Genomic DNA, 72,089 nt, shown 5'->3' on the forward strand with positions numbered 1-72,089 from the left:
ACGTATATAAAATCTTCAGACAATCAGGTAGCGGACGCGGAGTCGAGACGGATTCATCCGGATATTGAGTGGAGCCTAACAACAATGGCTTTCAATAAAATCGTATCAAAATTTGGACATCCTAAAATAGACTTATTTGCCGACAGACTAGATAAAACATGTACCAAGTATGTAGCTTGGCAGCCAGATCCAGAGGCTTTTGAAATAAATGCGTTTACGATGAACTGGTCAAAGTTTTACTTTTACGCGTTTCCCCCTCTTTCAATAATATTAAAAGTCCTTAGAAAGATCATACTAGACAAAGCCAGAGGCATAGTTATAGTTCCAGTTTGGCCAAACCAACCATAGTTTCCGATCTTTAAGAGCCTTCTCGAATCAGATACAATAACTTTAATACCTTATGAAGACATTATTATTTCTAATTTCAGCAGCCGGAAAATACACTCGACTCTTACCCTGGTTGCCGGAATATTATCCGGGAGGGATTATTGAAACGCCAAGTACCAGAGACATCAACTGAAATAATGCTGGCGTCACTGGCCGATAGTTCAAGAAAACAGTATGACGATTGCCTGAAAAAATGGTTTGTCTTTTGTCAAGAAAACTCAGTTGATATGTTCAAAGCATCAGTGTCATCAGTGATAGAATTTGTTACAAATATATTTAATGCGGGAAACCAGTACGGGTCCTTAAACAGCCACAGAGCAGCATTATCATTAATAAACCCAGATGTTTCAAAGGATGACAGAATTCAAAGATTCTTGAAGGGCGCATATAGGCTTCGACCCCCTTTGCCTAAGTATAATCTAACCTGGGATACATCTAACGTTCTGGATTTCCTCGCCACATGGTATCCAAATGAAAGTATCTCTTTAGAACAGCTTTCCAAGAAATGCCTTACTCTACTAGCTCTCGTTACGGCACACAGAGTCCAAACACTCTCCAAAATTAATATTAAAAACATTGAATCTCAAGAGACACAAATCATTATTAAAATTCCGGACCCGATAAAAACTTCACGACGAAACTCTAAGCAACCAATCCTCGTGCTACCTTACTATCTAGAAAAACCAAAGATTTGCCCAGCAAAAACACTAAAGGATAACATGGAAATTAATTAATGTAACGGGATCTAAGTCCACCTCCTCCACGGAAGCCGATTTCTCGCCCTTTTGGGCATACTCGCGTTGCGTGTAGTCCCTATTTTTATAATCAACACCACCATATATTATTAAAGCGAAATATGAACATAAGCCCACATTGGCTTACCCATTAGGCATGCATTGCATGTGGGTGCCTCACCAACAACCACCACGAGACCGACCTCATTTGGACCCATACACTCCTCCCATCTCAGGAAATAGAGAGACTCTGGTCGAAGTGGGGCTTGGAATGGATCCCCCATGGTACCAGACTTCAGCTCTGGTAAACTGCTTGCTTAGGATTAGTGGTGGGGGGCGCAAGTTCTTCCCCAACCCATAAGGGCTACCTCCACTTAGGAATATAATCATCAAGATTTCAGACACGCCATTATAATCACCTGCCCTCATACATCACCTAGTGATCTCTAATCTGAGAGTTTTTTGTGGCCGCCATGATGTTTTAAGGCACGAAATGGCGGAGGTAGGTCCACTCGCCGGGATTACATGGAAAAGACCTTGACCTCACGAAAGTGTGATAACTTAATGATAAGTTTCAAAAAGCCATATACGGTTGTTTCTACGCAGACACTAAGCCGCTGGATAAAATCCAGCCTGAAAGACAGCGGAATAGACGTTACAACATTCACTGCACACAGTACCCGGCATGCGGCTACTTCCAAAGCCTATAAACAGGGTGTAAATTTGGACTTAATCCGTAAAACTGCGGGTTGGAGCGGTACTTCAGATACGTCTGGTAAATTCTATAACAGGACAATAGTTAACTCAGATATATCTTCATTAGCAAAATCAGTACTTGGCACATGATAAATATAAGAGATGTTAAACTTTATAAATTGAAAAGGAATAAAAGATAATTTATGTTATAAATCTAACGATTGGTGTCTTCCTATTGGATTAGGATATTTCCTGAACGCTCTAAAAATCTACATGTTGTAAAATTATTTCAGGTTACTAATCTTGAGGATGAAGCACGAGTATAATTAACGATTAAACGAACTTACAAAGTGAAGTTCTATCATAATTATACGATGTGCTTCGTCCGAAAAGATTAGTAACCTGAAATAATTTTACAACATGTAGATTGATAAAAATTCACTTGGTAAGTTCGTTTAATCGTTAATTATAATAGAAGAATACGTTGAAACATTCGCTATTATTTTTATCGTAAAAGTTAATTGCTGGCTACTTTTGCATATCAGCTTTTAAAAACCAGCAGATTAAACAAATAAGCAAAATAAATAAATATTTATAATAAAATAATCACAAATTGTTTTGCGATTCCTGTCGAAAATTTACTATCGGTATGTTTTTATATTAATACAGGTAATAAAACGTTTATTGCAGAATTCGTTAAACAATATGAAAATAAATGATATTGTAGACAAGAGCTTATACAAATCCTTCAGGAACAGAATAAAAAAAAATCATTGCAATAAAAATTTTTTTAATAGTAATTTTAATTTAATCAGAAATAATTTTTAAAAAATTTGCTATAATTAAAATTGAGTTTTAATTTTAGATTAGTTTAATTAATAAATAAGTATAAAAACCACATTTAATTTGACTTAATTTTTTAGTTAAAATTAAGTCAAATATAGAACTAGATTTCGAATCGATAACCAGTTTTTTTTTATGACAAAATAAGTCAAATTTAAGGCAATGAAATAATTTAGGCCAAAAAAAGTTAAATTAAAGGAAATTAAACAATTTAAGTTAAAAAAAGTCTAATCTAACCCTGGTCAAAAATAAAACTTGGTTTAGACTTGGTCGTCTTACTTAGTCACGATTTAAGACGACCAAGTCTAAACCAAGTTTTATTTTTGACCCGGGAAGGCAAAAAAGTTATAAAAAGTCAAGATTAAGTCAATATTAAGTCAAAAAAAGTTTAAAAAGTTAAAATGTGGAATACAGTTGTCGGCATATCGACGACTTCAAAAGATTAAGTTAAATCAAGTCAAATTCAAGATTTTTTTTTGACCCGGGATAGCCAGTACTACGTAGATAGGACCCACTGCTATTTCAATTTTTTTTTCTGCAGATTGCACTGACTACTATCTGATATGGTAGCCAGTTCTATTTATTTTTTTTCCTGTAGGCTAAGAAAAAAAAAATATGTCTATCGGTTGACCCTGCGGGCCAGCCCCAAAACTTCCCGCTGTTTTTGAGCTCTTCGAGCTCGAAAATACTATTGTATCCCATTCTTTTCGAAAAAAACCGTTTTTAGCATTTCTTTCTCCCACGATATCTCACGAACGAGTCGACCGATTTCAATGGTTGAGGCGGCAATCGATGCGTTTTATTGAGTTCTAGAGCTGATTAGATTTTGAAGTCGATCGTTCGAGTCGTTTCTGAGAAATCAATAAAAAACTAAAAAAAAAAAATTTTTTTTTCCGTAATTCGCCAATATTTTCGAATCTACTTGATCAAATGATCTGAAATATTCAGAAAAGTTGATGGCCAACAAGCTCTTTCGATAGCCGCCTTAACCATCCAAATCGGTTCATTAGTTAAAAAGTTATAAGCCGGTCACACACACACACACACACACACACACACACACACACACACACACACACACACACACACACACACACACACACACACACACACACACACACACACACACACACACATACATACATACATACAGACACTCGGACATCATTCTAAAAATAGTCAGAATAGCTTCCTAGGACCTCAAAACGTCGACATCTGATGAAATTTCGATTTTCGCAAATCGGGGTGAAAACAATAACTTCCCAATTTTTCGAAAATCGTCGATTTTCCTAGCGGGAAGTTAAAAATGGCCGAATAAAAAAAAACACCCACATGTATATTTTACTGTAAATATATTATTTAAGTTGCTTATTCATCCAATTACCTTTCCTTTAAAAGATGATAAGTTAAATTTTTCAACGATTATTATTATAATTGCTGCACTATCAGTTTTCCAAGGTTGCTCATAACGTCATAACATGTATCTACATTACCGAAATAACAAGCAGCCGTTGTATAAGGCATACTTAATGGGACTCCCCCAGTAACCATTTCGAGAGTATAAGAAGACCGTGTTTTAACCGATCGGTACCCAGCAGTTTCTACAAGTTCAACGGAACACTATTGGTAGGAGATTACTACTTTTACATTTTAAATTATTGAAATAGAGTGTAATTCAAATAATAGATATTCGGTAACGGTATTTCTCAGATTTCCTCAAAGAAAAATTGTTATAGAACATTGACGAATTTTGCTAGTAATAGCTATATCTATGCTAAATTTGTAACTAATCAAAACATAATTTTTAGTTTAAGATAAAAATTTTACGGAAAAAAATATTTAGATTATTTTGCTAATACATACGAATGGAAATTAGAAGAATATAGGACAACTACGGACATCGACGAATAGCTAATTCTGAAAAAATTTAATGGAAAATTACTTAATTTATTTATTATTCAGAGACAAAAGTTTTTTATTCATCGCGATCAATTGTATTAGATTTGATAAAATCTTTCAATTCACTTGATTTTATTATTCTATTTCATTTCTTTATTCGTAAAAAGGTGGGGTAGTCATGGGCAGTATACATTTTGGCAATTATTAATTGAATGATTATCAATAAATAATAAGTTTAAATTAATCTCTATTCAGATCACAGAAATCCTAAATCAAAAAAGTTCAAATTGAAAGTAAAATTGTAAAATAAGCTCAAAGACATCGAGACATATAAATAGCTAACAGAATTTTTGCTCAAAGACAATACAAAAATTACGCGTTTACGTAAAGAACTTTTCTTGTATATGCTACGTAAAAGAAAGTTGTATCTTTTACACAGAAAAAAAGGATATCTTGGCGCAAGAAATTTTTTCTTGCCGCAAGAATATTTTTTGCAATTTTGAATGAAAACGAAAATTTTCTTGGTTCAAGAACAAAATTTTCTTAAATTTAGTCATCTTGGCATAAGATTTTTTTTTATTCACCCAATATAATATATGTTTCTTGAAGTAAGAAATATTTTCTTAAAGTGAGAAAAATAAATATTTTGCCCCAATATATAATCAATTGTCCGAAAAGTAAAATATTCTTTGTTTAAGAATAATTTATTTTGAATCGAGATAATTTGTGACTCGAGTCAAGAATTAAAAGTACTCGACTCAATGGTAAGAAATATCTTGGTTCAAGTATTTTGTTGTGTTGCGGCGAGTGAGCGTAGACGTTTGAACCAACAGCAACTGCGTTCACGGCCCAACGCAAAAATTCTCTTGGGAAAGCTAACTGTACTATACTAAAGTGACGGTAGTGTAGACTCTACATTGTACAGTGTGCTTACTGGATATAGGTGAAGTAAACGAACGTTCAGGGAATGATCGGATAGCATAACTGGTAAAGCTCTCGCGTGATGCCGAATCGGTCTGGGTTCGATTCCTACCATGAGCAAACCATTTATTTTTTCTTAAGTTGTTCATAAACCATTAATCGAGGATGTTTATTTCTTATCCCCTCTACTGCCGCATCGTGACATTCTGTATATACACATATAATTTCCTGCTTCACAACATTTAATATTTATACTAGGTTAAATTCACTCAAAAATATAGGACGATATATTTTTTCAAGTAGAGTCATTTATTTTCTTGAATCGAGACTACATTTTTTTTAAGTCAAGAAAAAAAATCATCAATGGGAGAATTTTATGTCTTCCGTGAAGTAAATATTTGCATGATTCAAGAAAAATTATTTTATTAAGTTAAGATTATAATTTATTTAAATCAAAATTAAAATTTTCTCATTCCAATAGACCGTTGTCTTGAGTCGATAATGTAGTTTTCTCAAACTGAGAGGAAATGTTCTTCTGCCACGCAAAAAAAGTTCTTGGTTTGAGATGTTGATATATATTGTGACAATTTACTATACTCACCAACCAAGACAGAAAAGTATCTTGTTTTGATAGTTTTTTTTACTTGGTTGGAAACAAAATAAATTTGATTTAAAATAATTATTCTTGAATCAAGATTATTTAACTTGAATTAAAATTTAATTATTCTTGACACAATATTTTTATAATATTAGTCGAAGAAAATATTCTCGGATTAAAAAAACCCAATTACTCAGCCCAAGAATAAAAAAATGAAGGCAAAAATTATCTTGGGCCAAGTCAACCTTTTTTTCTGTGTACAGAAAACAATTCAATAACTATTAGAAACAACTCGATAATTTAGCAGAAACATTTTATTCGAATAATTATTCGATTTTTCCAGAAAAAAAGAAAAAATAAGCAAAATGTCACGAGTTATTTTACTGTTATCAATAATTTTATTCATTGGCTGCTTCTATGCTGTTGCAGGACAATGTGACGGCCATTGGGTAAGTAATAATAATTATTATACGGTAAAACAATAAAATCAAATAAAGACAATGAGCTTTTGATTGTGACTCATTATTTTAATTTCAATAAAATCGGCAGGAATTTCTAGGTAGATTTTTTTGTAATCTAGCTATTGCATTTGTCCTCATAGTTGATTTTTCAAGGAATTTTGTGACAACCTATCATAATTCGTTCCGTAGGGTTCAAAAACACCATTTATAAAAAAATTCATGTATGTATGTTCATACCCCGTTCAATTTTCGGTCGATTTTTATTTATTTTTTATATATGTATTTTATTTTATATATATGTCGTAGTCTTCTTGCGGCGCTTGATGTATAACTTCATTATACACAATCTGACTAACTTATCCATCTGACGTTTCACGAAATGCCTCAGTGCAGTCAGTGCAGTGATGATATAACACTACTCATATATATATATATACATATATATATTAGGGTGCTTTTATTTTTGCGACTATTTTTTTTTTTTTCGCTCCCATTCCGAAATTTTGTTGGAAATACCCCCCAAAAAAATCCCTGAGAGTTTGAGCCCTTAATATTAATATTAAGTCCTCGACCACAGCGTGTGAAGATTTCCCATTTAAAATACACGTAAACTTGGGTTTTTATTTTTTAAACTTCTATAACTCCGCGGCATTTTATGATATCATCTCGCCCAAAGTCGCGATTTTCTCAGAATTAAATGCTCTACAAAAGTGCCCATTGTCGCGAAGTCGTTACTCATATAGGTGGGGTACTACGGACCGCTAAATTGAATTTTTTCATAGAATTCTTGTTTTTTCTCTCATTATCTCATAAACAACAAGACCTACAGAAAAAATGCAAACGACAACATTATAGGAAATTTAATTTCCTACAAAAAAGGTCCTTAGCACCGAATCACTTAGATTGATATTTTTTGAGATATTAATTATTGAAGTTTACGCAGCATTGAATTCCCATAAAAAGTCGAATCAAATCTTAGAAAATATTGATTTTTTATTTGACTAATATCTCAGAAAATATCAATCTGAGTGATTTGGTGCTAAGGACCTTTTTTGTAGAGAATTGAAATTCCTATAAAATTATCATTCACATTTTTTCTGTAGGTTTTGTTGTTGAGAGAAAAAACAAGAATCCTATGAAAAAATTAAGTTTAGCGGTCCGTACTACCCCACCTGTACGAGTTACGACTTCGCGACCACGAGCACTTTTGTAGAACATTTAATTCTGAGAAAATCGCGACTTTGGGCGAGATGATATCATAAAATGCCGCGGAGTTATAGAAGTTTAAAAAATAAAAACCCAAGTTTACGTGTATTTTAAATGGGAAATCTTCACACGCTGTGGTCGAGTACTTAATATTAATATTAAGGGCTCAAACTCTCAGGGATTTTTTTTGGGGGTATTTCCAACAAAATTTCGGGATGGGAGCGAAAAAAAAAAATAGTTGCGAAAATAAAAGCACCCTAATGTATATATATATATATATATATATATATATATATATATATATATATATATATATATATATATATATTAGACCGGTTCAAAAAAATCGACTATTTTTTTTTTTTCAAAACCCGCAGTGAAATATCTTGCTAGTCATAAAAAAAGAAGCCTGTGAAAACGGGAGCTCTTAATATCAATTTCGAAAGGTCGCTCATCGTAAATTTCTATTTTACGTTTAAATAACATGGAAAAAAAAACTTTTTTAGTTTGGAATTTTTCACCTCAGCAATGGCTCATTGTACGAATAAGCCCAGCATATATTTTTGTAGGGAATTTAACGCTCTACAGAAAAAGTCTCCTATCATTTTTCGACAAATCCATCTGTTCAAAAGTTATTGGAGCTCAAAGTCAAGTAAGAGTAAATTTTGAGATCTTTTTACTTTTCCGGCAAAACTATCAAACTTATTATAAAATGTCATAAAATCATTTTTGTAAACAATTTTATTTTCTACAAATTATCATTGATAAATTTTTTTCAAATTCTGCATTGTTTTCTAGTTATTTCCATTTTAATGCCAAGCTCCTAAAAAAAAATAGTGTTCTGATCGATTTTAAGAGCTTGACATTAAAATAAAAATAACTAGAAAAAAATGCGGAATTCAAAAAAACTTCATTCAAAATAACTTCTAGGGAATAAAATTGTCCACAAAAAGGGTTGAATGATATTTTGTAATAGGTCTGATAGTTTCACCGGAAAAGTAAGAAAATCTCAAAATTTAATATGAATTCGACTTCAACCTCAAATAACTTTTGAACAAATAGATTCCTCAAAAAATGATAAGAATCTTTTTTTGTAGAACATTCATTTCCCTACAAAAATATGCCTGCCAATTATTCCTATGACACATTGTTAGCTACTTATAAAAATCAGAAGATGTAAAAAAAATTTTTTCCATCCCGGGTCAAAAAATTAGATCTGTTTTAAAATAGGGGAGGGTGGGGCAGAGTGGCTCCCCTGAAATTTTGATCAAAAAAAAATTTTTTTTTTTTTTGACTAATTACTATAAATCCGATATGTTTGCGCATTTTTACCCCTACGCATGACATTTGGGGCAAAATGGACAAGCCCGAAATTTTGAAAAAGTGATTTTTTCATATTTTTATCGTCAAATTAAAAAAAAAATTATTATAATTACACATTTCTAGCCCTACGCATGCCACCTGGGGCAAAATGGACCAGCCGAAACTTCCGAAAAAATTATTTTTTCATATTTTTCGGCCGTTTCTCTATGTAAGAGGCAAATTTGGTCACTAAAAATTTATAAAAATTAAATTTTTTTTTTTTAGTTGATAAATTTTTGAAATAAAGTAAAATTACAGAATTGATGTTTTTTTTTATTAAATAAAAATTAGTAATTAAGGTAATCGAGAGTGAACGATTTTTTACGCTTTAAAAAATTTTTATCGAGTAATATAAGACCAAAAATAGTTGTCAAGAGAAAAAAATACATTCTTAATGATGAAAACAATTTAAAAAAAAAAAAAACGAAAAAAAAAATTTTTTTTATCACTTTTTGGAGGGGGGCCATTCTGCCCCAGAAAAAAAAAATAGTATATTACACTACAAGGGCAGAAAGTTAGAGATTCCTGCACTGCGCGTCATGATGCCCGAGGCGAAGCCGAGGGCATCAGACGCGCAGTTCAGGGCTCTCCAATTTTCTGCCCGTGAAGTGTATACCATTTTTCTTTATGCCCGGACGAAAGTACGTTGACAAATCAAAGATGCATAAATTACGTAATGAAGTTTTAGCAGGTATTGATGCCTGCCCCGACATTTGCGGCACGAGCGAAGCGAGTGCTGCTGGTCGGGGGGCAGGCATGAAATACATCGATAAAAAAATCATCATTACACATTTTTAAAAGAAATAATTATCCTGAAGTTAACAGTCAATTAACAATTTTCGGATTTTTTTTTTTTTAAAACCGATTACAAAAAAATAAAAACTAAAAATATACACTTGAAGAAAATTAAAAAAACTGTGGGCGCAACTTTTAAATAATTTTTGATTTTTATAATTTCTAATTTTTTTTAAATTATTAAATTTATTACAAATAATTTTATAGTCTTTATTAATCTTTAGTAAATTTTACTTTTTCAAAAAAACAGACATATAAAATTTCGAATTAATTGTAAACAAGTTTTGAGGTTGTGAATACGAGCAGGAGTGTCCGAAAATCTTGTCAAAGTGACGGTAATATACGTATCACCGGGTAGCAGTGTGCACGAAAAACTCTTTCGTCCCGCTACTGCTTTCTTTCGGCCTGCTGTTATAGATGGCGCGTGAGTAATCCCAGCACGGCACGAACGCTAGATTTTCTGCCGTGAACCCGAGGCCGAACGTACGTACTTTCGGCCGAGGTATAAAGAAAAAATTTTTTTTCAGAATTTTGGAAAAATGTCCATATATTTGTTCGAAATAGGACAAAAGTAAAGTGATCTTATGGTTGAAAGCCACAAAAACTAATAATTGGCTTAGGGGGGCCGCTCTGCCCCACCCTCCCCTAAATGATGAATTCAAATATTTTTTCTTTAATTCAAGTTTATAAATCGTATTTATTTTAGATAAGAATTTAATCTGTTTTTGCCCGTACTATTCCTTATCCAGGCTAATATCAGACTTATTTTCGTATGATATTTAGTCTGTTTTAAATCGCGTTTAGACTAAAAACAGACTTTTTTATTATAATTATTGGTCTGTGTTCAATTGTTTTTAAGGACAAAAACAGACTTTATTTTCTATAATATTTAGTCTGTGTTCAATTGTTTTTAAGGACAAATACAGGACTTTTTATAAATATAAATAATAATAATAATAATAATAATAATAATCTAGATTTATTAATTTATTTTAATTTTCTTGGTATTTAAAACATGCTAATGCGCTTCCATATTAAGATGTCACAGAGAGAAAATGTTGGCTCGAAACCTACCAATTTTTACAATGCTGTCGACTAAACTTGAAACAGGGAGTAAAGCATCCAAAAAATTATCGTGCTCTTACAAAAAATGATTATACTGTATCACATTACTTATTACTCGCGAGAAACTTATCGATGAGCTTCAATATCAATTACTTCCATACATTATAATAATTTTGATGCAGCATAATAATTTTTTATAAGAGCATGGTAATTTTTTGGATACTTTACTTTCTGTTTCAAGTTTGGTCGACAGCATAATAAAAATTGGTAGATTTCGAGCCAACATTTTTCTCCGTAGCACAAAAATTTTGATGTTTTCTTATGCCAAAATATTTTCAATTTTATCCAGTAAATAAGAGAAAATTCTTGACATTTTAAGAGTTGTTTTATCACTTTCATTCAATGATATAAATATTCAATGAAGACAACTAAAAAATTAAGCTGTCAAATTTTCATTAACTGCCGACATTTTTAAACAAAAGATAGTAAATAAATAGTAAATAAAACATAATCAATTCTGCAACTTAATATTTTTTCATAAATATTGCCTATAGATAAAAATTTTATAAGTCCATGATTTAATCTAGTTTTGTCCTTGTAAATTTGCAGAACTAAAATTTTTTAAAGTTCACGAATTAATCTAATTTAGTCTGCTCGTAACGCGTTTGTTTTTTAAAGTAGCAGGTCGAAAACAGCTTAAAATTTTCATAAAAGATCAAAATCAGATCAAATAGTCCAATCAGACTAAAATCAGGTCAAATTTTTCAGTCCGGGTAGATCAAAAACAGATTAAAATTTTTATCGAAGTTCAATAACAGACCAAGTAGTCCAAATACAGTCCAGTTAGACTAAAATCAGATCAAATTTTTCAACCCGGGATGTTATTCGTACGGAAAATAGAAAAGTGCGATGAGGAACCTCCTAATATTAATATTACGAGCTCTAATTTTCACAGGCGTCTTTCTTTATCTAAATGAAACTTTTGAACCTGTTTGGAAAAAAAACAAAAATTTGTTTGTTTTTTAAATCATCCTAATATATTGTAACGTAATATTTCTGAAGACTCAATTAAACCCAATAATTACTCAAAACTTTTTACTCAACAAATTTACTCCAAAACTCAAATTACTCAAAATCGGGCTACGTTACACTTCGACCACCAATCACCCCTCTCATCTCTTCCAGATCCTGACGGGCGCCAGCCGACTTTTATTTCCCCGGTATCGGCAACCGGACTAAACGTACACGTAAATTAAAACCTATAAACTATACCCTTTGGAGATGAGAGACATGACCGGTGGTAGTGGCATGTCCTGGTGCGCTCAGTATGCTAGGTTGTGGAGAGAAGGTCGCGGTTCTTTCAATGCGAAAGAAGCCGATTATTTACATAACAGAAAAGACATAAAATAACAAAACAAAACTAAATAAAATTACCATAAAGATGACGCGAGAGTGACGCGGAGAGCCCAAAAGACCCGCGGTCCAATACTCTCGGTCCATCACGCAAATAAATACCTGGGCAAGACATCGGGAACCTCTCGACGACGACGAATCACAAACTTTATACACTACTAGATAAGATATAAAATAAAATATAAATAAATAATGCGGTAATTTGCGACAACTATCACGACAAATGGCTCCAAGAGCACCCAGAGCCACAAGCTCCAAAACGACAGCAGTCCACGGTCGCGGTCGAGGTCCACCATGGCGACTCTCCGACTCACCACCGCTTACCCTAAAACTCCAAACTCGACTACTGGGTCGACTCGTTCACGAGCAACGCCAAGTCTCCACTTTTCTCCTCAACGGTAGTCACACAACTGTTTCACGATAATCTCCCACTCTAACTCGCCCACTCCATTCCTTCTCTTTCAATCCCACATTCTCGCTTCTCCATCCATTCTTTCCTTCACAAGCATACAAGCCGTGGACTCACGGGCCTTCTCGTAATGTCCCTCCCCGTGATATCCGAAGTTAGCGAATTGTTGGCTTCCTCGAGCATCGCGAACGAGGCCTGCCATCCCCCCAATAACCGTATCCGTACCCCAGCTAACTCCGGGTACCACCACGAAGGGGCGGCGACATCTCAGTCGCACCTCCGCGATCACCACGTCAACCCCGAGGGCTAAGCCTAGACCTAGTCGTCATCACTGGTCGGGAGGCACGTTATCTTGGCCACTATCCGCGACACAGCTAGAAATCCCCCGTTAAATCTACGCTCCATCACACAGACACTCCATATACTCAGCTCACTATCAACCACCCTCAACTCGACACACACAGTCACTTTTTCTCTCACTATCACACAGGCTCACACTTACTCCAACCCTCAACTCCATCCCCTCGGCAATGTAACGTCACAATATATATATTAGGGTGTGTCATTTGAAGGCTACATTTTTAACTTCCCGCTAAGAAAATTGTAAATTTTCAAAAATTCGGGAAGTTATTGGTTACGATCCGATTTACGAAAATCGAATTTTCATCATATGTCGACGTCTTGAGGTCCTAGGAAGCTATTCCGACTACCCGTGTAAAAAAATTATTGTTCATAATGAATTCAAATATAAATTTCGTCTCGAAACTCAGATCGTGACACAAATATGACTTTCATCATGAATTAATATTATCAACTTTAATCACGTCAAAATTATGACTCAGTAAAATTTAAATCCAAGTGATCCGAAGTTCATTCACTAAATTAATTTTACAATCGAAACTGATTTACGTAAATTAAGTACTTGATAGAAGAAGTTCATTGGTAATTTCTGAGTCGATAAATATGACAAAAGGTTTAATGCAGTAAAAAATCAGTCAAGTTTCTATCGAAGTCATCCCAAGTCCAATCCAAAGACGTAATAAATTAATTTTATAATTGGTACTGATTTACTAGACGAAAAGTTGGAGTAAATTCATGATGAAAGTCATATTTGTGTCACGTTCTGAGTTTCGTCATGAAATTCAAACTTAAATTCATTATGAACGAAAATTTTTTTTACACGGGTAATTTCATGGTGATGTCCGAGTGTATGAATGTATGTATGAACGTACGTACGTATGTAAATACCTGTATCTTTTGAACGGATAAACCGATTTTGAACTTTAAGGTGTCATTCGACGCGGCTTGTCAATATTTTGAAGCTGTAAGAAATTGAGCTTGATCGGTAGGGCTCGTTCAGAGATATTCAAAAAATAAATTTTTTTCAAAAATGTTTTTTTTGGATAACTTTTAATGTGCTCGATGGATTGATCCCAAAATCGACTGGGCTCTAGCGCTATATAAGCCACGTCGAATGCCACCATAACCATCAAAATCGGTTCATTCATTCAAGAGAAACCGTTGTCGAAAGAATTAAAAAAAAAAAAATTTTTTTTGAAATATCTCAAAAACGACGCAATAAATTAAATTCGAAACTTGATCAGCTTTAGAACTTGATAAAACGCGTCGATTGCTACCTTAACCGTCTCAATCGATCGATTCGTTTGAGAGATATCGTGGAAGAAAAAATGGTGAAAAACGTTTTTTTTTCGAAAACAACAGCATACAAACGAATTTTCGAGCTCGAAGAGCTTTTTTTTATATCCATTTTTTATATTTTTTTTATATTTATATCCTTTTAAATATAGTGGAAACCTAAACATGCAAACCCTTCAAGAAGACAATTTATAGATAAATTGAGAAAAATATAGATAGCCCGAACTGGGAATCGAACCCAGGCCAATTCGGTATCGCGCCGAGTGCTCTACCAGTTAAGCTATCCGGCCCTCTACTATATTCCATTCAATTTGATCTATAACTTATTGAGCCACACCGTCCATCGTACGGTAATACACCATTAAAATATAGTGGAAACCTAAACATGCAAACCTCTCAATAAGACAATTTATAGATAAATTGAGAAAAATATAGATAGTTTTTTGAAAATTTTTTAGAAATGGCTTGATCAATCGATTCCGAAATCTTATCAGCTTTAGAATTCTATAAAACGCGTCGATTGCCGCCTCAACCATCTCAATCGGTTTATTCGTTCGAGAGATATCGATCGAAAAAGAAATAGTGGAAAACGGTTTTCTTCGATTATCTTCGAAGTGACTCATCCGATCAATTCCAAAATTTGATTAGCTTTCGAACTTGATAAAACGCGTCGATTGCCACGTTTACCGTCTCAATCGGTCAATTCATTTGAGAGATATCGTTGGAGAAAAAATCGTAAAAAACGATTTTTTTTTAAACAACGGCATACAAAAGTATTTTCGAGCTCCAAGAGCTCAATTTCATCGCAAATTTTATAATAAATTAATATCATAATTTTCTATTTTCAGTGTAGTTGGCTCTCTCAGTGTGGCTGTAGAGGTTACGCTTGTAAGAGCGGTACTTGCGCAAAGGTGCCTCTTCGGGAATTCGCCGAGAATCTCTAAAAGTGAAGTTTTACAAATTTTCTGTCAGGAGTATACGACAATTTCAAAATTGTAGATTTTTGTTACAAAAAATGGCACCTTATGAATATTGTAATATTGGTCTTATTCAATACTAATAAATATGATAATAATAATAAAAATTTATTGAAGTTATTATTCATGAACCTTGGAAGAAAAAAATACTTTTTGTAGCTCTTTAAAAATGGAGTCGTGTTTTATTACTGAGTCGCAATGCTGTTATTGCCGGCGATTTATGTTAAATAAAGTAGAGTGAGATCTATTTCATAGCAATAAAAGATGGTTGATCCGATGGAGGGCCGGACTAACGATGTGGAATATCACGGAAAAAAAATAAATATCTTTTTGTTTAATTATTTTATGGGTTCGTTTAAAAAAGTTATTCCAAAAGCCTTCAATGAGACCTGTACTTTGTATCAAGGATTAGTTCGAATGAGATGGTACACTTAGAAAATTAAATAATTGGGTTTATTGTGCTAAATTTTAATTTTCAATTATCTAGAATGATTGAAACGTTTTTAAATGCAAAAATAGTTACACAGAGAAGAAAATATAGTAAATTTCACAAAAAAATATGAGAATAATTCCTACATTTGGATAGTAATCTTGAAACGCTTATGATTTATATGAAAAATTCATCAACAGATAGGCTTATTTTACAAGTCGTTTAGTAATTTCTCATATACTGGTTATGGAAAATCTCTTATATTGCATAATAATTTGTAGTTATATTTAGTAAATTGAACTATCCCAGTTAGTATGTTTTATTATATTAGAATGGAAAAAAATTAAATTATATCCCGACAGGAAATTACTGAGGGAATGCCCACTGTATGTATCTGGCCCTAATTGGGTCCCAATGGGGAATTCCCAAGAGGGAAATCCCCATGAGGGCCCAATCAGAACCCAATTGGGAAATCCCAAACAAAAATAAAATAATTTATGGTCGATATTTCCCAATTGGGGCCTGAGCGGGGTCTAAGTGGGAAAACCCAACGTGAAAATAAAAAAATATTGTAATTTTTCCCAATTGGGTTCTTTGTGGGGCCTAAGTGATAAATCCCAACGTAAAATTAAAAAAAATATTGTAATTTTTCCCTATTGGGTTCTGTGTGGGGCCTAAGTGGGATATCCCAACATAAAATTAAAAAAAATATTGTAATTTTTCCCAATTGGGTTCTGTGTGGGACCCAAGTGGAAAATCCCAACGTGGAAATAAAAAAAATTAATGTAATTTTTCCCTATTGGGTTCTGTGTGGGACCTAAGTGGGATATCCCAACGTCAAATTAAAAAAAATATTGTAATTTTTCCCAATTGGGTTCTGTTTGGGACCCAAGTGGGATATCCCAACGTAAAATTTAAAAAAATATTGTAATTTTTCCTAATTGGGTTCTGTGTGGGACCCAAGTGGGAAATCCCAACATGAAAAAAAAAAAAATTAATGTAATTTTTCCCTATTGGGTTCTGTGTGGGGCCTAAGTGGGATATCCCAACGATAAAATAAAAAATTTTTTTTCACCTTTTTTAGGGGGTATCCTATTTTGGCCGTTTAAAATAAAAATATTTTTTTTAACGGCAGCTGAAAACACTTCTATACACTCCGAATACCATTTTTTGGTTTTTTCGTCTGTTATTCTTTGGTATCATAATAAATATACTATTTACACTCACGCGATCACATACGTGGGTCAGCGCAGTGGATAACATCAGAGACTTTGAATCGGAAGGATGCAGGTTCGAGCCCAACAGTCACCGGGATTTTTTCATTAATTTAAATCATGTACACTTCTTCTAAATAATGCTCCTAGTACATTAAATTACAATTCGTATTTAATTACAATTATTTTTCTTTTTTTGCATTTTAATATTTTTTCTAACAGGGATGCCCTAGTGGGATCTCTTGGGGATTTCCCCATTGGGGCACAAGTAGGATTTCTTCATTGGGGTACAAGTGGGATTTCCCTATTGGGGCACAAGTGGGATTTCCCCATTGGGGCCCAATAGGTCTCTGCGTGACATCCCTATGTACGGCCCCAATTGGGAATCCCAACGGGGGCCCAAGTGGTCGCACCTAAAAATTTCTAGTCGGGTATTTTTATTAGCGTTTAACTTTTTATTATTATTGCTAGCATTTTTATTAATATTGTTGTTTATGTCGTTTGTATTGGTGTTGACGTTGATTTTTTTTTTTCAAAAAATCACGTGTTTTAACCGAGATTCGAACCCTGACCTCCCGCGCCCGAGTCCTTTCCTATGTCTGACAGATCGATGTCTCCTTCTCGACTAGAATTTTTCATAAGGGCCTGACGAAGTCCTTATCGGGTTAACCTTATTTCGGTAACTGTTTAGAATCGCGGCTCCACCTGTTTATATCAAGCAAAAATCCAAAATTATTCAAATTGCCAAGAGACTTGTTTCATTCTCTGGCATTTGTCGGCGGATTAAAGATATACTTGCTTATTTAGGTGTTATTTAAGCATTAATTAATAGTACGTGTATACCAAAGGTATAAAATTAGCTTGATTTACAGATTTAGTTTGAAATTTTTTTGTTCCGTGCTACACTGCACCATTTGACATATTTTTCTTTTAATTGTATGTATTGACTCTTAAGTCAACCACCAAAACTTAAGATATATGCCTATTTGCCATAATTTCTGTAGTTTCGTCCTAAGTACGTTAACGGACTCGTCAGTAAGGCTATGTTAACGCACTCTTGCCTTAGACTACATCTCTTACTAGTACGAGCCGGCGTGAAACTGTGTTGCGGGCTTCAGCCAGACACTATACTAGCAAAGGAAGACGGATAACGTCCAAACTACTTGTAACTAAGTGCTAGGTGAGCTGTTGTACACCGTTAGTGTATTGAAATAACAGAAATATGCCAATTTTCACTATACAAGAGCTCAAAAAATATTTTTAACTCTTAGTTAGACCTTTCTATCGCCACCGTCCATCTTACGGTATTAATAAAATTAATTATTTGTATTTATTAGAAATTTATTAAATTTATTTTGGAAAATTAGCATAATTTGTGTCATTTTTTATCAATATTGCGCACTTTAGTTACAAGGTTCGGATAGATATCTTGTGTTTGAGACATAAATGCATACAGAAAATTCTTTCCGCCGTGTAGCAAAACACGTGGAAAAAGTTTAATTATAGATCTTTGATGTGTGAGCACTTGGAACTTTGGAAAATGCGTGGAATCGCTATTGTCAACATTTACCCTTATTTCAAATAATGTCCCGATCAGAGTATCCTGAAGAGGATCCTGATATGGATGTAACGATTAAGACCCATGAGGTCCTTATTAGGATTGCTTTATTACTAATAAGTTATTAGTAATTATTTTTAAAAAAATATTAAATTGCAAAAAAAAATAAGAGAATTTTAATTCGATCGAGAATGTTATCTATTGTATTGAGAGCATTAATTAGAGGAAGTAAACATATTTTTTTATTGATGAAAAAATCCCGATAACTGCTGGGCTTAAACCTGCGTCCTTCCGATTCAAAGTCCTCGATGCTATCCACTGAGCTGACATACACATGTGATCTTGAAAGTGTAAATATAATAATCATTATGATGTCAAAAAATAACTGATGAAGAAGTAAAAAATCTGTGCTAAAATGATTGACGTGATTTTTATATAATATTCTTTTGTACTTTTTTCAATTTTTAGCCTGTAAATGAAATATTTAAAGGGATGGGATAACTTTTTTTTTAATAAGGATATCCAGATAAGGTCCTGATCAGGAATTCGTCAGGTTGACCAGATGACAAATAAATTTTTTTTTGATAAGGATATCCAGATAAGGTCCTGATCAGGAACTCATCAGGTTGACCCGATGGCAAATAACTTTTTTTTTAATAAGGATATCCAGATAAGGTCCTGATCAGGAACTCATCAGGTTGACCCGATAGCAAATAACTTTTTTCAACTTCCCGCTAAGAAAATTGACGATTTTCGAAAAATTGAGAAGTTATTGTTTTCACCCCGATTTTCGAAAGTCGAGTTTTCATCAGATGTCGACGTTTTGAGGTCGTAGGAAGCAATTCTAACTATTTTCAGAATGATGTCCGAGTGTCTGTATGTATGTGTGTGTGTATGTTTATATGTAAACTCTTTATAACTTTTTAACTAATAAACCGATTTGGATAGATAAGGTGGCAATTGAAAGAGTTTGTTGACCATCAACTTTTCTGAATATTTCAGATCATTTGATCAAGTAGACTCGAAAATATTGGCGAATTACGAAAAAAAAAAATTTGTTTTTTTTAGTTTTTTATTGATTTCTCAGAAACGACTTATACGATCGATTTCAAAATCTAATCAGCTCTAGAACTTAATAAAACGCGTCGATTGCCGCCTTAGCCATCTCAATCGGATAATTCGTTCGAGAGTTATCGCGGGAGAAAGAAATGGTAAAAAACGGTTTTTTGCGAATATCTTCGAAACAACTGAACCAAACAATTTCAAAATTTTATCAGCTGTAGAACTTAATAAAATTCGCCGATTGCCGCCTCAACCATCAATATCGGTCAATTCGTTCCTGAGATATCATGGGAGAAAGAAATGCTAAAATCGGTTTTTTTCGAAAACAATGGCACACAAAAGTATTTTCGAGCTCGAAAATGTATCCACAGCAACGTTTTCGAGCTCAAGGAGCGGGAAGTTTCGGGGCTGGCCCGCAGGGTCAACCGATAGACAGATTTTTTTTTATGTGGGGACATAATAAAATTTATATATTATTATGTCCCGACATAAAATTAAATCAAAATGCATAGTAGGAGATACAAAATATTCTAAGTTATCATTATGTTCAGAGATAAATTTAATTATTTATTATTATGTCGGGACATAATAATATATAAATTTTATTATGTCCCCACATAAAAAAAACATTGTATTATAATTATGTGTAGACTCAATATCTATTCGGTTCACCAAACTTTTCGACAATAGAAATATTTAAAATTATGCTAGTACATAATAATAACTCGAACATTAAAATTTCTTTCCCTACATAAACGAAATGGTTTAATTTTATTATGCGTTGATATAAAAAAAAATTAATGAAAAAACTTTATGTCACAGCTCATAATTTTAATTGAGAATAATACTATTAGTCCGGGAGCCAGCGACAGATTTACATGACCAATTTCCTCTCAAGCGATAATTAGAGGAATGCATCAGAGTGTTGTGTTATAAAGCTACGTGAACGTCAGCTTGGGTTCCGTGGGTGGGTTGAGCGGTGATAGCCTCCCACGCACGAAAAAAAAAAAAAATGTTTAGTCATTTCCTCCCACCTGAAAACACGTTAAATTGTTCGCTAATCCAACATCTTGAAGAAAGATAACAATCAGCTGACTGCAGCACGGTGGATTATACGTCAGCTGATCGCTCGAACGCGAAAAAAAATTTTTTACTTTCAGTCATTTCCTCTCATCTAAAAATTTACCTGATGGTAGCTTATACACAACTATGAAGAAATATATACGTCAGCTGGCTGTATCCCGGTGGAAAAACCGTCAGCTGATACTTTGAAAGTTATAACGCAAGCGGTAGGTGGGAGCATCTAACGCCTAATTAAATGCATCAGCTGACGAGGTTTCCCCCGACTTACCGCCAGCTGATTTTTTTTATTAATTACAGCAGAGTACTAAAAATCAGCTCATAAATTTTTATCTGGGAGGAAATGACGTATCTCGAATTATTGAGTGTTACACTCTAATTTTATGGGAATTCAATGCTACGTAAACTTCAATAATGAATATCTCAAAAAATATCAATCTGAGTGATTCGGTGCTAAGGACCTTTTTTGTAGGAAATTAAATTTCCTATAAAGTTGTCCTTTGCATTTTTTTTGTAGGTCTTGTTGTTTATGAGATAATGAGAGAAAAAACAAGAATTCTATGAAAAAACTCAGTTTAGCGGTCCGTACTACCCCACCTATATGAGTTACGACTTCGCGACAATGGGCATTTTTGTAGAGCATTTAATTCTGAGAAAATCCCGGCTTTGGACGAGATTATATCATAAAATTCCGTGGAGTTATAGAAGTTTAAAAAATAAAAACCCAAGTTAACGTGTATTCCCTGTGGAAAAGGTCTTATAAAATCTCATAAAAAAAATTGGCTATGAGAAAACGATCAGTATTTGTCCGCGAAAAATCTCAAAAATTCTTATACAATTATTTTCTCATAGATGGTGCATCAAAAAAAATTTTTTCTTAAAATTCTCATATAAATCATCAGAATCTATAAGAAACAGAAGCTGTAATATTGTGATTATAAGTATTTATAAGTTTTCGAAAAATGTAAAGTTTACAATTGAGTAGATTTTGGAAATGAATAAGATTGTATGAGACGATTTCTGAAGTAATCATACAAGATTTGATACTGATAGCATTCTAACTAAAACTTACAAAAATATTTTTGTAAGTTTTAGTTAGAAAGCTATTACTTATAAAATATTATGGAGTACTTATGAGATTTTATAAATAATTTCCGTTTACATAAAATATTAATTTTATCAGATTCATTCAAAAATAATTGCTTAACTTCATTTTTTTAACTTCCCGCTAAGAAAATTGAAAATTTTCAAAAATTCGGGAAGTTATTGGTTTCGGTCCGATTTGCAAAAACCGAATTTCTATCAAATTTGGACGTTTTGAGGTTCTAGGAAGCTATCCTGACTAATTTCACGATGATGTCCGAGTGTATGTATGTGTGTACGCACGTACGTACGTACGTACGTTCGTACGTACGTACGTATGTATGTATGTAAATATTCATAACTCTTGAACGGATGAACCGATTTTGATCGATGAGGTGTCATTCGACGCGGCTTGTTAATGTCTTGAGGCCGTAAAAATTTGAACTTAATCGGTAGGGTGCGTTCAGAGATATTTCAAAAATAAAATTTTTTCAAAAATGTTTTATTTGGATAACTTCCAATTTGCTCGATGGATTGATTCCAAAATCTAATCAGCTTTAAAACTCTATAAGCCGCGTCGAATGCCACCTCAACCATCAAAATCGGTTCATTCGTTCAAGAGAAACCGTTGACGAAAGAATTAAAAAAAAATTTTTTCCTTGGTTTTTTTGAAATTTCTCAAAAACGGCTGAATAAATCAATTTCAAAATTCGACCAGCTTTAGAACTTGATAAAACGCGTCGATTGCCGCCTCAACCATCAAAATCGGTTAATTCGTTCGCGAGATATCGTGGAAGAATGAAATGCTAAAAAATGGTTTTTTACAAAACAATGACATACAAAAGTATTTGCGAGCTCGAAGAGCTCGAAAATATATTCACAATAATGTTTTCGAGCTCAGCGAGCTCGAAAACAGCGGGAAGTTTTGGGGCTGGCCCGCAGGGTCAACTGACAGACCGATTTTTTAATAAGAATTTACACCAAAAATACTAATATTATGACTTTTTCTTGTCCTTTGAATATTTTAACTGTTCGGAGATGAGTGAAAATATAAGTTTTTATGTGATTTTTTACAAACCCAGTAATGTATCTTGCCCCATTTTTTTTTTTTTTCGTGCAAGATACATTATTTTTTTGTAGCAATATTGCATTTTTTTGGTTAAACAGAATAAAATTTCTCGGAACAAGTACTATTCTTTTCACGCAAATTTTTTTGTATTCTCCGACCAAAATAACAAAAGTTGCTTAAGCCAAGAGAAAAAAATTTCTCGGGAGAAAAGATCGATATGGAGAAGGGGAAAGTCACCGGTGCTAAGCAGCAGCAGCGGGAGTAGTTCGGTGCTCGCCACGAGATCGCGCCTACGATTTGTAGTGTCCCTGGTAAGACATTTATTTCAGAAGTGTTATATTTCAAATTTCAATACGATTTTATTCGAGTACTCCTTTGTCATTTGACAGACCAATAAGTACCTGTTTGGGTTGTACTATGGTATATCCCATAATACATCATGACTTTAATATTTAATATTAATGTATACTTGAGTAATTTTTGATGAATAAATGAACTGACTCAATTTCATAGATTTTTCGTGAATAGATTGCTAAGGATTTTCCGCGTAAATACTCATACAAATATTCTTGAGTATACATAATAAAAACTTTTTGAATTCATGCTAAAAAATTCAATAATTTAGAATATAAACCTTAATCAATACTAAAGAAACTATAACTTAATCAATCTCATAAATTTTTTCGTTACTATATGGAAAATTACAGTTCTCACATTGATTAATCAGTATCAAATCTTGTATGATTACTTCAGAAATCGTCTCATACAATCTTAAAATTACCGTAAATTTACGGTAAATCAGGTCTGCTAGGGTTGTTTACTATTTATTTAGTGTCTTTTGTTTAAAAATGTCGACAGTTAATGAAAGTTTTGACAGCTTTGACCCGGGTTTTAATGTGAAAGACTCAAGAGAAAAATTTGCTGGAAGAAGATATATGTGAAGGAGGAGAAAGTCACCGGTGCCAAGCAGCAGTGGAAGTAGTTCAGTGCTCGCCACTAGATCGCGCCCAACCTATTATTGTCCTGTCCCTGGTTAGATAGGTATTTCAGAGTTCTTATATTCTATACTTACAAACAATTCTGGCACGGGTACTTCTCTGTTATTTGACAGAGTGACAAGTGCCTGTTTCGATGGTCATATAGTAGATGCTATATTACATTGTGACAATAATGTCAAATATTTTAGTTTTCTTGAAAAAATTGTTTTACAATCCAGAAACATAAAATACGTTTCAGGTAATGAAAACAATTGATTTTTGTATTCAATAATTGCTCTTGAATATTCTTAAAATAATATATTTCGGTAAATTTTTTTTTTTTTTTAGTATTCATTTACACTGAAGACCCTCTGGTTTGAGTATGGATTCACTCTGACCCCACTCTGGAAACATTCTGGGAACACTTTGGATTTACTCCGTATCCGCTCTGGAAATACTCTGAGTTCACTCTCAGAAAAGGGCACCTAACCATTCTGGAAATACTCTGGAGTCCGTATGGTTGCATCGTGTTACCAGAATATTTCCAGAGTGTATCCAGAATGTTTTTAATACCGCAAGGGTATTCAATAAATTTATTTACTTCAAACTTCAAAGAAACATTTTTCCTTTTTCCCAGGTAAAGACTTATGTAGAAAGATATTGTCTTTAAGCTCTCTGATTTCGGTACAATTTGAGTATAAATCGTGCTTGGAATAGATATTTTTTCAGTATCATTTAAGTATGAAAAATTCAAAAACATACTCAAAACATGAGACGATTTGAGTATAATCTGGGTATAAATAAACTTTTATCAACTATTGGTATGTGAGATTTGTATCTAGTATTAATGAGTGTGGTGGCGTTGTACCCTCTAACCTAACATGTCGCCTTATATACGCGTTGCAACTAACAAATTGTTTTTATGCTTGTTGAAATAATTAAAAAAAAAATATAGTGTTATAGAAAAATTATAAAAAAAGTGGGACTTGCTAAATTCTACCTAACCTATAACCAAACAAGCTGCTTACATATCACGATAGTATATAATATGTAGAATCGTAAACTATAGATCAGTCCGTATTTACTAATATTTGATAAGCCGCCGATCAATAATCGATAAACTGTTTATTAATATTTAATGAACTGTGTCTTAATATTTGATAATGACCGACTTGGGAACAATCTAAGTAAACCGTTTATCAAATATTGATAAATTTAATTAATATCTGATAAATTTTTTTCTCAGTGTGTAATTGATTTATACATTGCCAGATGACAGTGCATACGTGATTTTTAATATAATGATATGATAGAATAAAACACAAAAATGCGTCACGACGTCATACGATCTTTAAGAATAAGATATGATAATTTTATCACTTATTTACTAATTATGGTTTAAAGATAATATACCATGAGTTGTTAATTATACTGTGATATATATATATATATATATATATATATATATATATATATATATATATATTTACATAAATATTGCCTGTGTATATGTGTGTCTGGTATATGCACGTATGTTTATGTACATAAATGTGTGTACGCTTTCACTAGTGACATCTCAAAGTCTACTCTTGACTATCAACTTAATGCAACATCTTCTGATAGATAGTAAAAAAATTGGTTGTCCGTTGTCATTAGTCTGTGAAACTGTTAAAGTCTTAATAAAAAATTGTTTTTGTATAGATTATATGGTAGAGTTTATGAAAATTTTTCTGTAAAATATTTGCTGTTACAATTATAATAATTCATTTACATAACAACTATTGAATAACAATAAATAATAAAAATTACATTCTTAATAAAAAAATAAGTTATCAATTTGTAATAATTATAAGTTGTTGAAGTGTTGGAAAGACAAAAAAAAACTAAATATAACATAATAATGTTCGAATTATTAAGTTGTTCAATAATTTTATCAATAATATATTGCAATATTTTATTAGTAGTTGGATTTTATATTTATTATTTACTTTGGGTCGTTAAGGTAATTAAAAACTTCGATTTATTACTTTTTATTATCATTCGGTTATTTTTATTTCAGGTAAATTCCGCTAAAATGATAAATTTATCTAGCTTAAGTGATATTTGTAATGCCATGTACGAAAGTATAATTATTGACATCAATGATAATGATAAAGATTTTAGTAGTTATGAGGTTATCAATGTATGTATATAGCCATATGGCTCTATATAAGTACTTTCGATTAGTCTCCCAAAACAATGCTATGAACATTAGACAGTGCCAAATAAGATATAATTTTATTATATTTACATATATATTAGGGTGCGCCAAAAAAAAGAACTAATTTTTTATTCTTTAGTTACCGTGAAAATATCATTAAGGATGATAAAAAAAAAATTCTGGTAAAGTTTGAGCTCGTAATATTAATATTAAGAGGTGGCGCTTCGTGATTTTTGATTTCCCATTTAAATAACATGGAAAAAAAAAACTTTTTTAGTTTGGAAATTTTTACCTCGACAATGACTCATTGTACGAATGAGTCCAGCATATATTTTTGTAGGGAATTTAACGCTTTACAAAAAAAGTCTCTTATCATTTTTCGATAAATCCATCTGTTCAAAAGTTATTGGAGCTCGAATTCAAGTAAGAGTAAATTTTGAGTTCTTTTTACTTTTCCGGCGAAACTATCATACTTACCATAAAATGTCACGAAATCTTTTTTGTAGACAATTTTATTTCCTACAAATCATTGATGATTAATTTTTTTTAAATTCTGCATTTTTTTCTAGTTATTTCCATTTTAATGCCAAGCTCTTAAAATCGATCAGAACACTATTTTTTTAGGAGCTTGGCATTAAAATGGAAATAACTAGAAAAAAATGCAGAATTTAAAAAAAATTTGTCATCGATGATTTGTAGGAAATAAAATTGTCTACAAAAAAGATTTCATGACATTTTATGGTAAGTATGATAGTTTCGCCGGAAGAGTAAAAAGATCTCGAAATTTACTCTTACTTGAATTCGAACTCCAATAACTTTTGAACAGATGGATTTATCGAAAAATGATAAGAGACTTTTTTTGTAGAGCGTTAAATTCCCTACAAAAATATATGCTGGGCTTATTCGTACAATGAGCCATTGTCGAGGTAAAAAATTCCAAACTAAAAAAGTTTTTTTTTTCCATGTTATTTAAATGGGAAATCAAAAATCACGAAGCGCCAGCTCTTAATATTAATATTAAGAGCTCAAACTTTACCAGAATTTTTTTTTATCATCACCCTAGCTGATCCGTATACACCGTGTAAACTTAGTGTAAACTCGATATATACCTAGTGTCAGTGTTAATTAGGGGTTTATTTGGTGTATACTCGGTGCATATTGAGTATACACCAAATACACTCAAAGTTTACACTGAATTTACACGGTGTATATGCGCACGATATACACAGAGTTCACACCGAGTATACACTAAAAAAATTTTTGAAGTCGACTTCTGGATCCTCAGAACAAATGTTGTAAAGAAAATTGAAATAAAAAAAAATCAAATTTAGAAAAAAAATTAAAATTTTCAGAAAAAATTAAAAAAAAACATACACATAAAGTAAAAGACCCTGTTGTTGACCATGACCCAGTTTCTGACCTTTTCAACTTTTTTCTAACTTACTTAAAAAACTATAACTTTAATAAGAAAATCGACTTTTTCTTAATTTATAGTAATCTATTCTCAGCCTAATTAATGGCAATTTGAAAAACATAGAAATTATTAACTGAATAAAAAAAAATGATTTAGTCGTACGTGGCTGAGGAAGGAATTTTTTAAGTGTAGTGTAGTCTAAGCAGTTAACGTTAGAAGGTGCGGCAATTGAATCTGTGCACTAATTATCATGTCAGTAAAAAAATTTAGTTAAAAATGTATGGATAGATCAATATTTAATTAAAATTTATTTTAATATACTTATAAAACATATTAAAATGAGTTTTGTTGCTAAAATTTGAGGGTTAATAACTAGGCTCAATTTTAAAGGTATGATGAAGTTGTTGACCCTCAAATTCTAACCTACTACGAACGCGGTTATCTTTTTTATTACATGTCTATAAAATGTAAAAATAACAATATTTTTAGTTTTATTAAATTATTTTTTATAATAAAGGTATAAATTGACATTAAATATTTATTGTTTTAAATAAAAGATCATATTTAGATCTTGAAAGTATACTTTTGGAGTGATAAAATGAAGGAAATAAAAAATAAACCAGAGTAGTTTTAACAAATGATTTTAATTTTTTCATTTATTGTTTTATAGCATGACTAATTATTTATCTTTTCAATATTAAAAAAAACTATGTATTTGTTATAAAAAATTTTTTTCCAGTCACACTTAAAAAATTTTTGACTTTGCTTACAGCACTTAGAAATTTTTATGAAAATGGGACGAAAATGGGAGAAAAAAATTTTTGGTGTAAACTTGGTGTATACTCAGTGTATATACGCCGCGTATACACCGTGTATATTTGGTGTATACTTAGTAGATAGCGATCCGCTCGGGAAAAAGTAGGAATTAAATAAATATTTTAAAGTTAAATCACATTTTAATATTTAAATCACTGTAAAACTATTATGTTTATTAGCATTATGCTATAATATCACATTTAATACTGTATCATTTTATCATTTATCATTTATTATCTATCATACTGTCAATGATGTTCAGTTCAGTCACAAGTTCTATTTACTTTATATTATTGAGCAAATAAAAACTTAACAATAATAAAGTCTTATGTACATTGCTCACATTACTCATTTTATATAAGTAATTGGACTTATATAAGGATTCATGTAGAAAACCATGGGTATCTGGATTCCCACATGGGGAATCCACATGGGAAACTGTAGGTACCTGGATTCCCATTTTGACATGGTGCAGATTCCCATGGAAAATCGAAGTAAAAATCCACATGAGATCCAAATAAAATATTTGTTAAAAATTTTTCCGAAGCTCATCAATTTTAACCCTTCTGGTTTTCATAAATGGAATAAATTAACTTGGAAACAATTTAATCAAACGCTAATTTTTATTTTGACGATATTTGCTAAAATTATTATTTTTTTTTTATCGATGATTAAAATATATTCAATTTATAATTTTGAGTTCAATTAGTAATTATAATTAATCTTTTTTTTTCTAAAAAATAATTTAAATGAATTCAATTAAAACTCTTTTTTCGAATTACGAAAAAATTCAATTAATAAATTCTTGCCAAATTGATAATGATAATCAATACATTTGCAATTTTTTTTTCGATTAATACCCTGGTTAAAAATACTGATTGAATAGAATTGAGAAGCGGCTACTCCATGCAAACTGTATATTTATATATACAAACAAAAGAATTGAAATTATTGAAAAGAATTCAAATTTCATCATTATTAATTCTTTCCAATCAGTATTTTTAACCAGGGTAATTAAAATTAATTTCGTTGTTAAATTTGCTTGTAATTTATAAGTTATAAATTATAATTATAATTCTTTTCATTTACTTTAAAAAAAAATCTAATAACCGAATCAAGATTAAATTTAAATAACATTTTATTTCTTAAAACCCTGAGTTTTCAAAAGATGTTAAAAATCGCCGTGAACTAAATGAGATTGGTCAGCCTAGCGGACAGCAGACGTGCTTCATAACATGACGGTCATGGGTTCAAGACCCGTCACGGGTAAAATTTCTAAAGTACTTTTTAACCAGTAAACATTAACGATACAATAATTCTAACAAAATAAATTAATTTTAAACTGATTTATCATTATTTTTACTTTTTTTTAAATAATTCTAAGCATTGTGCTTGCTCAGACTTGAGCATGCGTGACCATCACTTTATTAAATTGGTGACATAATGTGCTTATTCAGGATCTCTTCTTTAAACGTAATTTAAGGAATTCGATTTTATTTTTTATTTCATTGATAATTATATATAATCGTTTCGACTCGAGAAAACCAAGTCGAAACATCTCTTACTAGAGATATCTTACCACATCTGGCCTGATATGGTTGTGTCCAATTATATTTCACTTTCTTATGTGACCATATACAGGCATATCTCCTGCTCAAACACTCCGATAGATTCTTATAGCTGTATGTATAATGCCCTACACTTAACTATAGCACTTCTCATAGAACTCATTCATTTTTATAAAATTTCTATAGAAATTTATGAGAATTTACCGGATTCTATGAGATTTTCTAAACAGGGTCGAACGATATATACCCTAGCGGTTTTGAATCACCCTGGAAACACGGTGGAATCACGGTGATTCCACGGTGGTTACACGGGATACCCACCGTGATTCCACGTACACCGCGTAATCACCGTGGATACACCGTGGATACACCGTAGAATCTCGGTGAATACACCGTGGAATCACGGTGGATACACCGTGTAACCATCGTGGAAACTCCGTGTAACCACCGGGTATACACGGTGGTAAAATGGCACAAACCACCGTGTCACCACCGTGGATCCACCGTGATTCCAAGGTGATTCAAAACCGCCAGGGTAGGCAGATCAGAAAATTTTTTCATAGAATGTTATAAAAAAACATGAATAACTACATAATTCGCTTACACAACTTCAACTAATCAAATAATTTAATATATTTGTTGAAAAATAGCCGCCGATGTTAGTTTGTGGAAATGGAAATATTTGTAAACTGATAGAAAACATTGAGATGATAAATGAAAATTTTTGGCCTACACCTTGGTGCCTCGAATCACGTGCTCAGACTATTCTAGCAAGTATTTTACGTGGTAATATGATTCCTGATATTAATTATCGAAGGTAAATATAATTTTTTTTTATTGGTTTTTCAAATTTCCCTTGCGGGTTACAACCTGACTTCATCCATAAAATACAAAACATCAACAATACATAAACACTTATAAACATAAACAATCCATTTTACATCAAAATATTTCTTATCCTAAACCTTATCCTACATAACATTCCTTTACATAAATCCACCCTTCCATCCTTCTCTCTCACACTCCCTGGCAACGAGAGAAAAAGAAAAGAAAAAAGAAAAGAAACTTCTCAAAAGAAAAAACTCTTTTGCCTTTTCACATACCTACACTCCCTCTCACACATACCGTGACCTCCGCTTCCGTTGCTCTTTCTCTAACTATCCAAGGTAAATATACATACCCAAGGTAAATATAATTATTGAAGTTTTTATTACTGAAGCTCTTACCCTGTTAAAAAAAACAAACGATAGATTTTCATAGTTGCATTTATGAAGCCCATACCCTCGCAGATTTGAATCACGGTGGAAACACCGTAGTAGTGTAAACACCGTGGATCCACCGTGGTTACACGGTGGGTTCGTTCCATTTCACCACCGGGTATACACAGTGTATCCACTGTGATTACGCGGTGTATCCACCGTGATTCCACGGTGACTTTGTGCTATTTCACCACCGTGGTTCCACGGTGTATCCACTGCGTAATCACAGTGGAAACAAAGTGTATACACAGTGGTCAGCCACCGTGGAATCGCGGTGGATACACCACGTAATCACAGTGGTAAAATGGAACAAACCCACCGTGTTTTCACCGTGATTCAAATCTGCGAGGGTACCTAGAGAACTTTCTCATAGAACTCATTCAGTTGTATAAAAAATCTTACTGAGAATTTATGAGAATTTTATAAGCAAGATACACTGAGAATTTAATAAAAAAAGATCTTAAGCGAATTGCACCGACAAACTATCTAAAACATACTTGATGGTATTTGATTATAATTTCTGTATATTACTCAAAAGAGATCCAAATTATACTCAGCTGATTCCAATAATTTAGTTATATTTGTGAACCATCTGTTCCGAAGTTATACTAAGAAAAAAAAGAAAACTTTCTCACTTATCGATAAATTCAATGTATTGGAGTATAATAACTAGATTATTTATGCATTTTTTCAAATACTAAAAAAAAGTTCACAAGTCTCTTGAGGATTCAAACTCATGAACTATCACCTGTCAGTCTATTGAAGTACCCTTGACGCTATTACAGTGCACGATCAAGAAAACAGTATTGCTTTTATTTATAACTTACTTTTTTTTACATATGTTGTGTTTACATTAGTAATCTACATTTCTATTGCAATAGAATGCCCTTGCGGCTTCAGTAATATGGTGACTTAACGGTAAAGTTATAGTAAATAGATAGCCAATTCACGGTCGATTTACTTTACCATCGATTCACGTTATTTTCATAGTCATAGTATAGTCGATTTGCGGTAAATAACTATAGTGTGCTTGTATTATTCTCGCACTATCTATAGATGGTAAATAAAAGGTATAACGGGTGACCTTGCGACTGGCTCGTGTCCACCAATCAAGAGTCCGCGTTACTAATTAATTATTAGTTAACTTATTTAATCGTTTATTTCATTTAATTGTTAAATTAATTAATTGTAAGTCTAACTTATGATATAGATAAATTTTATAATTGTGGTTGCTGGCTTGCACTCTGGAGGCGGGATTCGCTCTGTCTTTGGCCGGACACGCGGCTGGAAAAGAAAATCTTAATGCTACGGGATTGGAAAATAGAAATGAAAAAAGGAATTTGATCGTGTATTATCTTACTAATTAAATTTATTTAACCAAAATTCCCCATATATTTATATAAATTTCCCCTGAAGAATTTAATTAATTGAAATTTAAATTTGATATATAATAACGGGTAAAAGTTTGAGATCCCTGGCAATGAAATAAATTACGGTGATAATGATATGAAAATCAAACACACTTGAAGAGAGAGAAAAAAAAAACCAGCGATTTATTAATGAAGTGGATCTGGTTAACTCACCGACAATCCTTCTGGGATAGAGTGGAACTGGAACTCAGCAAAAACTCCCGGGGAAAATCACCACCACCCTGATTAAAAATATTGATTGAAAGCAATTGAGAAGCGGTCTATCGTCTCAATAGAATTTGATCTAGGGGGCCTCTGACCTGATCCCGGGTGACTAGAGAGTGTCAATTGACATATAATTATTCGAATAGATGGCCGTAGGCTCAACTAAACTTTCGCGCTCGATTTCAAGTCAAAACGCACTGTTACAAAGGTGAGTCAACGGTTGTTTTATTTTCGAAATACCATAGATCGGACGTCGATGTTTAGTTTTGTTAATGTCGATATACTTGATCTCTTCTGTGAAAAACTGGACTATTTTGATAAGTCTACTGAAAATTTCTCGTGGTGTGATTATAATTTCGTGGATATTTGACTACTTTTCAACCACTAACAGTCAGCTCACTTTGTTCTGACTGCGAAAAACTGGACTTACGGTGAGTCAAGTGGGAATTGTCTGTGGTTTGACTACAATTTCGTTAATGTCTAATGAGTTTTAAACCCAGAACTCACAATCAGTTCATCTCGTTTCTTCTGAATATTCTTGTTCTCTCGCCCGTAATTAAATCATGTCCAAGAATTTTTCATAAGATTAATAAAAATTAATTGCTTCAATGATTCAATAGGAATGAACTATTGGCTACTCCACCACCCACATTATCCTTACGGTCATTCCTTACTATATCGAAACCTTTTAAAAAAATATTATCTTTTTTATCCAGCCACGTTTCGGATAATAGAATCACGTCGTAATCTTGAGCCTTTTTTTGTATTTCTGGTAGCTTTCTCCGACAACTGCGGCAATTCCATTGAAGGAATCGCCGCTGACTAGGATCTCGTGCCATCTTGGATTTGGGGTTGAACTTGAGGTTGTATTTGAGTTATGTGCAATGACATAACCTTCCAAATTTTCTGCCATAGTATTTCTTGATTCGGGATATGTGGTATCATCTCCGCAAAATCTTGAATTGATTTTTAAGTCGTCTCCGAGGATGGAGGTGAATTCAGTCTTCTTCTATCTTTTAATTGATCCTTTACTGCCTCAGCAGTGATAACACCAGCACACAAAAAAAAAAATTGACTGTACACTGGGCGCCACTTATCTACGGGCATGTTTTTCGACCCACTGAATACGAATTTCCAGTCAGTTTAGACCGTCCAGACTTCAATTTCGAGTAAATCGCAAAAAACCCCAAAATATAGCAAAAATTCGATGTTTTGGCAAGAAAAAAAATTTTGAGATCTAAGGCAAGCATAATTTTCATGTATTTTGATATGTTAAATACTAATTTCGATCGTACTTTAATCATAAACTTTTTTAATTCTAAAAAAATTGTAAAATATCCTTAAAAATTGCAAAAATTGGGATTATCTTGGTACAAAAAATTTTGTGGACCCGGATTGACGAAGATTTTCATGTAATTTAATCTGCTTGATCTGATTCTGCAATAAATTTAGCCCATAGTCCCCTCAAACATTCATGAAACTGCAAAAAATCGATAAAATAGCAGAAAATTGCTGCTGAAAAAATGGAAAAAAATTTTTTGAACACAATTAAATACATTTCTTGTATTTTTTATTTCTAAAATACAAGATTAGATTTAAGAATGTACACAAATTGGATTTTTAACGGTTTTTCGAGGGTATTGTACTGTTTCATTCTCGAATGATCTACGACGTAAATACCTCTTTTTTCACCTCTTCCTTTATTTAGTAAAAATTTGCCATCGTGTTGGGATTTCAACTTTTTCGATGTGCAGACTTCATTTCATTGCATGATCGCTTGTACTTGCAACCAGGGCACCTCCTCGGGGTGACGGTGGGCAACAGAACCATTTAGCAGAGTCCCTGGGTTAACGGCGTGTGTGCCGTCATGGCAGGTACAAGTGATGGGTACTTTACGATGCAAGGATTCGGAAACCCAGTATCAGCGTCTGGTCAGGGTGAGAAAGCAGGCCCGCAGGCGTCGTCATCCAGCGACTGCAGCTCTTCAGTAGTGGGAAACTTGGCTACTGGAGAGTATACTATTACAAGAAGCAATTCCCATCTATGCAATAAGAGTCCTGATCTATTTTGTTACGTTTGTGGGGAGTTTGAGCCGGTAAAAAACCGCAGAACGTTTTTAGATAGATTAAAACGAAATTATGAAGAATGCTTTTGCATTCAAATTACAAATTTGGATTCTGCCTGGGTCCCACACTTTGTTTGTGGTCGATGTAATATTATGTTGATACGATGGGAAAAAACACAAAACAGCCCTCGCAGATTTGAATCATGGTGGAAATACGGTGGGTTTGTTCCATTTTACCACTGTGATTACGCGGTGTATTCACCGTGGAACCACGTTGGTGAAATAGCACAAAGCCACCGCGTAATCACGGTGGATACACCGCGTAATCACAGTGGAAACATCGTGTATACACGGTGGTAAAATGGAACAAACCCACCGTGTAACCACGATGAATTCACGGTGTTTCCACCGAGATTCAAATCTGCGAGGGAGAAAAAACTTGAAATTTACAATTCCCATAATCTGGACTTCACGAACTAGTTCGCATAACTGTTACTTCTGTATGACTGAAATCGCTGGGTTTACTCCGTCGAATAGAAGTAAAATACAGTACGCCAATGTTTCATCAGCTGTTAAGCCACAAAAAACAGATATTGTTGATGAAACCGAAGCTCTGGACAAGGATGGTGATTGTTTTCAGTACTTGAGAGAAAAGTTTCCAGCAATAAGTGATGCCAAATTAAAAGAGGGAATTTTTAATGGACCCTAAATTAGAACTCTATTTCAGGATGCTAATTCAATCACGATGTGATGATAATCACTACCCTGAAATTCTCAGCGTGCAGAAATTATTCCAAATCTTGAAAAAAATTTTCCAAATTAAATTTTTTATTCTGTTTACAGAGAAATTTTAACATTGAAAGATGGAGGTGAAGTCGCTTTAGACTGGGTAGATAACCATTGTACTAATTTATCACCAATTGTTATTATTTTACCTGGATTGACTGGCGCTAGCCAAGCAGAATATATTAAATGTCTTGTAACAGGTGGACGTGAAATAGGAATTAGATGTGTTATTTTCAATAATCGTGGTCTTGGTGGCATTTCTCTTAAGGTAAAATATTGAACTTCGATTTAATCTTTCAGTTCATTTAACTGTAAAAAACAAATAATAATAACATAATGTAACCATTATCATGAAAATTATCTTAATTCAAAGGACTGATTGGAATTATCATGCTGAAACCATAAAAGTGGTTTCGAAGCTTATTGTAAATTCGGTTGTTTGCTTTTGGCTCATTCAGGGCAAAGCGGATTAATTTCGAAACAGTTTGCACAACAGCAACGGTCACAAAATTACTGTTGAGGCCTGCCATCAACCAAGAAGTCTCAGAGGGATAGAACTAGGTTCTATCATCTGATGATACCGGGTGACTAATTCAAGTCCCAATCCATGGTAACACTGACTCGTCCACATACTCAAGATACCAAAACTTTAAATCCAAAACTCCAACTATATCATTTTCCAGACTTTAATCTCAAACCATATTCCATATTAAATTTCCATAATTCTGATTCTAATTCTTTACGATAATTTTTCTTAACGAAACCCATAGCTGTAGCGTTACTTCATATTTTTTTTTCTTTCTTTTTTTCATTGTTTTCTAGTATACAGCCGTAGTAACGGCTTTTTACACTTTTTGCCTTTATATCGCAACTGCTTTACTTCTCTTTCTGACTTCATTGTGCGGCTGTGGCCCAACTTGTGCTTATACTGTACTGCATCATTACGGTGATGCCCTACAATCTTCCTTGTGCAATGAAGGTGTAGTGGCGTAGGGAAACCACAGAGAAAACCTAGCCAGTACAGTTTCGGTTTGGGTGAAGCTCCAGTGATCGATAAAATTCCCATCACCCGAATATTTAATTTTTATTGTACGACTTGGTCGCTACATATATATATCATAAAATCTATTTCCATTTCGGCTGCCGAATGGCTTTTTTTAATGTTATTTTAAGTTATTTGTAGAGAAAATTTGTTTTTATTAATAGACTCCAAGAACTTATTGTGCAGCTAATAGTGATGATTTTGCGGAAGTTTTGAATCACGTATCTCAATTAAATCCTGATGTTCAGATTGGTGCTACTGGAATTTCTATGGGAGGGTTGGTATTTTTTTTTTATAATTTTGTGGATTAATTCATAAAGTTTTAATTAGTGATGCATATAATTTATCTTAGCTTGATATTGGGAAATTATTTAGCCCAAGAACGTGAAGCTGCGGTAAATAAATTGCAAGCAGCATTTCTTGTATCAGTGCCATGGAATGTTTTCGAAGGTACCAAAAGTATTGAGAGTGGATTGAATCGATTGTTGAATCGATATTTGGCTAAAGCTCTAAAAAAAAGTTTTAAAAATATGCATAACAAAGTGGAGGATTTACTCGAAGAAGATCTTACTGAGGCTTTCAAGGTTGTACTTGAATACATACTTTCATATTATTTTACTAATTTTTCAGTTCAAGATTCCAAGAATTTTTGTTTTAAAACCGTCAAATCTAGTGTCAGAATAAGAAATTATATCAATTGTTGAATTTTCAAGAACGTCATTATATAAATTATACAGCTTATGTCTTTTTGGTGTTCCAAAAAGATGATAAATAGTTTATAATTATCATTGTATTATTTGAAACTAATTGCCTCTTTTATAATATTAGTCCAGTCGGCTGGGAAAAATAGCCGTTTTTTTTCGACTTCCATTTTAGACAGTCCGATTTCCAAATTTTTTTTTAAAATACTCGGGAACATATATACAACATTTTAAAAAAAAAATTGGGCGAGGAAATTCAATAGTTTATAAAATAGCCTTTTTGCAATGCACTTTGAATTAAAGTTTCTTGGAAACTATTGAGAATGAGTCAAGACATGTTGCGAGTGAATTTTAGAGAAATAAATTACGAATAAAATAAGACCTTGGCGATATCTCTACGACGAATATTTACCGAGATATTAATTCCTAACGGACCCAAATTACGGTAAACCCACCGTAATTTACGGTAATCCCCGAAAAGTACCGATTTACCGTGAATTACGGTGGCTTTACCGTAATTTACGGTAAATCTACTCGAATTTTACGGTATTCTACGGTAGATTTACGGTAAAATTACCGTAAATTTACGGTAAATCAGGTCTGCTAGGGATTTTTTAATTAATAATTTACGATCGGAGCAAGAGATCATAAACAAATAGCTATAAGTCGGCAAAAAATAAACCGATTTTGATGTTTTTAAAAGCTTAGAAGTTGAATAAAATTGGACAAAAACAACCGTAAAGTGTATTAGGAGCAAGGATTGATTTTTTTGGAAGAAAATTCCCAATTTTTAAATATAGTGAAACCTAAACTTACAATTTACCTTCTCAATATGACAATTTACAGATAAGCTCAGAAAAATATACATGGCCTTATAGACAGTTTTAGATCAAATTGAACGGAATTTAGTATAGTACCGGATATCTCAACTGGTAGAGCACTCGGCGCGGTACCGACATGGTCTAGGTTCGATTCTCAGTTCGGGCTATCGATATTTTTCTCAGTTTATCTATAAATTGTCTTATTGAGAAAGTTAATTGTAAGTTTAGGTTTCACTAAATTTAAAAATTGGGAATTTTCTTCCGAAACAATCAATCCTTGCCCCTAAGACACTTTACGGTTGTTTTTGTCCAATTTAATTCAACTTCTGAGCTTTTAAAAACGATCCAAACAAACTTTAGCGCGAAGTCATAAAAAATAAGCCAAATTTTGAAATTTTTTTATTTTCAATCGAAAAAACAAAATATGAAGGAAAGTCGGTACAAAATGGGAATAGCGGGGTTAAATACTGTCTTGGTTGAAGTTTTTTTTGAGACAAAAAAATTGTGAATCGAAGGTTTTGGACTGAAAAAATAACGGTTTTATTGAAAAAAAAACTGAAATATTTCGTATATCATGACTTCCGAAAAATTTTTTTGTATCTTTTTCTGAAAACTACATTTAAAAACACAAATTTTGAAAAAAAAAGTGCCGAAAGGTTAATTTTTGAGAAAGTTATAGCAATTTAAAAAAAAAGAGCGTAAATGCTCATAAAAAAAATAGTCTTCTGATCGATTTTAAGATCTCGACATTAAAATAAAAATAACTAGAAAACAATGCGGAATTCGAAAAAACTTTATTAGGTATAACTTTTAGGGAATAAAATTGTCTACAAAAAAGGTCCCATGATATTTTGTAATAGGTCTGATAGTTTCGCCGGAAAAGTAAGAAAAACTCAAAATTTAATATGAATTCGACTTCAACCTCAAATAACTTTTGAACAAATAGATTCCGCAAAAAATGATAAGAATCTTTTTTTGTAGAGCATTCAATTCCCTACAAAAATATGCCTGCCAATTATTGCTATGACGCATCGTTAGCTACTTATAAAAATCAGAAGACATAAAAAAAATTTTTCCCATGTTATTCTTATGGGAAATAGAAAAGTGCAATGCGGACAATGTTAATATTAATATTAAGAGCTCTAATTTTCACAGGCGTCTTTTTTTATCTTAACGAAACTTTTTAACCTGTTTGGAAGAAAAAAAAAATTTGTTTGTTTTTTTAATCACCCTAATATATATATACATATATATATATTTTTTTTTGTAACGGATTTTTCACTACCTGGGATCTACCAGAGTCATGTCTGAATACACTTACTAGTAGCAACCTTCCATTCGGCTGCCAGAAGGCATTTTTGTTTTGTAATATCACAATTACTTAACCCTCCAACAAAACAGTCAGCACGAATAGTTCATGCAAACTATTATGAAAAAAGCATTAATCAGTATCAAAAAATTCAAATACGTAATAGTTATATTTATATTGTTTTTGGATCGCCAAACAGGCATAAAAAAATTTTCAATTTGAATAATTGTAGTATTCGCAAGTTGGAATTTTGAAAACTAATATATTTATTATTTTATTCAGAGTAACACATTGAGAGAGTTTGATTCAGCATTTACTGCGAAACATTTTGGATATAAAGATGTCAATGAATATTATGCGAATGCTACATTGCATAAAAAATTACATTCTATCCATGTACCACTATTGTGCTTAACTGCAGCTGATGATCCTTTTCAACCTTTTGATGGTAATAAATTACCATTTTGAATTTACTCGATTCTAAATTAAAAATCAATAATAATTAAATTTTTTTTTCAGTGATACCACTAAAAGAGGCAAAAGAATCTAAAAGCATTGCTTTTTTAATAACATCTCATGGTGGTCATATTGGTTTTCTTGAAGGGCTATTTCCAACTAAACAAGAACAATATATTTCTAAATTATTCAAGCAATACTTTCAAGCTGTATTTTTCAAAAACCATACATAATTTACAAAAATATACCAAAGGAATAGATATTTTATAGACAAGTGTTGGATGATTACTGTTTTATATACTAATTGTTCGTAATAAAAAATTAATTTTTACTGCTACGATAATTCACCACATGTAGTTATGACAACTTTTTGGGAAGTTGTACCAGCTTTACTACCGAATTTTTCAATTTTTTTCAATACGTCGAGTCCACTGAGTACGTGTCCAAAGACAACGTGTTTATTGTCCAACCAATCAGTTTTTGCAAGACACAAAAAAAATTGCGAACCATTGGAATTGGGTCCTGAATTAGCCATTGACAATATTCCTGGTCCCGTGTGTTTTAATTCGAAATTTTCATCATCAAATTTATTACCGTAGATTGATTTACCACCTGTACCATCGTGATTTGTAAAGTCACCACCTTGACACATCTATTTTGTTTATTATTAGTTTTTAAAATAATTAAAGAAACATATTTACTGTGAGGAATATCTATCCGTACGAATGTTACATTCAAAGACTGTTACACATTCGAGGAACATTTTATAGGTATAATGTAGTACATTGCATAGCGAATGGGCTAGGTAAATTTATACGAGAAGTACAATGTTTTTATCTGGCTGAAATTCGATGAGGATTTTTTTTTATAATATAAAGTAACTTTTGAGGCCATAAGACGTTAAAAAAAAACCGACTATTTTTTTTTTTTTCGAGTCTCTTATGAAAATTTGTTGGTTTAAGATGTTTTAAGGAGCCACTCCAAAAATCAGCTCGATAAAAATTTTTCAAGAGGTCGCTCACGAATTTTGAAAATATCAAAAATAATCGAAATTCGGATTTTTTAGTTCTAAACTTGAATATTAACTGATAATATGTAACTAATACTTTGAATTAGTTTTTGTATTTTTTTATAACTCAATTCCTGTCATTTCACTTAAATATAACTTTTGCATTACCGAAAATATACAGGACAGCAAAAAAACCTAAAAATTGAATTAAAAAATAAAAAAGGATGTAAATAACTTATTATTCATATATCTCGGGTTGTATTTTTATTCATTATGATACAAATTGATGGTGAAAAAATTGAGAAGCTTTATTATTAATATTCAAGGGTCGCTCGAAAACATCCGAAAGACAGTACTCGAAAACATTAAAAATTCTTGAGCGACGGTAAAATATTTTAATTTTGGGCTGAAATTTTCAGCGTAGTCATGATTTCATAAATATAAACTATAGCTGCCACGAGAAAGAAGAAATTTAGACAAAAAAATCCAAATTTCGATCATTTTTGATATTTTCAAAATTCGTGAGCAACCTAATGTTATTGAATTTTGATTTTGTCAACTATCAATCAAACTTAAATCCCCACTACTTAAAAAATGTTCAAAGATTTCAGCAGTAATTTAAAAGTATAAATCGATATCGATTTATATACGAATATTTATAAGTTTATAGATAAATAGATTTGATTATATCTATCTAATGAATTCTATTGTAATTTATGTACAAAACCAAATTCTTCATTAGGTGCATTATTTACGTAAGATGTATCAATTTGATTATTTGAGTTAAGTAATGCCATGAATTTTTCATAATTATAAGTGTATAGCAGACTAGAGGATCAGACTACAATCCAGCGATAACCAAAGTCAAGCAGCATCAACGTGGGATATTAATTGGACGGGTGACCTCGAATTAAAATAGTAGTGAACGGATAGTAATTTTTTTTTTTTAATTTAAATTTAACCAACATTTATATTGATGAAGACAATAAATCCTAATTAAATAACTTAATTAATAATTTACAGACATTCTAAATGAGATTCTAAAAATGACTATATTCGTTCATGCATGATTATATATAATCAGATCTGGCCAATTTTTGGATCTGATCATATATAAGTGATTATATATAATTAGGCAAAATCATTTTTTTCCGGGCGTTTATTCATGAGTTAAAAAATTCATAAGCAAAAAACAAATTTGTCTTAAAATAATCAAACTTCAACCTTCAATATTTTTAAATGGTGAGATTTACGATAAAAATGTAAGAAACCTTTCTTGTAGAGCATTCAATTTTCCACAAAAAGTTCTACAATGTTTTGCTGTACGATTAATTAATGAGTGAGATATGAATTTTTTTCTAATGGACTGAGGAAAAAATCAAAAACTGTAATGCAGAGGACCTTCCTATTGAAAACAAGAGCTCATTTTTAGTGAGAGTTTTCTAGAGGTGTCTAGCAACCAATTTTTCCGTGTAGCGAGTTAAAAAAAATAGTCGATTTTTTTGGCGCACCCTAATAATCATATATAATTGTGTACGATTATATATAATCATTAGGGGTGTGCGAATAATTCGAACTTACGAATTATTCGTTCCGAATCGAATAATTCGAAAATTCCCGAATAATTCGAAAAAATTCAAATAATTCGAGAAATTTCAAATAATTCGAAAAATTTCGAATAATTCGGAAATTTTCGAATCATTCGCGAATAGCTCGAACAATTCGCGAATTATCGAAATATCGCTGGATTTTCGATTGTTTCCAATTTGAATTCCATTACATCATGTATCAAAATATTCTACTTACGAATAATATACTTTTTGATTAAAAATCAATTACTCGGAGAAAACAATTGCTCAATTTCAATTTATGGTCATCTCTGTCAGTAACGTAAAAAATGTAGATACTAATATTGGCAAGAGATCTTTTGAATTCATTTTGGTTTTTATAACTATTAATTTCCGTTTGAAAAAAATTTATAATAAAAAAAGTTACACATGCAATATTTTAAAATTCTCTATAAAAAAAACTTGGAGAAATTAATTTCGAGAATTTCAAAATATTGCATGTGTAACCTTTTTCTTATAAATTTTTTTCGAACGGAAATTAATAATTTTAAAAACCAAAATGAATTGAAAAAGTCTCTTGCCAACATTAGTATCTAGATTTTTTGTTACTGACAGAGATGACCATACATTGAAATCGAGCAATTGTTTTCTCCGGGTAATTGATTTTTAATCAAAAAGTATATTATTCGTAAGTAGAATATTTTGATACATGATGTAATGGAATTCAAATTGGAAACAATAGAAAATCCAGTGACATTTCGATAATTCGCGAGTTATTCGAACTATTCGGAAAATTTTCGAATTATTTTAAATTTTACGAATTATTCTAAATTTTTCGAATTATTCTGGAAATCTCTAATAGTTCGAAAATTCGAATTATTCGATTCGAACGATATTCGCACACCCCTAATATATAATTCTGTATAATTATATATAATTGTATAGAATTATATATGATTCTATATAAATCATATATAATTGTAAGGTACCGGCAGGTAATAAGGCCTAGCTAAGGGAGATTTTGAATAGAATCGAGAATATTGCATTTAATTATCGAAATGTATCATTAATCTTTATTTCAATACATTAGCCATAAAATATGATGAAGTAATGGTAATTTATACCACAAACAAACAGAAAATTAAACTTTTACAAAAACCATACGAATAGGCCTTATTTTACTACGGTAGGGTAATAAGGCCTACGGATTGAACAAACTGAAATAGTTTAATTATACTTAATAAAATTGGTATTAGCGATGAATCATCACTTAAATTTAGCAACAATACTTTTCTAAAGACAGAGGACTAGATTGCTTTGCTCAACAGCACTACAAACTATCAGTATCCTTTTTAAGAGTCAGAAGACTAGATTGTTTTTTATGATTTCTTCTGCGCTACGACATCATATGATGAATGATGAAATATAGAAGACAGGGAACGTGGTATCGGGACTCTATAAACTTGTCGTAACATCTCTATGTAAGACCCTTCTACTAGAGTAGCCTTTAGCGGAGGCGGTTATTTTAAATATCATTTCTGTCACTTAGGCCTTATTACCCGCGGGTACCTTATATAATTATATATAAATTTTTTTACTCGGATATTCAACATACGTCTGATTTTTTCGAATCGTTATATCTGGAAAATAAGCCTTAAATCAGATGGGGGTAATATGTGGCATTAATTCTCGACTGTTCTCGCTATTTATTTTTTAATTAATCAAAAATAATCATCGTGTCTATATACAAACACCAACATGAAAGTTGTTGGATTGATTGTACTACTCATTCCAAGTACATTTAGTGTCGAGATTATTTGCTCTTGTGATAGTAGTAGAGTTTCCCGGGAAAAAATGATCAGACATGACCATGCCTGTTCATGTATGATCAGGCCTGAAATTAGACCTGATCATGCCTGTTCATGTATGATTAGGCCTGAGATTAGACATGATCAGGCCTGATCATACCTGATCATGCCTGTTCATGTCTAAAGCGGTAAATACAGTTCGGTCTGATCATGCCTGTTCATACCTGTCCATGCCTGTTCATGTCTGTTCATGTCTGAAGCGTTGAATACACTCAGGCCTGATCATGTCTGTCCATGTCTGTTCATGCCTGTTCATGTCTGAATCGTTAAATACGCTCAGGCCTGATCATACCTGTCCATGCCTGTTCATGCCTGGTCATATATGTTCATGTCTGTTCATGGCTGTTCATGTCTGCTCATAGATCTAAAATTTTGTTGACCAAGAATCTATCACGTATAAGATTTTTATTACTTGAAGTTCATACGAAACTTACTTTTCAACTAAATCTCTAAGGTCAGTGGGTAGCGAGTTACACTTTCGAGCGCAAGGTCCACGGTTCAAATCCTGCACACGCCCGAATTTTTTATTTTTTTTATTTTTATAGCAATAATTATATACATGTATAATTGAATATAGTTATACATAATTATATATAATTATATAGGGCCATTTTTTATATATAATTTTTTTACCCGGATGGGCATGAACAGACATGAACATACCTGATCAGACCTGAACATGCCTGATCAGGCCTGGTCAGGCATGGTCATTTTTCATGTCTGATCAGGCCTGAAGACTCATGCCTGTTCATGTCTGATCAGGTCTGATCATTTTTTCCCGGATTGTTTTTGAGAACGATTGATAATGACTTTGAAGAAATGTGATTTTGGATTCAAATGAGTTTGTTTATGACCCCTGTAACCAAACGCTATTGAGGAACACAGGAAACCATTTGCTTTTAGACAGATTATTAATCACCGAGCGTTAAACGGCTATTTAGGGTTTGCTTTGCAGATACAATAAAGCGTGATAATGAGACATGTGTAGAATAAAACATTAAATAACGTACTAAATATAATAAAAAGGATACGAAATCGGAAATTATGCGATGAAATATACTTCCTTGGTAACCATAACCTTTTTCATGAGTACAAAGACAACGAAAATTTTCGGCAGTTTTAGGAACAATGTCTGAACGTAACATCATTATAATACGCCCCAATTCATGTTTACCGACACTTATATCAAAGTAAACCTGTGGATTACGTTTTTCTTTTACAGTTGTGGAAGGTATTTTACTCGTGACGTCATCTTTGTTGAGAGTTTCACCAGCATGTTCTTGTAACCAAGCATCATCAGCCCAAACAGGCTTAGATGAGCCTTCTTTTATACGTTGTGGTTTAGCTATATTGACGCGTATTGTACGACCGAACAATTCCGAATCATTCTGCAACACATCAAATTAATTGATAATAATGATCAGATCTAATGAAAATTTTATTGGCAGTAGATAAAATTTAGATTTTAATAGAGTTATTACGATTTATATGTATGATAATGTAAAATCATGTATACATTATCAACTTCGATAATGAAGACAATTTGGAAATGTTACACATGATAATGAATAATCAGGGTTGCAAATTTTTTAATTAAAACAATTTCAATTATTATTATTAAAAAAATTAATAATTGACATGATTTGGATCATTAATTTTTTTGAAAATGAGAAATGAAAAACATTTTAATTTTTATTTTAAAAAAAATAGTTAATGTAAATTATATTAATTAATTACTTTGTCCGAAATTGTTAATTGAAACGATTTAAATGATTAATTTTTTCAAAAATGGTTAATTAAAAGTATTTTAATTAACCATTTTTGGAAAAATGTATAATTAGAAGTATTTCAATTTTTAATTTTTTGAAAAATAAGTAATGAAAAGTGTTTTAATTTTTTGAAAAATGGATAATTAAAAGTACTTTAATTTTTCAATTTGTGAAAAAATGGATAATTAAAAGTATTTTAATTTATTAGTTTTGAAAGGACGAACACACACACGCGCGCTCACACACATGCACATACACAATCGCACGCACGCACGAATATAAATGAAGGATTTAAATTTATCCTATTTCTTGTTTTAGAATTTTTACAACCTTGAATGGTAACCCTGGTGGAAATTTTTCGGAATTTTCCCTGAAAAACTCAGTTCTAAAGTTCTAAAAACTTTTTCAAAGTTTTAAAGACTTTTTCAGAGTTTTTCAGAGAAAAGTCCGAAAAATTTCCACCAGAGAACAGTTACCATCTTCGATTGTAACAAATATAATCTTGAATATATACAATTATCATTTTGATAGTATTCGTTACCATCATTAATTGTTACTGTTATCATTTTCAATGGTAAAATTAATGATTATAATCACTGATAAATTTTATATTATTTCAAATAGTTAAAATTAAAAATTTTGTATCGTAAATAATATAATTAATTTCTCTCCGTGTATCATTGTTATTATTATTATTATTATTATTATTATTATTACATGTTTTATTTTTCAAATACTGTGGTGCAAATGTTTCAATCAAAAAAATTAAAATTGTGATTATTAAAAAAATGAATAATTCGAATAATTTGAATTATTAATTTTTCATTAAATGGATAATTATAAGTATTTTGATATTTAATTTTTAAAAAATGGTTTAATGAAACTTCGATTATTTTTCATTTCTCAAAAAATGGATAATGGAAAAGATTTAATTAATCCATGTCTCAAAAAATTGATAATGGAAAAAATTCAATTAATCCATTTTTCAAAAAATGGATAATGGTAAAAATTCAATTAATCCATTTTTCAAAAAATGGATTATGGAAGAAGTTTAATTCATTCATTTTTGAAAAAATTGAAAATGTAAGTTATTTTAATTTTTAATTAAATAAAAAATGACTAATGTATCTTATCGTAATTATTGAATTTAAACAAAAATGGATAATTACTATCTGATCAAATATTAAATTATAAAAAAATTAATAATTAAAATAATTTTAAATTAAACATTCATTTTTAATTTAACAATTAAATCGAAAATGCATTTAAAAAATAATGCATTTTTTGCAACCCTGTGAATAATATTAATTCCGTCCCTTTGGAAATCTAGTTATATGCGCGGTAACCTTTTCTTTAATTTTAAAAGAAACTATAGACCACCTAACTCATGGACACCTTGTAACAGTGCGTTTTAGATTTTCACCTTTAGAATCGGGCGCGAAAATTTAAATTTTCCTGGAGCGATCTATAATGCTAATAGTGTGTTATTTATACATTTTCACACTCTTTAGTTACCCAAGGCCCTGTATAAGGCCCGTTAGATCAAATTTGAACTAAGTTATAGACGGCAGTGGGGTAATCCCATTTCGTCAAAATTTACTTTATATGATGATTTCGCGCAGCATGGGACCGCAAATTAGTCCCTGCGCATAATTAGTTGGGGTCAACGCAGGTTGGTGACCCAGAGAACTGACCCGAGACGGACACTTGAGTTCGGTTAGCGAAAACGCACCGACGCAAAATTCTTTCTGCTCAAGTAATTATTTATTAGAACTTTTCTGTTGATATATTAAACTAAATTTATTTAACTTATTAGAAGTGATACGAAAACTTTCCGCTTGGTACTTTCATAATTTATTTGAATAAAAATTTAACTTGTTAATTGAGATACGTGGTGTTGCTTCGATACACCAAATTTAATATTGCACCTAAAGTTCGTTAATCTGGTCAAATAAATAAAACCAAAGTGTACAAAGTGAGTGGTGTGGTTTTTCTTCGTGTGCGACAACCTGCCGACGCGGATCCCAAGAGCCCGAGGAAACCTATTGGACACCAACATCACCAGGACCAAGCCGAGAAGAATCATCGACCAGTATCGTCAGTAAGCAGATCAAGATTCTGATAAGCTCTAAACAAATTTTATATAGATCTACGGATTATAATTCCTTTTTTCTCTCTTCAACATAACGCGAAATTTTACTATTAATAAATTCAATCCCACTACGTCCGATAAGCCTTCGCGAATCGAAACCATTAATTAATTTACTGATGGACGCATATATTTATTTAATGAATTAATTTATATAATAAAAGGGGAAATTTTCTTTGTACATTTGGGATCTTGGTTAAATGAAAATTGTAAAATATTATTGAGTCTCTACCAATTTAATTTCTTTTATCACCAGCGTCACATAGAATAAGGATTCTCTTTCAGCCGCGTGTCCGGTCAGAACGAGTAGACCTACTCCTAAGATAATTATAAAAATTTTTCCGATTTCAGAACTAGCACGCAGAACATCTAAATTTATATTTACGATAATTAATTAATGAAATTGAATTTATTCGGGGAAATTAATTAACTGTGGTCCGTGGCTACTGGACACGAAGTAGCCAAGGCCCACCGTTATACATTTTCTTCGACTAATATTATAACTATAATGTATCAAGAATAATTAAATTTTAATTCAAGTCGAATAATCTTGATTTGAAAATATTTATTCTGAATCAAAGTTATTTTATTTCCCTAGCAAGCCTGAGTTACCGTAAATTCACGGTATTTTTACCGTAAATCTACCGTAGAATACCGTAAAATTCGAGTAGATTTACCGTAAATTACGGTAAATCCACCGTAATTTACGGTCAATCGGTATTTTACGGTAGATTACCGTAATTTACGGTGGGTTTACCGTAATTTACCGTAATTTGGGTCCGTTAGAGTTTTAACCAAGTAAAAAAAACTATCAAAACAAGATGCTTTCTGTTTTAGTTGGTGAGTATAGTAAATTGTCACAATATATATTAACATTTCAAACCAAGAACTTTTTTTGCGTGGCAGAAGAATATTTACTCTCATTTTGAAAAAACAACATTATCGACTCAAGGTAACAGTCTATTGGAATGAACAATTTTTAATTTGAATTTAAATAAATTATATTCTTAATTTAATAAAATTACTTTTCTTGAATCATGTAAATATTTACTTGACCGCAGACATAAAATTCTCCGATTTAATATCTTCTTAAAAGAACATAATTACTTTTTTTATTAAGAAAATAATATTTTGAATTGATGATTTCTTTTTCAACTGAAAAAAAATCGTAGTCTCGATTCAAAAGAATAAATCGTTCTACTTAAAAATATATATCGACCTATATATTTTTGAGTGAATTTAACCTAGTATAAATATTAAATGTTGTGAAGCAGGAAAGTGTGTTCGTATATTCAGAATATCACAATCCAGCAGTAGAGAGGATAAGGAATAAACTTTCTCGATTGATGGTTTATGAACAAATTCACAAAAATAAATGGTTTGCTCATGGTAGGAATTAGGGAAGAGAATTCACCGGTGAAATAAATATTTTACTTATTTTACCAATTTTCAGCAGGTTATTTACCGGATAAATAACCAAGGTAGTTAATTTTGTTCCGTGGGTGGCGTTGATGTGCGATTGAAGATTGTACAATGTAGACTAAAAATTATTAGCGATTATCTATTATCTTTCAATATTATTGAGTTAATAAATAAATAGTTAAAAATGATAAAAGTGAAACATTGATCAAGGTTATTCGCGGATCTTGTCGAATGCAGCTTTAGTATTGAAATACGACCTTCTGTAGAGTTCTGTTATAACAAAGTAGGTTGAACAGAAGAATTTGAGATTCATCGCCCCAGGTTCGAATCTGCGGCATGCAATTCATTATTTTTTTTATTTTACTGAAGTTAGCCGACATTTTTAATTTTTTTTTTATTTGTTTTCAATAATTAAATTAGAACAAAAAACATTTTTTTTAAATTGCACTTAAAGTTCATCAAGTTTTTTAAAAATAAAATTTATTTTTTATTTTTTTGTAATAATTTTTTCAATAAAAAAAAATTCAGTATGCCATAGTGCTTTTAAAACTTAGTATACTAAACTATATACACATTCGATGCAAGTAGATATTTATCATTCAAATAAATATTTTACCAGTTAAATAGCCAAATAACTTACCGGTTAATAACCGGATATTTGTCCACTCGAATCACTACTAGGAATCGAACCCAGACCAATTCGGCATCACGCGGAACTTTACCAGTTATGCTATCCGATCATTTCCTAAACGTTCGTTTATTTTACCCATATCCATTAAGCACACTGTACAATGTAGAGTCTACACTACCGCCACTTTAGTATAGTTCAGTTAGCTTTCCCAAGAGAATTTTTGCGTTGAGCCGTGAGCGCCATTGCTGTTGGTTCAAATGTCTAGGTTCACTTGCCACAACACAACAAAATACTTAAGCCGAGATATTTCTTACTATTGAGTTTAGTACTTTTAATTTTTGACTAGAATCACAGATCATCGCGATTCAACATTAATTATTCTCACAGAAAGAATATTTTACTCTTCAAACAATTAATTTTATTTCGGGGCAAAATATTTAGTTTTCTCACTTTAAGAAAATATTTCTTAATTCAAGAAACATATATTATATCGACTGAATAAAAACACAATCTTATGCCAAGATGACTAAATTTAAGAAAATTTTGTTCTTGAACTAAGAAAATTTTCGTTTTCATTCAAAATTGCAAAAAATAATTTTGCGGCAAGAAAAAATTTCTTGCGCTACGATATCCTTTTTATCTGTGTAGATACATAAAGTGAGTTTTCTATTTATAAGCCTTAAACATACGATCAATATACCGTATAAATATATATATGATAAATGTATGATGTCGACAACATGCAGGATACGGGAAAATTTAATCTCATCATAACTAACGATTTTTGTTTATTAGTTACTAGTTACCATATTGTCGATAGCCGCCAAAGCATCTTCAGCTAATTCAAATTCTATAAACGCAAATCCACGATGTTTTTCAGATTCATAATCAAGTGGTATTTGAATGTCAATTATTTCACCAAATGGTATAAATGCAGCATTAAGAATCTTTTCGTCAACTTCCTCAGCTAAACCACCTATAATTATAGAAAAGTATTTAATTTAGGTAATGGATATCTATAATAACATTTAATAAACATTGATAATAGAGAATTAAGAAAATAAAAAGTACATGCTGATGATTTAGAATAATTTTTCATGCTATCACTGAGAGAAAAATGCATGGTTGTAGTAACCATAAAGGGATGAGTATGAAAAAATAAAAAGCTTAACTAATATTTATAGTTTCTTGTACTATATCACAGTACCCGAACCTATTTGAAAGTAGTAGTATCAACTAAGCATTACTAACAATTTTTGTATTGTTATGGTAACTATGTAATACTATTTCTCAGAATTTATACTTCAGCTTTATTCGAGTTTTATTGGCTAGCTAAATCAAGTGCAATATGAATTATTACTGGAGGCCTAATATTTAATAATGCATTTTCAATGTCAAGTTTTTAAAATTAATCAGAAATCTATTTTTTTAAGAGCTTGACATTGAAATGGAAATAACTCGCAAACAACGCAGAATTTCGAAAAACTTTATTTGTAATAATTTGTAAGGAATAAAATTATCTACAAAAAAGTTCCTGTAATATTTTTTGATAAGATTGATAGTTTCGCCGGAAAAGTAAAAAAATCTCAAAATTTACTATAAATTTGACTTGAAGCTTAAATAACTTTTGAACAGTGGGATTTATCAAAAAATGATAAGAGGATTTTTTTGTAGAGCGTTCAGTTCCCTACATAAACATTTGTTGTGCATAAAAATCCGTTGATTGGTTTATGAGCTGGATAATTCTAAAAAAAAAAAATTTTTTTTCCCGTGTTATTTCAATGGAAAATAGAAAAATGAATTGAGGCAAACCTTAATATCATTATTAAGAGCTCGGAATGGTACCACCATTTTTATTTTTAGTTATACTTTCAATTTTTGGATACCAAAAAAAAACAAAATTTTTTTTTTTTTTTTAAACACCCTAATCAACGTAAAAAAGCTGTCAATTTCTTGACTTTTTGGCATAAAAAAACTAATCGCTATTTGTCGACAAATCATTATAAAGTGCTATCGAAAAGTTACCAAAATGTTGCCATAAAGTTGTCTTTTTGAGACATAAAAAAGTTAACTTTTTGCAGGACATCAGTAGTGATATTTGTTGGAAAAAATCTGCCTTTTTACATCGCAAAATAAATGATAACATTTTTTCTTGTTAACTCTTTTGAAAAAAAAAAAAAAAAAAAAAAGATAAGATTAGGCCACTGAAGATGCGACCTCACGCAACATGTCTACCTAAAAATTTTAAGCTTTCTTAATTCGTAGTTATATCCGCTAAGCAGTAAAATATCAGGAATTTAGTGCTATATACAGTAGGGTGATCCAAAAAATAACAAATTTTTTTTTTTTACTTCCAAACAGGTTCAAAAGTTTCATTTAGATAAAAAAAGACGCCTGTAAAAATTAGAGCTCTTAATATTAACATTAAGAGGTTCCTCATCGCACTTTTCTATTTCCCATAAGAATAACATGGGAAAAATTTTTTTTACGTCTTCTGATTTTCATAAGTAGCTAACGATGCGTCATAGGAATAATTGGCAGGCATATTTTTGTAGGGAATTGAATGCTCTACAAAAAAAGATTCTTATCATTTTTTGCGGAATCTATTTGTTCAAAAGTTATTTGAGGTTGAAGTCGAATTCATATTAAATTTTGAGTTTTTCTTACTTTTTCGGCGAAACTATCAGACCTATTACAAAATATCATGGGACCTTTTTTGTAGACAATTTTATTCTCTAGAAGTTATATAGAATAAAGTTTTTTCGAATTCCGCATTATTTTCTAGTTATTTTTATTTTAATGTCAAGCTCTTAAAATCGTTCAGAATACTATTTTTTTATGAGCATGACATTAAAATAAAAATAACTAGAAAACAATGCGGAATTCGAAAAAACTTTATTCGAAATAACTTTTAGAGAATAAAATTGTCTACTAAAAAGGTTTGATGATATTTTGTAATAAGTCTGATAGTTTCGCCGGAAAAGTAGAAAATCTCAAAATTTAATATGAATTCGACTTCAACCTCAAATAACTTTTGAACAAATAGATTCCTCAAAAAATGATAAGAATCTTTTTTTCTAGAGCATTCAATTTCCTACAAAAATATGCCTTCCATTTATTCCTATGACGCATCGTTAGCTACTTATAAAAATCAGAAGACGTAAAAAAAATTTTTCCCATGTTATTCTTATGGGAAATAGAAAAGTGCGATGAGGAACCTCTTAATGTTAATATTAAGAGCTCTAATTTTCACAGGCGTCTTTTTTTATCTAAACGAAACTTTTGAACTTGTTTGGAAGAATAAAAAACATTTGTTTGTTTTTTGAATCACCCTAATATATACATATATTTGACTGTGTCAAAATAAGTTTTTTTTTCTTTTCGATTAAATGTGTCTTAAAAGTTTCTTCAATATAAAAAAAAAAATTCAGTTTTTGAGATACAAAATTGAGATTTTAGGAGGATTTTTCTTTTTCATAAAAGTAACTTGCAAAATATATTTAATTAAAAAAAAAAAAAAAAAAAAAAAACTTTTTTTTCCAAAACAGTCTAATGTAAATGTATATTTATATAATTTTGTGCTATATACAGATCAATTAAAGTATGCTTTTCACATAGTAATTACGTTGAAAATACGTACAGCTATCTATAATCCTACCAAAAACAGATTCTCTGTATAAAATCTCGCCAAGTACACGTGGAAATTTTTTTAAAAGTAAAAAAAAAAATATTTTTAATAAAAAAAAAGTCAAATCGAAAAAATACCAAGTCCCTAATATAATTCAAAATCATGGTAAACGTTTTCATAAAATTTCAAAAAAAATTTTAATGTACTTGGTGTGCGTTGCTATATTTAGTCGATCAAAATCAATTTCTAATGACATCAAAAGATGTTATTGTTTTTATCATTTTGTAACCACACAAAGTACATTGAAATTTTGTTATTCAATTCTTTTTTCAATTTTATGAATATGTTTACCATGATTTTAAATTATATTAGGTATTTGTTAGATTTGGCTTTTTAATTTATGTAAAAAATATTTTTTTATTATTTTTAAAAAATTTGAAACGTTTACTTGGTGCGATTTTATACAACCGGTTTATGGCAGGATTTATTTTAATAAAATTTATAAGCATATTTAAGGTTAAGTTTTAACTTTTACATTACCAACATAGATAGTCCTTTTAGTATTATTCATTTTCAATTTGATAGTGTTTTTATTTATTAAAAAATAGTAATTGTTGATTTTTTTTATGAATTATAACTGTTTTTTTTAAATTTATTTGTGATATTTTTCAACCAATAACGTTCAGGCCGGTATCCGTACAAAAATATATAATATAAACATATAGGAAAGTGACTTATCGTCACATTACTTGGTTGCGATTATTGACAGCAAAAGTTTTTTATACCCTACCCTAATAGCACAGTTTGCTTTAGCAAAAGTTTACTTTACAAAAGTTTCCTTGCATTTTTCGTCAAATGTCCGTCAACTTCGGACTTTTGCGTTTTTGACGACAATTTATATACAACTTGCTAGACAAATTGACGTCAATTTACTACCTGAATTTGAATGCAAATTCACTTTAAAAGTTAACTAGAAAATTTGTTTCTTCTGAAACGGTAGTATCGAACATTACCGACTTTTTTTTGTAGTAAAAATACACCTCTAAATTGAGCAATAATTAACCGCAAATTTTTCTTTCCAACTTTTACTGTCAAATTGTCGACAGATTCGGTTAGCAAATTTCAAGCAATTTCAATGTCAAATTACCGTCAATTTCAAGCTAATGTGGCTATTATGGTATTTATATTTTTTTAAATTACTCAATTAAAGTTATTAATTAACTATAATTAATCATCTATCATTCACCATCAAACGATATTACATTGAATTGTATTTAAAAAAAAGGCATACTTAAAAAATGGGGTGCTAAAAAAAAAAATTTAGGTCAGTTTTTATTTTTTATTTTATAAGCAAACAAATAACCATCAAATTATAATATTAGACTATCATAAACCATCAAACAACCATCAATCGATTGCAAAAAAAAAATTTGCAATTACTCATTATGGGATGCTAAATGTGAGGTACCACCGAAAGTGTCCATCAATTTTGGAAATACCAACTCTTGCGGCCAACTTGGCAAATAGTTGCGGCTGTTAGTTTGTTATGTCCTCAGTGGCCTCAGGTGCCTCCACCTGTCAATGAATTAATGAACTTGAGATCCATAAATAGGCGCGCATTTAAATTTCATTTGAAATTATATATTATCTTACAACACTTATTGCGTCTTATCAATATTTAGTCAATAATTTAAATAATAAATCGTCGTGGCACATACTTATTACATTATATATTTTATAATAAGAAACTTTAAATAAATAGATAAATAAATCTTTAATTTGTATTCAGAGAAATATAAATACAGTTTGAGTGGTCTTGGAACGTTTCCTGTCACTTGATACTTAAAACCTAAACAAAACACACGCATAAAAATCATGAATACGCCCTTGTTCTATAGTTAACAGTAAATATGGTTATAAACAAATGCATACTCTATAAACAAATAAGAAAAAGATATATTTAATAAATAAATGTTACTTATAAATGAAAACCATATCACAAGAACTCAACTATTATATTTAATATATATACATATTAAATAAAGAGTGACTCGTATAATAAATAAATTAATAGAAATATAGAAATATAGCATTAGAATAATTATAATGGTTTTTCATGATAAATAATAATGTCAATTGTATTAAATAATTAAATATAGAATAATTAACTAAAAGATTGTATTTAAGTACAGGAAAATGGAATATAAATAATATAAGTAGTAGGTAAAATCATAGAACGGATAAATAAAGAACGTAGATGTGTAAACTCATATCTCGTACGTGTATTCGTAGGAAGTATAAATGTATCAGTATATAATTAAAAAGAACGTTGATATGTATAAGTACATATATTGCACAAGTATGTGTGTGAATATGAGAATGGTGGGAGAAGTCGAAGAGTGGAGAGTCAGAGATCTTTCTGCCGTCTGATGTGACTTCACTTCTCTCCGAGAACTATCGACGAGCACAACTGTTATTACTGATCAAATCTTATCTATACTTTATAATAAAACTCAGTCTTCAGATAAAAGTTATTTCATCAATTACATCTATCCTTATCCATAATTTCATTATTTCATTAAATAATAATCATAATCATCATCATCATAGTCAACAATAGATTTATCACTGTTTTCAAATTCAAAATTGGTCCCGCGTGACAACGAACTGCCCACTGTCCAGGAGGTGGCGTCAGCTCCGATCCTAGTAACCTCCCAGGACATAACAACTTGGCTATCAAGAATATTGTATCAACGACAGACATGATATAATTCTCTTGGCATTCTAAAATTTTATATCGTAACTTTTTGAAGTCGCGCTCTTACGAACCGGACTTATATCGTTCTTCGTTTAATTCTGTCCTACTTCACCAGTTTTAGGCGCTTTCTTTCAAATTAGGTCATTTTGCAGAAGCAGCGCCACCTTGATTTTACTCGATTTTATGGACCACTTTTAATACACAGAGAGAGTGCTCCTTACCTCTACCCTCCATACTTATAGTGTTAGTAAACGGCCCCTGGCTGTCACATTGGAGCAATTTCACGAAGCAAGACAGTTAAATGTTAATTATTTTATAATTTGATAATACTATGCATATAGATTTCGGAGAGTAACTTATTAACTACTGAGTAAAAGCAATCATAATTTTTATTGAGTAATCTTAGGAATAATTATTTTGCAATAACATACATAACCTCTTTTATTGTTTATTTCTTTACTTTTAAATTATAAAAGATGTATTAAAATAAAAAAATTATTTTTTGTTACCATATAATATAATATTGAAAATTAACAAAAAAAAAAAAAACTTAATTGTTTGCAATGGATATTGTACCAGGAACTGCGTCACTTCTGGATGAACTCGATAGTATGTTCTATATTTATTTAATTTTCGTTTTTATGATTTTAAAGTAATTTTTTAATTTTGGTTTATTAATATAGAAAAGCTTATGGTGTTATTACGAGATGGTAGAACACTAATTGGTTATTTGCGAAGTGTTGATCAGTTTGCCAATCTCGTCTTACATCGAACAATTGAAAGAATTCATGTTGGTAAAGAGTATGGAGACATTCCACGTGGAGTATTTATTGTACGTGGTGAAAATGTTGTTCTATTAGGTGAAATCGTATGTATAGTCAATTTATTTAATTAATTACACCGGCACACAAAAAAAAATAAGTTCTCTGTACTTTTGACGGGACCGATTTATTCCCATGTATTTTGACCCGCTGAATCCGAATCCGAGGTCCGTTTAACCCGTACACCCTCAGATTTTTAGAAAACTTTAAAAAACCTCAAAAATACACAAAAATCGAACGTTTTTCAAATTTATACATTTTTTTAACCCTAACTAAGCATGATTTGTATGTATTTCGGTCCTCCACATACTAACCTGAAGTTTATTGAAAACATTAGCCATTTAAAGTCTGAGTAAATTCCAAAAAACCCCAAAAAATTGCAAAAAAGCAAAAAAATTCTTAGTATTGTGATGAAAAAAATTTTATAGGGCTAAATAAATAATTATTTTCATGTATGTTTGTCTGTCACATATAGTTCTCGAACATCCATGGCTCAGACATCTCTAAAATTTTAAATAAATGGCAAAAATTCCCAAAAAATCGAAAAAAATAAAATTTGGTACAACAAAAATCATTTTTTAAATCGAAATAAATAAAAAAAATCATATTGTTCGATCTGTGATATATATATAAAAAATATTTTGGCCTAAAACATAAAAAAATTTTAATATGCTTCAAAAAATTTTTTTCATCACAACACTAAGAATTTTTTTGCAATTTTTTGGAGTTTTTTGGAATTTACTCAAACTTTAAATGGCTAATGTTTTCAATAAACTTCAGGTTAGTATGTGGAGGACCGAAATACATACAAATCATGCTTAGTTAGCGTTAAAAAAATTTATAAATTTAAAAAACGGTCGATTTTTGTGTATTTTTGAGGTTTTTTAAAGTTTTCTAAAAATCTGAGGGTGTACGGGTTAAACGGACCTCGGATTCGGATTCAGCGGGTCAAAATACATGGGAATAAATCGGTCCCGTCAAAAGTACAGAGAACTTATTTTTTTTTGTGTGCCGGTGTTATTGATGTTAAAAGTTATTACTAATTATGGCAATTACAAATACATTTTTTTTTAATATCAGGATAGGGATAAAGAAAAAGATTTGCCATTGTCTGAAGTGTCTGTTGATGATATTTTGGATGCGCAAAGAAGAGAACAGGAATTGAAACAAGATCAAGAACGTTTGATGAATAAAGCCTTAAAAGAAAGAGGTTTATCATATATACCGGACTTGGGACATGATGATATGTTTTAATATATTAATGTAGTTATGGTATTGTTTAATATATTTTTTATTGAAATCGAATGGATAATATACTAAGATGAACGATTTTTCAATTATTTTAGCGATTTACTATTAACTGTACTATAGAAATAAAAGCTAATATTTTTTCAAACAAAAAATTTCAACAGTTTTTAAAGTCAAAGCCTACAAAATTTTCGAAGTTTATTATTTCAATATTAATAGCAATATTGGCATATATTACAAACTGTTGACTAACCAATTTAAAGATTTATATGATATGCGTAACGAAATTGCGCCGATCTCTAACAAATAAGTGAATACATCAAGGATTTATCGAAAATTTCGCTGGAGATAACATAAAAAAACAAGAGTAATGATTCCTGAGTTGGTACGAAGTGTAATGGTACAAGAAAATATTTTGGCGTTCGAAAATAATGGGTCCTTTACCCTAATAATTTACGGCAAATTTGCGGTGAAGCTGCGGTAAATTTGCGGCAATGTTGCGGTGAAAGTACGGTAGTTTACGGTAAAAATGCCGCATTTTCGCCGTAAAGTTGTGGTAACAGTGCAGTACTTTACCGTAGAAGTTTTGTAAAATTGCGGTATTTCACCATATAATTGCGGTAAATTTGCTGTATTTTACTGTAATGTGAAGCTTTTCACTGGAATGTCTGTTGACAATCGGATATTTGACTGTAAACAACTGTCTTTACTTGACATATCGGTACCGTGTTTTTAAGATTTGGTATTGTGTAGTGCTGGATATTATTCAAATCGTAAAGAAATCTGTTCTCATCAGTGTTGACCGAACTTTCAAATTGTAGATCTACATTGATATCATTACAAGTATTCAGATAACTTAGATTTTCTCACATTAAAGGTGTAGATTAGAATCTATACAATTTAATAATTTTTTAATTTTTCGATCTACTTTGATTTTTTCTAATAAATGTAAAAAATTAATAATTTGATCTACATTCATCAATATCGAATGCCGTATTTTTATTCCAGTATATTTACGCTATTTTTTCCGTAGTATGATCTTATTTTGCGGTGTTAGATGTTAAAATACGAGAGTGGATTTCGAAGTGTCAGAACCCGTACTGGTTTGCCAGAAGTTTATTCGTTTTTTGCACGCCTCATATCACGAAGCGTTTGAGGTAGTGCTCTACTCTCAACACGTCAAGATCAAGCAATGTTTTAGATTTTATTTTCTTCGTTCAATTTATCAAAACCCTAGCAAATCCGAATTGCGGTAAATTACTTACATTGGAAAGATATTGAGGCAGCACTGGAAAGTTAAAAAAAAATCGGTCTATCGGTTGACCCTGCGGGCCAGCTCCAAAACTTTCCGCTGTTTTCGAGCTCCTTGAGCTCGAAAATATTGTTGTAAACATATTTTCGAGCTCGAAAATACTTTTGTAGGCCGTTGTTTTCGAAAAAAACGTTTTTTACTATTTCTTTGATCAACGATATCTTTCTAACGAATCAACAGATTAAGACAGTTGAAGTGGCAATCGACGCGTCTTATCGAGTTCTAAAGCTGACCAAATTTTTAAATTGATTTATCAAGTCGTTTTTGAGAAATTTCCAAAAAACTAAAAAAAAAAATTTTTTTGAATTCCCTGGCGGATTCGTGATCACTGTAAAGTCATCGTAAAACGACAGTCTAATAACCGTAAATTTACGGTACCGACAAATTACCGTATATCGACTGTTAAAGAAGCGTTATTTGATGGTGAAAGACAAGTGCCGTTGTGAAAATTCTCGACAGTAACTTTATAGTTGATGTTTTGTATGTGCATTATATTTCAGCTGACTAGTGACCGTAAATTAACAGGTAATGGACGGTCCTTCTATGGACGGTCATTGATAAGTATAGGGATTGTCAAAAACCGAAATCTTGGCGGTACATTTACAGTATTGAGTGAGTCAAACACTTGTAAATCGAGCGTATAGTGTCGGTAAGTGAGAAACTTTTTGTTAGTGAACTATCGATTAGCTGTCGGTCAGATTTTTCATTTTTTAAATGTCTCTTATAGCCAGTGATAGACTCCAAGTATACTTCCCTACCTTCCCTATACTACCCTAAACTTCCCGCTGTTTTCGAGCTCTAAGAGCTCGAAAATACCTTTGTTTCTCTTTTCTTGTGAGCTTTTCAAGCTCAAAAGGGTTACGGTTCATATTAAAGTTTAAAAATTTAGAATCCAAAATAATGAATGAACGAGCGTTTTTTATATATTTATTTACAATTATGTTCAATAATTAGCTCAAAAATAAGTATTTACATCGTATCTACATCGTGTAAGTATATCGTGATACCAGCGAACATGACGATTTTTGAGCAATCACCTTCAATGACTTATATAAAGAAGAACATATTAGTTTTGAGTAATTATGATGTTTTTTAATGGAAAAAGCAGATGTAGATTTACATTTATTATTCCGTCAACAATATCTCTCGAATGGATTATCTGATTGGGACGTTCTTGGCAGCAATCGAATGCTTTTATCGAGTTCTAGAGCTGATTAGATTTTGGAATTGATCGATCCAACAGTTTTCACAATATCCAAAAAAAACGAAAAAAAAAAATTTTAAGTTTATAAAAATAAACTCCCAATTCACTCCGCATGCGGGGTGATTTTTTTTAAAACTCCGGAACTCCGAGTGGTGGAGTGAATGCGGAGTGAATTCGGATTTAATTTCAATCCGAATTCACTCCGGATTTTTTACAGTGCAACTTTATAAAATTTTATAAAATTTCATCTAAATATTACTTCCCTTCTAAGGAATTACTTTATAAAATTGTGTAAAATTTTATGAAATCGTATAAAATCTTATAAAATTTCGTACAATTATAAAAAATTTTATCTAATCATTACTTCCCTTTTAATTTCTTACCATATAAAATTCTATGAAATTTGATGAAATTATATGAAATTCTATCAAATTTCGCTGTACAGTCTTATAAAATTGTATAAAATTTTATATAATTTTATACAATTGTTTACAACTTTATCGAATTTTATCATATTTTATACAATTTTATAAAATTACATTTATTTATTACGTTCGTTACTCAGATCTTACTTTATAAAATTTTATAAGATTTTATAAAACTGTATAAAATATTATAAAGTTTTATAAAATTGTATGACTTTTTATAAAATTTTGCGGTGAAATCTTATAAAATATTACAAAATTGTATAAAATTTTATATTATTTTATAAAAACATTTTTTCCCGGGTCTAGTTTATACCAAGTAAAATATTTAATTATTTGCTAGTTAAAGTTACTAGTGAAATTGTGAAATTCTTAAATTAAGAAGTGAATAACAGTTTTACTTGTAGAAATTATGAAAATATCGCTAGTTCAGTAGTGAAAATCACTAATTTGCTAGTGAAAATTATAGTACTAAATTTACCCAGACAGCATTAAAGTCAGAATGACTGCTTTACGACGTATTTTTGAAGGAGTCTTCAAGAAGTCTTATAATGACTTCTTAAAGGTGTCATTTTTAAGAACTCTAAATTAAGAGTTCTTGAAGACTTCATAAATAAGACGTCAGTTTTGTGACGTCTAAATGTATTCTTTTTTGAACTTTTTTGAAGTCAAAATTAGGAACTCCTTAAGACGTCATGGTAAGTTCATTCTGAAGTCTTATTTGCGGAGTCAGAAAAAAGAACTCTTTGAGAATTCTTTGAGAACTTTTAAAGATGTCTTACTGAGTTCGCTAGGTGGCGCATTCGACATCTTGAGAACTTCTTAAAGACTTCTTTAACGTGTTTTTAAGACGTCCAAATCATAAATAGGAACTCATTCAGAACTCATCAAGACGTCATTTTGCTATCTGGGTTATTAGTGAGAATTCACTGATTTGTTATTTAAATACACTGATTATGAAGTAAATACTGCTTCACTAACTTAATTAATGAAATTTCCACTAATTCATGTTTAGCGAGTAATAATTTGAATTTATATTCAAATTTCATAAATATTTATTTTTCATCATTTAATATTTCCATTTTCATATTTATTTATAATCATTAAACAACAATATTTCATAATAAAAATAATTTGAATTGAAGTTCAAATTTAAAATTCATCAGCCGTAATAATGACTGGAAGTCATTTGCTAATTAATTAATTCATGCATAGCCAGATGGCATAACATGTACGATTTTTAATAATTTGATTGACAGTAAGAATGAGACGTCGTGACGTCACAAAACAATACTATCATGCAAAAGAATTGAGGTCATTCGAAGTTGCAGATTAAAAGTATGGTAGGCCTTAGAGGGTTGAAACATCTTTTTAAAAAGGTGATTACGTCCTCCATGCGCTTCGTTTAGGGTATTGAGGACTTGAATAGCATTTTAAAATATATGATACGCCATGAAGGGTTAAAATACCATTTGAAAAAGGTGATTTACTCCTCCATACGCTACTTTTAGGACATCGTAGACTTCAATAACATATTACATTCAGTGGCAAGTCCAACATCAAAAGAACTGAAGCTTTTGAGGCTAAAACTACTTTTTTAATTTTGACACGGGCGTTCCCATAATTCTATAAAATTTTTTTCTGCACCAACATAGGAACTATGACCATAAATTATGGGAGCAGTTCCTATATTTGTAGGAATGTTTTCCATAATTATAGGAACAGTTTCTATAATTATAGGAACAGGTTCTATAATTATAGGTACGGTTTCTATAATTATAGGAATGCTACCCATAACATTATAGGAATGATCCCTATGATTATAGGCATGGTTCCTATAATTTATAGGAATTGTTCCTATAATATTATGGGACAACAATTCAAACATTGGAAAAAAAATCTGTATATGGCGAAAACATTAAAATTTTTTGTTTAACTTCCCGCTAAGAAAATTGAAAATTTTAAAAAATACGGGAAGTTATTGGTTTCGGTCCAATTTGCAAAATCCGAATTTCCATCAAATTTTGGCGTTTTGAGGTTCCAGAAAGCTATCCCTGTGGAAAAGCTCTTATAAATTCTGATAAGATATTGAATATTTTTTATGAGAATCTATGAGCTTCAAAAATATCTATGAGATTTAAAAAAATTCTCATATGAATTTTTATGAGAATCTATGAGTCAAAGCTTTTGATGTTTTCCTATCATGATTTCCGTACTAGATTTTTAAAAGAATGAGTAAGATTTTTTAATTTATGAGATTTTGTGACTCGAATTCCGCCAACGATTATGAGATTGAATAAGTACTTTCACTTCTATAAGATTGTTACAGTTTATTCTGATGTGTTTTCAATAAGAATTGATCAGGCGAATTCCGATGTTATAATACTTACAAAATCTTAATAGGATTATTTTTTTATACGAAATTTTCAGAATTTATAAGTTTTAGTAAGAGTTATCTTAGGAGATAAATAAAATATCTTATTGGATATCATAAAATATTTGTCATATTTCATGAGAAAATATTTAACATGTATTTCTTCGAAATTTTATGAGACTGAATCAGGAATCACATGGACAAATGCAGACTTTTTTCTCATAAAAATTTTATGAGAATTAGTAAGAAAATCTATAATCGAATTAACTTGTAAAAACTTGGAAGATTTAATTTTAATTCAAAAGCTATGTGATTTATGAGTTTTTGTAAGTTTTATTCAGAAGGCTATTACTTATAAAATATTATGGAGTACTTATGAGATTTTATAAATAATTTCCATTCACATAAAATATTAATTTTATCAGATTCATTTAAAAATTATTGCTTAACTTCATTTTTTTTTTACAAGAATTTACACCAGAAATACTAATATTATCACTTTTTCTTGTACTTTGAATATTTTAACTGTTCGGAGATGAGTGAAAATATAAGTTTTTATGTGATTTTTTACAAACCCAGTAATGTATCTTGCCCCATTTTTTTTTTTTTGGTGCAAGATACATTATTTTTTTGTAGCAATATTGCATTTTTTTGGTTAAACAGAATAAAATTTCTCGGAACAAGTACTATTCTTTTTACGCAAGTATTTTTGTATTCTCCGACCAAAATAACAAAAGTTGCTTAAGCCAAGAGAAAAAATTTTTTGGGAGAAAAGATCGATATGGAGAAGGAGAAAGTCACCGGTGCTAGCCAGCAGCAGCGGGAGTAGTTCGGTGCTCGCCACGAGATCGCGCCTACGACATGTAGTGTCCCTGGTAAGACATTTATTTCAGAAGTGTTATATTCCAAATTTCAATACGATTTTATTCGAGTACTCTTCTGTCATTTGATAGACCAACAAGTACCTGTTTGGGTTGTACTATAGTATATCCCATAATACATCATGACTTTAATATTTAATATTAATGTTTACTTGAGTAATTTTTGATGAATAAATAAACTGACTCAATTTCATTGATTTTTCGTGAATAGATTGCTAAGGATTTTCCGCGTAAATACTCATACAAATATTCTTGAGTATACATAATAGAAACTTTTTGAATTCATGCTAAAAAATTCGATAATTAAGCATTTAAACCTTAATCAATCTTATAAATTTTTTCGTTACTATATGGAAAATTACTGTAATCACATTGATTAATCAGTATCAAATCTTGTATGATTACTTCAGAAATCGTCTCATACAATCTTATTCATTTCCAAAATCTACTCAATTGTAAACTTTACATTTTCGAAAACTTATAAATACTTATAATCACAATATTACAGCTTCTGTTTCTTATAGATTCTGATGATTTATATGAGAATTTTAAGAAAAATTTTTTTTTGATGCACCATCTATGAGAAAATAATTGTATAAGAATTTTTGAGATTTTTCGTGGACAAATACTGATCGTTTTCTCATAGCCAATTTTTTTATGAGATTTTATAAGACCTTTTCCACAGGGATCCTGACTAATTTCACGATGAGGTCCGAGTGTATGTATATGTGTACGTACGTATGAATGTATGTAAATATTCAAAACTCTTGAACTGATAAACCGACTTTGATCTTTGAGGTGTCATTCGACGCGGCTTGTTAATATCTTGAAGCTGTAAAAATTTGAGCTTAATAGGTAAGGTGCGTTCGGAGATCTTCAAAAATAAAATTTTTTCAAAAATGTTTTATTTGAATAACTTTTAATTTGCTCGATGGATTGATTTTAAAATCTAATTAGCTCTAAAACTTCATAAGCCACGTCGAATGCCACTTCAACCATCAAAATCGGTTCATTCGTTCAAGAGAAACCGTTCACGAAAGAATTCAAAAAAAATTTTTTTTTGGTTTTTTTTAAATTTCGCAAAAACGACTAGATAAATCAATTTCAAAATTTGATCAGCTTTAGAACTTGATAAAACACGTCGATTGCCACCTCAACGGTCTTAATCGGTCAATTCGTTTACAAGATATCGTTGATTTAAAAAATAATAAAAAACGTTTTTTTTCGGATATCTACAAAAAAATTGAATCATTCGATTTCAAAATCTAATGAGCTCTGGAACTTAATGAAACGCGTCGATTGCCGCCTCAACCATCAAAATCGGTTAATTCGTTCGCGAAATATTGTGGGAGAAAGAAATGCTAAAAAATAGTTTTTTTTTAAAACAATGGCATACAAAAGTATTTTCGAGCTCGAAGAGCTCGAAAATGTATTCACAATAATGTTTTCGAGCTCTTTGAGAGCTCGAAAACAGCGGGAAGTTTTGGGGCTGGCTCGCAGGGTCAACCGATAGACTGATTTTTTTAACAAATTTATTGTTGAAGAAGCTTCATTTGAAACTCTCCATATCATGAGGGAAATTTTCAAACCATTTTGCAAAAAATTTTTTATGATATTATAAGAATGGTTCCCATAATGATATGGGAATAGTTCTCATAATATTATGGGAATGGTTCCCATAATAGTATGGGAACTATTTCCATATATTATGGGAACCATCCCTACAATAGTATGGGTACAGTTCCTATACCATTATGGGAACTATTCCCAAAAGTTCCCATAATTTTCTTTCCGTGTACTATTATAGAACCTCATCTATCAGTTACCTGTGTATTTTTGATAGCGCCTCCCCTCAACATTTATCTTATTTTATTCGATTGAGCGATTGATAATATAAGATATATAATATAGAATATATAGAAAGTAACGAAAGGTTTAAGAGATAGTGTGTAGAGCTGGAGAAAACTATAATTGGAAGTGTAGAAGATACATGAAACTGCTGAGAATTGAGCGCGAGAAAAATCGACGAATGGGAGAACATAAAGAAAGAGTGAGAAAACAAGCTTAGGATTTTTGTATGCTTATAGACTTATATACACGGACCACATGGTAGAGAGCATTCCTCGTATAGTCTGGAATACTGGTAGTAGTAAATCTATTGTATAGTTTGAGTAGGGGTAAACATAGCGTATAAAGAGGGGAATAGAAAAGCCTTTACGCCGACTCTGAAGTTAGTATTCCAGCAGTCTTTACTTGACAGGTCGAGGTATAGGGTTCGTGTACATGCTTAAAGAATTGCAAGTTTTTGATTTTTAGGGAGTTTACGGTTCTAATAAAAGATCAATGTGGTAAAAGATGTAAAACTGATCTAATGGAGTTGTTTTATGGAGGTATTCAGATGATACGTATCCGCTTGGCCTTGTCATTTAACAAACTTGGAGCGGAAATTTTAGATGTTTACTCGAATTTTATTCAAGTTCAACATTAGTCAATGAATATTTCGGGACTAATTGTGAATCGTAACAGACAGTCTGAATTAGTTGTTTAAATTTTGAGTGCATAAGGGTGGTCACGTGAAAAGAAAGAGTAAATATAGGCGATATTAAGGGATATTTTACGCAGAATTTCAAAGGCAGGAATGTCTCGGAAATTGAAGGTAAAAATTTTATTTTTTTTCATTACCCTCGTAATTTTCATATTCTAGTAGTTACTTCTTATTTAAATGTGTAGTTTTGGAAATTATTTAGATCTCGATTAATTTTCAGCGATACGCAAAGAATTTTATAATGAAACTTACCTAAATATTTTACCTAACGGTTAGACAGCTCGATATTGTTGGAAATTATACTATTTGTTTCAGTAATTTTTAACGGAATTTCATTAAAATATATTCAAAAAGATAAATATATTCACTGTTAAACCGGGTTTAAAAAATATATTACTTTGTTTCAATATTTAAAATAAAAAAAAATCTGAAAAAAAGGTTGACCCTGCGGACCAGCCCCAAAACTTCCTGCTGTTCTCAAGCTCTTTATACTCCGGACATTATTGTAGTTATGTTTTCGATCTCCTTGAGCTCAAAAATATTGTTCTAAATACCATTTCAAGCTCCATGAACTGGAAAATACTCTCGAGTACATTTATTTTCTAGAGCTCTTCGAGCAAAGAAAAACTTATGCCTTGCTTAAAACTACAAAAGTTAAAAAAATCAAAAATAATTGGAAAACATGCAACTTTAAATTGTTGTGTACGATTAGTCTTGAAGAAATGCATATATTTGTACAGATCTAAATGTAAGTAATCAAGTTAAAGCGTGAGAAGATTCGATTTAATCATAACCTTGAAATATAAAATATTCAAATAATCCAGATAATAGTAATTTTTTAATTATTTTGCTGGTGGTGCGGTTTTCTAAACTGACAAGTTGATTACTATGAATCATGCAGTATTCAAAAAAGAACAGGATTCGGTATAATTTTGAAACATTTAATATATATACATTTGTAAACATTCTGCCGTTCTTTCAATTACATTTGTTAATTTCGTGGCTTTGAAAATTTTTTGTAGTAAAAAATTTTTGTGCTGAATTGATTTTTGTTTCAGTAATTATTGTTAAGAAAATATTGTTTAAAAAATTCTTCCGGATTAAGAAAGACAGGGAGACTACTGAATATAGATATACAAATACATGGATTCATCGGGTACTACTATCAGGTCATAAAGTATTGACCCTAAATTTAAAACATGAATAACTTGTGTTAAAAAAATCGCATTAGAATGTGAAACATATAGATCGTTAGATAAAAGCCTCTTCTACTCCTATCCAAAATTTCATAAACCTAAAAAATTTTTTACCTGAGATATAAAAAAATTGAAGGTTGAAAAGCGTGGTTTTTGAGGGGTATAAATTCAAGCATCAACTTTGATTGTTTAGAACTTGGTAAATACTTGTTTTGTTGCTACGCTGATTTTTCGGGTGTATAATAAGTCCTTTCCGAATAGAATTCACAGAGAAAAAAAATTTTTTTTTTATAAATTATCGCTATAATTTATAGTTTATCGTCACGGACTATCTTGGGATCTAATTAAGATACGTATTTGATTCAAATTTGTATTTACGCAGAAAGCGATATTGACTATTTCACGTAAGCGATGACTGATACCAATCGCGAATCTTCTGAACTATACACGTTTTTAGTTTATCCGAAGGTGTTTATGATCGCAGTTAACCCCTAGAGCTCACTATAATGATATATTGTCATCATTTTTGTTAAAAGCGTCCGAGCCATAAAAGTTTGGTTTCTATACCTGCGAGATTCGGAGTTTTTACTTTTTGTTGTTTGTTTACCATAGACGCCGATAGCAAAAATACAAATTTCATATATACTAAATATTCTAATAGATAACTTGTTCAGGGTATTTATTTAAGTATTTCTAATTTTTATTTTTGTACACTATATAATTTATTTATTTAATCGTTTCGATCAATGAGTCTTGTTAGACATTTTATCCACATCCATTTGTTCCTCTTCATCTGAAGTTAATGAAACTGTAACATCATGAGTTACATTACTTGTCTTAATTGTGATCTCATTCGTTGTTATTGTGCAATTTTCCGAACACTAAGCTGTAATTTGTCCTAACAGAATCTTTACCTACACAGAAAAAAAGGTTGACTTGGCCCAAGATAATTTTTGCCTTCATTTTTTTTCTCTTGGGCTGAGTAATTGGGTTTTTTTAATCCGAGAACATTTTCTTCGACTAATATTATAAAAATATTGTGTCGAGAATAAATAAATTTTAATTCAAGTTAAATAATCTTGATTCAAGAATAATTATTTTAAATCAAATTTATTTTGTTTCCAACCAAGTAAAAAAAACTATCAAAACAAGATACTTTTCTGTCTTGGTTGGTGAGTATAGTAAATTGTCACAATATATATCAACATCTCAAACCAAGAACTTTTTTTGCGTGGCAGAAGAACATTTACTGTCAGTTTGAGAAAACTACATTATCGACTCAAGACAACGGTCTATTGTAATGAGAAAATTTTAATTTTGATTTAAATAAATTATAATCTTAACTTAATAAAATAACTTTTCTTGAATCATGCAAATATTTACTTCACGGAAGACATAAAATTCTCCCATTAATGATTTTTTTTTCTTGACTTAAAAAAAATGTAGTCTCGATTCAAGAAAATAAATGACTCTACTTGAAAAAATATATCGTCCTATATTTTTGAGTGAATTTAACCTAGTATAAATATTAAATGTTGTGAAGCAGGAAATTATATGTGTACATTCAGAATATCACGATACAGCAGTAGAGGGGATAAGAAATAAACATCCTCGATTAATGGTTTATGAATAACGTAAGAAAAAATAAATGGTTTGCTATGGTAGGAATCGAACCCAGACCGATTCGGCATCACGCGAGAGCTTTACCAGTTATGCTATCCGATCATTCCCTGAAAATTCGTTTACTTTACCTATATCCAGTAAGCACACTGTACAATGTAGAGTCTACACTACCGCCACTTTAGTATAGTACAGTTAGCTTTCCCAAGAGAATTTTTGCGTTGGGCCGTGAACGCAGTTGCTGTTGGTTCAAACGTCTACGCTCACTCGCCGCAACACAACAAAATACTTGAACCAAGATATTTCTTACCATTGAGTCGAGTACTTTTAATTCTTGACTCGAGTCACAAATTATCTTGATTCAAAATATATTATTCTTAAACAAAGTATATTTTACTTTTCGGACAATTGATTATATATTGGAGCAAAATATTTAATTTTCTCACTTTAAGAAAATATTTCTTACTTCAAGAAACATATATTATATCGGTTGAATAAAAAAAAAATCTTATGCCAAGATGACTAAATTTAAGAAAATTTTATTCTTGAACCAAGAAAATTTTCGTTTTCATTCAAAATTGCAAAAAATATTCTTGCGGCAAGAAAAAATTTCTTGCGCCAAGATATCCTTTTTTTCTGTGTACAACTGTTCCAGTGAAATTACGATCAACGTCATCAACTGTAAAATGAAGTTTATAAAGAACTTCATTATCTTTAGCCCCATAGCCTTCAAATTGATCCCATTTCTCCCGTGCTGGAGTACCCTAGAAATAGATTAATAAACATCTCTATTCGTTCGTTAATTAAATATTAGGGTGTCCTAAAAAAAAAATCTTTTTTTTTTTCAACGTCTTATAGGCTCAAAAGTTACTTCATATTATAAAAAGGATCCTCACAAAATTTCAGCCAAATATCTTAAAAATTGAGCTATCACAAAGGGTCCCCTTTCCCTTTTAAAATACACCCAAAAATTTTACATTTTAGTTTTTCGTTATTAAGACTATGATAAATTTTTTAACTTCCCGCTGAGAAAATCGACGATTTTCAAAAAATTCGGGAAGTTATTGGTTTCACCCCGATTTTCAAAAACCGGGTTTTCATCATATGTCTACATTTGAAGGTGCTAGGATGCTATTCTGACATTTTCAGAGCGATGTCTGTATGTGTGTGTGTGTGTGTGTGTGTATATCTTCTGAACTTCGATTTTCAAAAAAATTTTAGACTATTTAGTCTAATTAACTCTGAGATATTTAAGAACTTCGAAAAAAAAAACAATTTTTTTTTCGTTTTTTTTGGATATTGTGAAAACTGTTGGATCGATCAATTCCAAAATCTAATCAGCTCTAGAACTCGATAAAAGCTTCTGATTGCCACCAAGACCATCTCAAGCAGATAATCCGTTCAAAAGATATCGTCGACGAAAGAAACAGTAGAAAACAGTTTTTTGCAAATATCGTCGAAACGATTAAACCAATCATTCCCAAAATTTTATCAGCTCTAGACCTCAATAAAACGCGCCGATTGTCACCTCAACCGTCTTAATCGGATAATCCGTTTGAGAGATATCGTCGACGAAAGAATGAAAAAAAATCGTTTTTTTTCGTTTTTCGTGAATATTTCGGAAACTATCGAAACGATCATTAAAAAATCCAATCAGCTCCAGAACTCGATAAAATCATCCGATTGCTGCCAAGA

At 31.1% G+C, this 72,089-nt stretch overlaps 4 protein-coding genes and 1 long non-coding RNA gene across 9 annotated transcripts in view; 4 read left to right on the forward strand and 1 right to left on the reverse strand.

The window, feature by feature from the left end:
- The first annotated feature begins 4,135 nt into the window (after positions 1–4,135).
- LOC130677368 (uncharacterized) lies at positions 4,136–15,504 on the forward strand. Its single transcript, XR_008991585.1, has 3 exons — positions 4,136–4,286; positions 6,422–6,527; positions 15,294–15,504. It is a non-coding gene; the product is annotated as an uncharacterized LOC130677368 (long non-coding RNA).
- A 9,997-nt stretch (positions 15,505–25,501) lies between these two features.
- On the forward strand, positions 25,502–40,303 carry LOC130677145 (phospholipase ABHD3). 2 transcript variants are annotated; one of them, XM_057483778.1, is made up of 7 exons: positions 25,502–25,897; positions 30,544–30,710; positions 35,695–35,905; positions 36,844–36,956; positions 37,032–37,263; positions 39,793–39,958; positions 40,030–40,303. In XM_057483778.1, the coding sequence occupies exons 1-7, from the start codon at positions 25,796–25,798 to the stop codon at positions 40,197–40,199; spliced, it is 1,161 nt and encodes a 386-aa protein (XP_057339761.1). In that variant the 5' UTR covers positions 25,502–25,795; the 3' UTR covers positions 40,200–40,303. The 2 variants fall into 2 exon arrangements, with proteins under 2 accessions (XP_057339761.1, XP_057339762.1); XM_057483779.1 differs by lacking the exon at positions 25,502–25,897 and adding an exon at positions 29,574–29,591.
- Positions 40,144–54,779, reverse strand: LOC130677146 (peptidyl-prolyl cis-trans isomerase E). Of its 3 annotated transcripts, none has more exons than XM_057483781.1 (4): positions 54,551–54,779; positions 51,189–51,358; positions 45,443–45,799; positions 40,144–40,618 (listed from the first exon to the last, which is right to left on the reverse strand). In XM_057483781.1, exons 1-4 carry the CDS (start codon positions 54,579–54,581, stop codon positions 40,301–40,303), a joined length of 876 nt encoding a protein of 291 aa, XP_057339764.1. In that variant the 5' UTR covers positions 54,582–54,779; the 3' UTR covers positions 40,144–40,300. The 3 variants fall into 3 exon arrangements, with proteins under 3 accessions (XP_057339764.1, XP_057339765.1, XP_057339763.1); XM_057483782.1 differs by lacking the exon at positions 54,551–54,779 and adding an exon at positions 54,023–54,146; XM_057483780.1 differs by lacking the exon at positions 54,551–54,779 and adding an exon at positions 52,408–52,564.
- Positions 54,780–57,002: 2,223 nt separating this feature from the next.
- On the forward strand, positions 57,003–58,992 carry LOC130677147 (U6 snRNA-associated Sm-like protein LSm1). Its single transcript, XM_057483783.1, has 3 exons — positions 57,003–57,377; positions 57,452–57,636; positions 58,670–58,992. The coding sequence occupies exons 1-3, from the start codon at positions 57,332–57,334 to the stop codon at positions 58,841–58,843; spliced, it is 405 nt and encodes a 134-aa protein (XP_057339766.1). The 5' UTR covers positions 57,003–57,331; the 3' UTR covers positions 58,844–58,992.
- An 8,275-nt stretch (positions 58,993–67,267) lies between these two features.
- The window catches only part of LOC130677535 (carboxypeptidase N subunit 2-like), a 14,286-nt gene continuing 9,464 nt past the window's right edge, over positions 67,268–72,089 (forward strand). For both annotated transcript variants that reach the window (XM_057484324.1, XM_057484325.1), the window contains exon 1: positions 67,268–67,689. The gene's annotated coding sequence lies outside the window, so the exon portion shown is untranslated. The remainder of the gene's footprint in view (positions 67,690–72,089) is intronic.

The sequence above is a fragment of the Microplitis mediator genome, chromosome 11 (assembly GCF_029852145.1).
Source record: "Microplitis mediator isolate UGA2020A chromosome 11, iyMicMedi2.1, whole genome shotgun sequence".
Taxonomy (NCBI): Eukaryota; Metazoa; Arthropoda; class Insecta; order Hymenoptera; family Braconidae; genus Microplitis; species Microplitis mediator.

What these genes read in the sequence shown, in the direction of transcription:
- LOC130677145 (XM_057483778.1), top strand. Translation starts at nt 25,796, where the DNA reads ATGTTCGAATTATTAAGTTGTTCAATAATTTTATCAATAATATATTGC. An exon ending in CCTGATATTAATTATCGAAG is followed by an intron (nt 30,711 to 35,694) that starts GTAAATATAATT and finishes TTCTGTTTACAG; the next exon opens with AGAAATTTTAACATTGAAAG. An exon ending in TCCTTTTCAACCTTTTGATG is followed by an intron (nt 39,959 to 40,029) that starts GTAATAAATTAC and finishes TTTTTTTTTCAG; the next exon opens with TGATACCACTAAAAGAGGCA.
- LOC130677146 (XM_057483780.1), bottom strand. Translation starts at nt 52,528, where the DNA reads ATGTTATCATTTATTTTGCGATGTAAAAAGGCAGATTTTTTCCAACAA. An exon ending in TGGCGGCTATCGACAATATG is followed by an intron (nt 45,800 to 51,188) that starts GTAACTAGTAAC and finishes GATGTGTTGCAG; the next exon opens with AATGATTCGGAATTGTTCGG. An exon ending in ATCGCATAATTTCCGATTTC is followed by an intron (nt 40,619 to 45,442) that starts GTATCCTTTTTA and finishes TAAACAAAATAG; the next exon opens with ATGTGTCAAGGTGGTGACTT.
- LOC130677147 (XM_057483783.1), top strand. Translation starts at nt 57,332, where the DNA reads ATGGATATTGTACCAGGAACTGCGTCACTTCTGGATGAACTCGATA. An exon ending in ACTTCTGGATGAACTCGATA is followed by an intron (nt 57,378 to 57,451) that starts GTATGTTCTATA and finishes TTATTAATATAG; the next exon opens with AAAAGCTTATGGTGTTATTA. An exon ending in TTGTTCTATTAGGTGAAATC is followed by an intron (nt 57,637 to 58,669) that starts GTATGTATAGTC and finishes TTTTAATATCAG; the next exon opens with GATAGGGATAAAGAAAAAGA.